Genomic DNA, 71,302 nt, shown 5'->3' with positions numbered 1-71,302 from the left:
CAAAGACTTTTCACAATGGATAAATGGAAGCTCATGTCCAAGTCTTTCCATGATCAGGACCTAAAGTAATAAAGTGTTTAGGATGAGTGGCTCTCAGTTCTTCTTTCTTCTATTACAGAAACAGTAAAGAGAACTTTGCGGAGTAACAACTCCATTTTAACCATCAGACCTGGCAAAATGCTTCACTACTATAACAGCAAGTTCATAATCAGCAAAAATATAATTGTAAAAGTAGTAAGGGAAAAAAAAAGAGAGAGAATCAGGAGTATAAACACAGTCACGTCCACATTTGTTTCCACATGGACTACATAAATACAATGTTGTATTTGATGCTAAAAATTGCACTTTTTTGGAAGTCTGTTGACTAAAACCTGCACTTGCGCTGAGTGGTGTATGTGGGTCACCAAACAGTCATGCAAAAAGCATCATTTTGTGGGTGTTCAGCATTCAGCAGGCATTTAGAATGGGTGACACACTGCTACAGATGAACAAGGGGTGTAAATACGAAAAACTTCTTATTAAGAAGTGTAAAATGGAATAGGAAAAGCCAAAGACCACACTGATTATTTCGTATACCTACTGAATGCTAAACTGATGAAACTAAGACATGGCAATATCATTTATACAGCAAATTAACATGACCCATCATGCCTAAAACAGGGTTATCTCCATACTGGAAAAGTAAAACCTGACCAACATACTGAAATACAGCTAGATGTCACTTTAATAGTATGCAAAATGTAGTTTCAACATACAAGTGATCTTAGATGACATGACTCTAAAACCTGCGCCAGTGATTTCTCTACCAAAGCAAATGTGAACACTAATACCTTTGAGAAGCTAAATGCAGCCTTTTCTGTGATGGTGCACAGCTACAGCCTAATCTGAATTCCTTTTAAACAAGCTGCAAATGCATTTTTGCAGAAAACTGCACTATACAATACATATTGAAGGACAGGTTGAACATTCTTTTCACTGGGAAAGTTACAAGATGGACAGATACTCACAAGGGAGAGAGTCCTCTTACCTTTTCTAAATCTTCAATTTCAGAGCTGAAATTTTTGCTTTCTTCCATCATTTCCTCCTCTTCGAGAGTTCGCTCATCATCATAATCGTGTACCAGCATTTCAGCAGATGGGTCAAAGTCATGATCCTCAGATGATAAAGAGCCAACTAGCAAAAAAAACTTAATTTGAGAAAATTTTTCCTCTATACCAATATATGAAATTAAATTCCACAAAAAAAAGAGTCACAAGAATTCTTTTACAAACAGTTCAGAACTCTCAGTGGAGTAACAAATTTGTAAGTACTTGACAAATTCAGCTGCTTTAGCAGACCTTTCCTTTTCATATTTTCAAGTAATAAGCACAACTTTGTCTCTTACAATACATAGAATACTTGGGGAAAGTACCTAAACAACCAAAACAAAGTTTCAGAAAGTACAATCCAAAATTAGTATTTTAGTGAATAAAAGTTTGGTCAAAACACCCTTGAAATCATCATTAGGATATATAAAGCATGCACACCACAAGATTTCAGAAGCTTCAGGACTGTGATCTATAGACTCCAATTTTATTTATGTGATTTATATGGCAACAAGCATAGTTTTTCACTGGCAAACAGGTAACTTAGGTTATGAATTCACATCCTATTAACAGTAAAATAAAAGGAGACTCTTTTCACTTCCAGTGACTTTAGCCTCACAAATGGGTCTTCTAATAAAACTAACTTGTAGCACTTGATTTAAAAGAATAAACAAAGCAGAGTTTCAAGCAATATTATGGAAAATACACCAAAAATAACAAAATGCTTCTACTGGATCACATTAATTAACAAGCCAGTGTGATAGCTCTGTGGTCCAACAGACATTATTTCATTACTGGTGATACTCAGAGGTCATCACAAAAAGATGTATTATTTTAAATGCATTTTGTCATTTGAAAGGTTATTAAATTCAAGAGTTTAAACATTAAAATATTCTGCACCAGAAGTCAACGTTCTACAGCAAAGAATTACCAAATTACTGGGTGTTTTGTTCCTTAATGTTCACATTTTTATGTCTTTCAGGTTGGAGAAAAAACAGATAAGGATATTTCTCTTTAACTTCTCATTTTCCCCTTCCATACTAGTGCTCTGTTGGAATCCTGGGCTTTCAAGCATCAAAGAAAAGGTTTATCAAGTATTATTTATATCAAGGAGCTTCTTCAAAAGTTTTGAAGGAAATAGCTACAAATTTTCAGCCCTCTTCAGAAAATAATACAGTATTCTTCATGGCACTGCTTTCAGCCTTGAAAGAGACAGCTGTATATACCAATATTTCTGGACCTTAAATAAAGCAATTTTTCATTATTTATGCTAAGTGGTCAGTCCGTACACGCAGGTAATTAAACTTTGTTTAGCTTGCTTAAAATGAGGCAAAGTTTGTAATATCATACTGCAGAGAAACATTCAGGCCAAACATGCTTTTTATTCACATGCTACTCATATTATGGTCTCATAGAACTTTCAGCATAGCTGACGCTACCACAGTTCCAATAATCACATTACGTGTTTAATTCTCCTGCTGCTGGCCATCACATCCAGCTCAAGTTTTAAGAAAGTATTAACTGCATAAATCTAACACGTATTTTTAAGGGTCTACTCGAGATTATTGCTTCAAATTGCTTTTCTAACTCATTTTCCATTTAACGCAAAGGGAAGTTCTGTTCGACAGACTTTACGTTAAAAAGTCCCACTTCTCCTGTAATTCTGAATGGTCAACACCCCATTTAAAATATTGAAAATTATACTGAAAAATACAAGCTCAAGAGATTTCATAATAGTTAAAGATGATGACAAACACTTCAGAAGGCACTTGTACAGAAGCAAATATGTTCCCCAAATATTTGAGAATAGCCCTTCTGATGTTAATGATGCTTGGTTGTATCATGTATTCCAAAGAACCTTAACAGCAGTTAGTTACAGCCTTAAAAGTTACTTGTCATTATGATTTTAAACATCTTCTATTATTACCAAGAAGTCAAAAATATAGATAAGCCTGTAGTTATCAGCAACAAGAGAAGCTGTCTCTCTCCAAGCTATCTGGCTTTACTGAGATGCTGATTTAGAAGTGCTACACAACTTTGATTTTTGGTTCTGAGCAGCAAATTTCTAACTGCAACTGGACTTAAGTGGAGGATTCCGCAGCACACATCTCCTCTTAAAAACCTGGCAGGCGGTTAACAGCGTGCACACGAAGCCTTAGGGAAACTACGAGGGGATAAATTTGGGAAGGAGCAGCAAGGAGAGAGCGGCGTGTGGGCGACAGGACGAGTGCCGATGCAGGAGGTGGGCGAGGACGAACCTGGGCTCGAACTCCCAAAGGAAGCCTGCAGGGAGAAAAGAGCGAAGTGAGAGCGGGCTCCCTCCAGCCCGGCAGCAGGCAGGGCTCTTCATTTCACGGGGCTGTCCCGTTTCTCCGCCACCCCGCTTTCTCCCGCTCCCCTCCGGCCTCAGCCCCTGCGTCCCGCCCTGCTGGCCGCTCCAACCCGCTAACCCTCGCCCATCCCTCCTTCCCTCGCTCCCGCCTGCCGCTCTCCGTCCCTCCTCCTCCCGTCTCAAGGCCCCCAGGGGCCGCGCCAGGCCCGGCCGCCTGTCCCGCTCCCTCCGGCCCCGGCCGGGACGTGACACGGACCGGACCGGCCGCCGCCTCCTCCCCGCTCCCTGCCCGGGGCTCGCTCCTCCTTCCTCCCGCCGGGTGGTTCTCCATGGCCCGCGCCGCGGCGGCGACACCGCCGGCCCGTCCCGCGGCCCCTCCGCCGCCCGCGGGCCGCGCACCGGCACCGCGCCCGCCCCGCGGCCTGGTCGCGCAGGCTCCGCCGCCCCGGCCCCGCCGCCCCGCCGGCCCCGCCGCGCCGCCGCGGAGGCGCCTCCCGGGGGCGCCGGGGCGGCGCGGGGGCGCTGCGGGCGCGGGGCCCCGCGGGGCGCCGGGCGAGCCCCGCGCCCGACCCGCTCTGCCCGCTCACCTCCGCCATATTGGGACGATGGGGCCGAGCGGCGGCGCCGCGCCGAGTGCCCGGATGGCGCCGTGAGCCAATGGCGGCCGCGGGCCCGCCGGACCGTCCGTGCGGACGCGGGGGGACCGGGACGGGCCGGGCCGGGCCGGTCCGGGCGGGGCGGCGGAGGCGGGGCAGGGAGCGCCGGGACCCGCCGGGACCCTCCTCTGGCGGCGCCGCCCCGGCCGGCGACAGCGCTCGGCCCGCCCCGGCCCGGCCCCGCCCGGAGAGGGCGCCCGCCCTGCCGTCGGGGGCTGCTGCTGGGGCTGCCGGCGCAGCGCTCTGGGCTGGCCGGGGCCGGGCAGCTCGGGCACCCGGGCTGGAGCGCCGTGCACAGCGGAGCCCGCCGTGTGGCCTCGGTACCGAGCCCCTTCCCGGGTGCTGATGTGCAGGAGGGCTGGCGGCTACGCTGACCCCTCACCCGAAGTGTCAGGAACATGAAACAAAACTCCAAAGCCTGCAGCCTTTCTGGTGTGCGCTGTCTGCTCAGGCAAACAGAGAAAGTAAATTTACTTTGCAGTGTTTTTGATGTTTTTATCTAGAACGTCCAACGTCTATTATGTGCAAGTTGTATCTACACCATTTTACAGAATTACAGAAATGTTAGGGTTGGAAAGGACCTCAGGATATCCCCTAGTTCAAACCCTTGCCAAGGCAGGGTCTCCAATTCTTTGGAGTTGAATGTCTCCAAAGAACGAGCCTCCATTACTTCCCTGGGCAGCTTGTCACAGTGCATTGCCACCCTCAATGTAAAGAAGTTCTTCTTTATGTTTAGTTCTTCGAATGTTTTAATTTATGGTCATTACTTGTCCTCCTATTGCTGAGCACCACTGAAAAAAGTCTGGCACCATCTTGTTGGCACCTGTCTTTGAGAAATTTATACACATTAATGAGATCTCCTCTCAGTCTTTAGACTAAACAGGCCCAGCTCCTGTAGTCTCTCCTTATAAGAGAAATGCTCCAAACCCCTCATCATCTTTGATGCCTTCCATTAGACCATCGTTGGTAGCTCCTTGTCTTTCTTGTACTGAGGAGCCCAGAACTGCACACTGTACTCCGGATGTGGCCTTACTAGGGCCAAGTAGATGCAGAGAAACTACCTCCCTTGACCTGCTGGCCACAGTCTTCCTACCTTCTTAGTAGCATTTTTTGTCCCTCTACTCATAAAGTTGGATTGGCCTGTCTTCAACCTTATTCTTTCACCTCAGGCTGTAAAGACTGATGCTTTTAATTTTGGATTCACAGGTATCTGCTTCTGGCCAGAATTTCAATGGCCATACTTGCTATATTGAATATTGCTCTGGAGGAGTCTGCTGGAGGGGTGGTATGTTTCACAGCAACACTCACAGGCAGTAGTGCCCCAGGCTGTGTCCCACATGGGGCACTGGGGAGGCTCCAGGTTGTACATGAAGTGAATGGCTCCTTTGGATGCATCCTAAATTAGGTTTGCAGACAGTGTAGAGATCTCAAGCTACTCTAGGAATTTGAGCAGGAGAGTTCTAATGCTCAATTCGTTCTTCTGGGACCTGTTGCTCTGAGAAACAGTAAATTAAATTGTGTCATGCTGCACTGCTGAGTCAAATGTAATTCCAGTACTCACCCTGTTTGTATGCCTTCAAACTACACAGCAGCTTCAGTGTAGTCATGTTGCTCTCAATGTACCTGGGGTAAGATGGTCACAATATAAAAATTGCACAGCTTTGCAGAAATTCATTTTTTGGGGAAAATTGTCACGATCACTGGCAGCTTCATCAGTACCTCAACCTCTGTTACCTGATCAACCTTCATGTTTGTTCAGAGTTGTCTGGTTAAAAATTGTCAGCGACACAGATGGGCTGTGTTAGGGTACACTGCACATACTCAAACATTAAGAATGAAGAGTCAATCCTTTCCACTCAAAAATTAAGAAAGCAGAATTGGTGTTTTCCACCTCTGAGTGATCCAGAATGCCATTATAACCTCCTAATGCTACTCAGCCTGTCTAAGTTTTGTTCCCTCCAGATAAATCCAGTTCCCTCTTCTCTTGAAGCTTCAGGGTGGGTAAGGCAAATAGCTTCCAGGAACTCAGAATGTGTAACACATACACAAGCCTGTTCATCTTATCAACAAAACAGTGCAGAAAATGCAGCAGGAAAAATTCTCAGTTCAGGGAAGTGCATATTTGCTACTATATACATTTTATTAATAGAAATTCTCCTCAATTTGGGTGCAAGTACCTATTTCCTAACTCCTGAAGTAGTTTACTTCGGAGTCATTTAACTGTTTAACATGATTTAGCTTTTCAATTGTGTGCAATTTTACAGAAAAATCTGTTGTTAATTTGCTACTTACTATATTTTATCACATTTAGAAATGAGTTTTTAAATTGTAATTTACTGCTCTTTGATAAAATAGTAAGAGATCATAGCTCTATCACAGCAGGTCATGATGTGTATTCCAGAGCTGCCATGTAAGTTGCAGCAAGTATTCTGGAAAAACTAGTGCTCAGACTTGTGGATGGGGGCTATAAGGAGAATAAAAATTACTGGATTCTAAAGCATAACAGTGAAAAAATTTTTCACTGATAGTTTTGCACTTTGAAATTATAGCTATACAGAAAAGCATACAAATATTTGCATATTCCAATACCTAAAAAAAAAAAAAAGAGACAGAAAATATGGATCTTGACGATTTGAAAAGAGTTGCTATGATCCTGTATCACAGTGGGGGTTGGATTGTGATAGCAGTGTCTGTAATGCAATTATATCCTATGCTGTTACAAGATGTTTTACCTCCCAGTAGTTTTTACTGAGTACAGATCAAGATAAAGAGTGAGGATGGTGAAATTACTAAGCTAAAATTGTTTTTCATGGAAATGGAAAGGAACAGGCATGTGATTGCACCACTTTCTCAATTTTTCTCCAGGAACAGGCATGAGAACCTGACATGCTTGTAAAGTGCAGCTTGGAAACAAAACTGCCCTGTAGTTTGGTGGAGTCTGGCATGGCACTGGTGTGGAGCTTCCTCTGGAGCCCACTGCTTTCACGAGCATGTTTCTGCCATCTGCCTCGCTCCCCAAAGAGGAAGGCAAGGTGAGATTGGTCTTTCCATTTTAAAAGGACTCAGAATTAGACATGGTAGAACAAAATATGCTTATGCATGTATAGAGCAAATCAAATAATTGCATCAATGTAGATGCAGTTTTCTGTAGCTACTGTGCATATAAAAACACATGGAGTTCTATATTTGAAGGTGTCTTTTCTCTTGTATTGGAATCAAGAGGATGGGACGAAAATGTGCCTGAACTGTACTTTTGAAAGTAATGGAGGATGATACATTTTATATGTGTTTTGGCTATATTTTATCATCTAACTTACTCTCAGATTTAAAAAAAAAAAAAAAAAAAAGTTTCAATTGATTGAAACAGTAAAAAAAGTGGAAATAAATAAAATTAATTATAAAAAACCTGAAACAAAAAGCCCCCAATAATGCTATGAAGCTGTAGATGGGGAGCAGTTGTAGATGGTGTGTTGTAAGATAAGGAGGGCAGAAGCTCTAGAAAAACATGACTTGATCTGTTGCATTTTTTCTCCTTTACTCTCAAAGAGGGGTAAAATTTAGTCTTTTGCTTCCTGCACTCTTAATGTGTGCTGTCATGAGCATATCTAACAGACACTTTATGATCAGAGATTACCATAAACATGTTTGGAGTCATAATCTGTATCTATCTATTTACCTTTTCACTTCAGTCCACACTCTTCCAGCAAATGGTTGCCCAAAGCCCTGCAGCATTGGCCTCAAATAGCCCTTTTTATAGGCACAAGAAAAAAAGCAAAGCCTGCTTGTTCAGGAAATTGAGCTGGTCTTAATTTGTATGTATTCTTTGAGCTTTGAGATGGGAAGATGAAAGGAGCTCCATCTGTACATCAGGCATGTCATTTACTACTCCTAATTATATTTCTTGTTGTGCAGATGCCATTGATTTGAGGATTGTATTTCAACAGAGAATAGATGTGTGGAATAAGTTTTAAAATCCCCTAAATGTTTGTCATGGTTTAACCCAGTTGGCAACTAAGTACTGTGTAACTGTCTGCTCACTTTTCCCAGGTAGGAAGAAAAGTCAGGAAAAAAAATAAAACTTGCAGGTTGAGATAAGAACAGTTTAATAACTGAAACAAAATAAAATATAATAATAATAATTAGAACAATATCAATAGTATCTTAATCATCAACAACAATAATAACAAAAGAGAGAGAGAGAGGAATAAAACCCCAGAAAGGCAAGTGATGCACAAATGCAGTTGCTTATCACCCAGTGACAGATACCCAGCCTGTCATCCTGCAGCAACAATGAGTCCTTCCCAGCCAGCTTGCCCCAGTTCATACCCTGGGCATGTTGGGTTTGGCCAGTTCAGATCAGCTCTCCAGGCCATGCTCCCCCAGCCTCTTGTGCACCTGATCCCTGCAGAGCACGGGACATTGAAGTGTCCTTGGCTATGGAAAGTATTTACTAATTAAAATAACAATAATAAGAATGAGAACAAGAAGAGCTAATAACAATAATAAACAACAACATAATTTTAGTAGTGAGCAAAGCAGCTCACTTTTGGTGAAGCTTATGACAACCAGCAGATTTATAGCAAGATGTTTTATCCAGACCTACAGATATATGACTTAACACGAATGACTTATGCAAATAATGACAGCACTGCTAATTACACAAGAGATGCACACAAGAGATAGTGTAAAGCGAATACTTTAATTTAGGAGATTTTTACAGAGGTTGTCTAAGGAAGGCTTCCTAACAGGGACCTACCCTAGGCTGCAACTTTCAGCTCTCCTTAAGTTTTAACATCTATGGAATGGATAACCCTGGTGCGAAGGGAATGAGCCCTATGCTCCCTTGAAGACACAGCTTTCCCAGGAAGGTCTTCTTGCTTGGAGAATGCATCTTTCTGATTGTCTTCATACTGATATGGGACTGCCCTTGCAATATAACTGAAAATAACTGTTAGCTATGCAAACAAAAACAGGCAATTGAGTACCTCCTCCGTATGCCTGACTGTTGGGCAAGGAGGAAGTTTTTAATGAAAGGGTAGGTGTGTAATTCAATTATAAACAATTGAGAGCCTAATGAGAAACAGTTTCTCCTTAGTATTGCACATTGCTAGTTTCCATTTTATAGCATTGGCAGATGTGTCACACATTATGAAGGAAAAAAACCTACTGTGCTTTTTGGTGTCTCTCAAAATATTTTAGATGCATACACAATAGGATCATAATTTAAAAAATATGTTTCAGAAACTTGCCTTTACTTAAAAAAAATATGCTATTAGCCTTTCTGGTAACATTACTGTAGTATAATATCTTTGTTTTGGGAGAATTGGGGCATAGTATTTCCTAAACAGGAGGCCTAGTACTTGTGTTTTGAGGGTGTTTTGCTTATTTCTTTTGACCCAATTTGTAATAATTACAGAATCACAGAATCCTTTATGCTGGAAAAAAACCTCTCAGATCATAGGGTCCAACCTTTGACTGGCCACCGCCTTATCAAGTAGACCAAAGTGCCACATCCAGTAATTTCTTGAATACCTCCCAACTTGGTGCTGCTCAGGCAGGACCTGCCTTTCTGAGACCTATGCTGGCCAGGCCTGAACCCTTGGTGGTCCTGTGTGTGTGCCGTGTGATGACACTTTAGATGAACTGCTCCACAACCTTGCTGGGCACCAAGGTCAGGCTGATAGGCCTGGATCCACCTTCTGGTACTTCTTGTGGATGAGCATCACATTTGGCAACCTCCAGTCAACTGGAACTTCCCCAGTTAGCCAGGATTAATGATAAATGGTAGAAAATGGCTTAGTGAGCTCTTCTGTCAGCTCCCTCAGTACCCTAAATGACCAAGTTCACAGAAATTATCATCACTGTCTTTCGAAACAGTCACAAAGATACGCAGCATATCAAAAAACTTGGTGCTATGTACATTGATGGGCAAAATTTGCAGAAAATCCTCACAAAATGGTTTTCTTCACTTCAGTTGGATGTAAATTTCTAAATTAATATTTCTAAATTAATATAGTCATTAAAAATGGGGAAAATGTTTAAAAAATGGTACAAGTTGGTGCCAGTACAGATTTTTTAAAGAAAAAAGGGGTATGAAAGGAAATGGCATTAAATGGAGATCTGCTTATATTTAGGTGTGTAAAAGATCCTGATATCATTCTAGCCACCTAGTATCCTTATTTCAAATTTAATATGCTCTAAGTTCACATGTTAGAAAGGCTAATTTGAGGGAAAACAGAGGAATTTCACTTTATAGAGAAAAGAGTAGGGTAAAGACAAGCATCTTAGGAAAATTAGTCACTTGGTATTGAATATTTACTTCATAATTCCTTCAACATAATCCCTTTTCACTTGTCATTAAGTTGCTTGTCATTAAGTTACTATTTTAAGTTACTAAAACAGTTAAAGGGTTTTTTTTTTCATTTGGAATGGTGAATATTCACTTGCTTTACTTTGTGGGTGCAGAAGCTAAGTATATTCAGAATTCACATGTGTAATGTTTTGGAGAAGGTGTATACCATGATTTTATCCTTCAACAGAAGAAACATGATGTAGGCAGCATTCATCTGGGACATATTTGAAAAAAGTTTCACCCTTTTAACTTCTATTTATTATATCTCATTACAGGGAAGGAATACTACTTAATGGCGATAAGCCATTCAATTGGCTTCAAAAGCCCTTAGCTTAATACTGCACAGTGTTTCTGGAATGCATTATTGGAGGTGGATGCTTTTACTGTAAAAGGGGAAAAAACTATTAGTAAGGCCATTTTCAGTTACAATGTATCTGAAAACTTGAAATGGAGTAGCTGCTCTTTTGAAAACTTGTTTCAAAAGAATTTCTATCTCCAATTAGTGTAAACAAAAGCATGGCCTCCCAGTTCTTGTCCTGGCTTTTCACTAGTGTCACCAAGATATTAATTATTTGAGGCGGGAACAGCCATTATCTTGAGAGAGGTGAAATGATCAATTAAGTTCAATAATACAGGTCAAATTTACATTTATGTAACATTCAAAATGAATACTGAGGTATTATTTCAAAATATGGACTGTTAACTACAGCTTTATTGAGGCCTTTGCCCAAAATTCTGCTTCTGTCAAAGCCAGTGGTACTTTTAATACAGAAGTTCTTCAGAAAATAAGGAGTCCACAAGACTCCTTATGTTTTAATTATGTTTAAATTATATTTTAATTTCCAGACCTGTCTGCTACTTGTTGTATTAAATACATTGGATACAGAGATGTCGCCGTTGAGCTGCTAGCAGAGAAAGGACCCGGGTTCTCAGTGTGGCAAGAAAAAGAGACCTTTATTATTTTGATTTCAGTTTATATAGACTTTTCAGAGGTCACCCAGATTGGTCAGCCAGAAACCTCCCCCTAGGCCTGATTGGCCAGGCCTGAACTGTCCAAATCTCGAGACACTGTTCCAATAACATCCAAACTTTATCTTTGTTTATAAAACACAGGAGAAAGTTCTCGTGGGAAAATCTGTGCTAGCCACACAGAGATGCTCAGAATTCTTGAAAAATCAAATAATTAGAGGTTGTACATAATACAATGCAAATAATAATAGCCAATTATTGAATAAAGTCAAATCTCATTGTTTTGCTTAAGTAGACAGATCCACTGAGATCCTGAATAAATTGGTAAAGTTGTCTTACTGTTCTTTCCTGGAAGGGATAATACATAAAAATAGACAAGCCCAGACACTTTATGCTAGTGTTCGTCATGTTACTGCAAATTATAATGAGTAGATGTTGCTGTGCACTTCTATATACTGCTTCCATTCTTTTAATTCTGCCACTTGAAATGTTTCCTATTGTGAACATGTAGCTGAAAGATATTTAAAACTTTGCAGTGGGGACTGTTCATTAGAACTGTGAGGAATTCTCACTGTGTTTGGGGGCTGATTTTACAAATAACCATTTGCTGAAAAGAACATACATTGGGTTTTGTATTATTAGCATTAGGTGGACATTTCCTTTCTAGTTTTTAAATATGGGGCTCACTGCATCAGAAGCTTTCTGGATCAAATCTGTGTTAATCAGATTTAAACCTGTTACATGAAAAGTTTGATTTTGCTTTCTGCCTGATCCTTTGGCTCAGATTGATTGTACATTGGGCACACTGGCTTTTTAAAAAAGAAAGGTTAGGGGTTTTGTACATCTTCTGGAGTGACATGAAAATGTGTCATAGTAGGAAATTAAGTATGCTTCTATATTTTTCTGTAGTATTTGTTTAATTAACAATCTGAGTGTGTACTATAGTCATGTAAGTATCTTGTATTCTGATACTAGAAATTAAAGCACATTTCAGTGCCTGCCAAAATACATTTTTGGTCTCATACTTTATTCCATTAAGTGAGGAAGGAGAAATGGTGGGGTGTCTTTGTGCAGTAGGGAATGTTTCAACTGCATAGAGCTCAAGGATAGTGATGTCCTAAGTTTGAGTCCTGATGGGTAGGAATCAAGGAGATGGCCAACAAGGCAGATATCCTGGTGGGACTCTGTTTAAGACTACCCAGCCAGGATGAAGAGGCTGACAAAGCATTCTACAAGCAACTGGCAGATGTCTCATGATCGCTGGCCCTTGTTCTAGTGGGAGGATTTATTTTAACTTGCTGGATGTCTGCTGGAAACTCAGCACAGTGGAGAGGAGGCATTCTAGGTTTCTGGAGCATGTGGAAGACAGCTTCCTCACACAGCTGGTGTGTGTGAGCCAGTGAGGGAAGAGCTCACTGGACCTGCTGTTTGTGAGCAGAGAAGGACTGGGGGTGATGTGGTGTTCAGAGGCTGTCTTGGGCATAGTGACCACAAAATGATAGCTTTTAATTCCTGGTGAAGGAAGAGAGGGCACCAACAAAACTTCTGCCTTAGCCTACCATAGGGCAGGCTTTGGCCTGTTCAGGACAGTGGTTCAGAGAGCCACTTGAGAAACAGTACTTAATAAAAAAGGGATCCAGGAGGGCTGGACATACTTTAAGAAGGAAATCTTAAAGGCACAAGAGCAGCCTGTCCCTATTTGTCCAAAGATGAGCCAGGGGAGAAAAGAAGCCTGGCCTGTCTGAAGAGGGAGCTGTCCCTGCAATACAGGAAAAAATATGAGATTTTATGACCTTTGGAAGATGGTAACTCAGGAAGTGTACAAGGATGTTATTAGGCCATGAAGACTGAAAATTAGAAAGGCAAAAGCTCAGCTAGAACTCAATCTGGCCACTCCTCTGAAAGATAATGAAAAAAATTTCTACAAAAAAATTAACAACAGAAGGAGGACCAAGGAAAATCTCCATCCCCTATTGGATGCAGAGGGGAACATTGTAACAAAGGATGAGAAAAAGAGTGAGGTACTTAATGCCTTCTTTGCCTCAGCCTTTAACATGAAGACGGTTATTATCAAGGCAATACTCTGAGGTGGTAGACAGGGACAAGGAGCAGAATAGAGCCCCTGTGATCCAGGAGAAGTTAGTAAGTGACCTGCTGAGCTGCTTAGACACTCAAAAGTGTAGAGGGCCAGATGGGATCCACCCAAGGGTGCTGAGGGAGCTGGTGGAAGAGCTCATGAGCCACTCTATATCATTTACCAGCAGCCCTGGCTAACTGGGGAGGCCCCAGTTGACTTGGGTGGAGCTTGGCCAGTGTGATGCCCGTGTACAAGACAGATTGGAAGGAGGATCTGGGACACTTACAGGCCTGTCAGCCTGACCTTGGTGCCTGGCAAGGTTATCGAATAGATCATCTTGAGTGCAATAGTGCAATCACATGGCATGTGCAGGACAGCCCATGGGATCAGGCCCATCCAGCATAGTGTCAGAAAAAGTAGGTCCTGCTTGGCCAACCTGATCCCCTATTACCAGGTGACCTGCTTAGCAAATGAAGGAAAGGCTGTGGATGTTGTCTACCTGGACTTTAGTAATGCCTTTGATATTGTCTCCAATGCCATTCTCCTGGATAAGTTGGCAGCCCATTGCTTGGACAGGTGCACTCTTTGCTGGGTAAAAATAGTCAGGATGGCCAGGCCCAGAGATTGGTGGTGAATGGGGTTACATCCAGTTGGTTGTCAGTCATGAGTGGGGCTCCCCAGGGCTCAGTTCTGGGGGTAGTTCTGTTTAATATCTTTATTAATGATCTGGATGAAAGGATTGATTGTGTGCTCAGTGTTGCAGACAGACCCAATCTGGGTGGGAGTGTTGATCTGCTGGAGGGCAGGAAGGCTCTGCAGAGGGATCTGGACAGGTTGGATTGAAGGGCTGAGGCCAGTGGTGTGAGGTTCAACAAAGCCAGGTGTGGGTTGCTGGTTCATAGCTGGGCCAAGTGAGGGAGCACTGCCTTGCCTTACTTGCTCGTGGTTTCAGGCTTGCATCAGGCTGTGCAAATAAGCAAGGGACATGGGGAATGCTCTTGCACCCTGCCTGGGAATCCTCACTTCTGCAGCAAAGGCAAGTAAAAGAACAAACAATATCAAGAATGAGGGGAAAGTAGATTTCACTGCAGTCAAGACTGTGATGAGAACCTAGAAAAATGCTGCTGATGTTAGAAATCAGAACTGGAGTTTAACTGCTCAGAGTTGAGGTGGAGATCAATGTGAACATAATTGTTTCAGAGCTTCTGTCAGTTAAAGGATGAAATTAGCATGTGCTTTTTCTACTTTATTTTCTCAGTGGTTGATTTTTTAGTAAATTTTCTGATAATTGTTGCTTTCTAGTGATTTCTAGCAAGTTATGAAAAATAGTTTACTTTGGCCACGTATACAAGCCTGTAAAATACATTTTAAAAAAGAATACTACAGTTTGAGACAACTTTTGTCAAAAGTCAGTGCATAATCTCAGTTCCTACAACTTAAAACTTGTGGAGGAAACTGCCAAAGAAAACCCAGAATCAAATGCAGGCGCTACAAACACTTGCCAGCACTCTAAGGATATCTAAATATAATTTTGTAAATTTACTTTTTTTACTGAATTAATTGAAAAAACAATTTTAGTTGCGTTGACAGCAGGATTTCAAAATTGCAATGCGCTAATTTAGACATTTAGATCCAGGCAGTAAGAATCTACTCATCACGTCTCTCTCAAAAAATGCATGCGCGGACAAACTACGCTGACCTCCAGGGTATTTCCACTCGTGCGCTTGTACACCGAAGCTGTTCCTGTCGATTTAGCGAAGATGCTGGTATTTTGTTTGATTAAGTGGTGGTTATAGTTTTTAACTGGGCTCGGGCCCCGCCGGCGCAGCAATTTAACCGCGCTGCTGATGCGGGCGCCGGGAATTTCACCGGCACACACCATGCTGATCTCGTGCCCCGCTCGGCGGGCGCTCCTGCCCACATACGCGGGGTACGGACCTTCCAGCCGGACCCCCGCTCGGCCCGAGCCCGCGTCTCGGCTGGGGTGCGCCGTGCCGGCACCGCCTGGGCGCTCGTTCGGCCGGCGCCGGCGGGGCTGCGCCGCTGCACGGGTAATTACGGCGGCGCCGGGGACTCCCCGCGTGGGGGCGGGGCGCGCGCTGGGGATTCCTCGCTCCGCGCGGAACGTTCGGGATCGTTCCCGTGACGTCACGGCGGGGCGGCTCCGGGGAGCCCCGCCCGCCGCTCCCCGGGCTCCCGCGCGGCGGCTCTCGCGGAGCTTGCGCGTGAGCGCGCGAAGCACTGCGGCGCGGAGGGGCGCCATTTTGAGAGAGCGAGGGGAGCGCGCGGTGCGTGTGTGTGTGTGCGCGTGTGCGCGCTCACGCGCCCGCGCCGGCCGGGGGCGGCGGCCAGTGGGGCATTCCGGGAGGGCGCTCGGGACAGCCCCGGGACAGCCCCGGACACGGCCGCGGAGCAGACACGGAGTAGCCGTGCTGCCCAGACTGCTCTCGGGGACGGCAGGCAGAGCCGCCCCGGGCGGCGGGAGCGGCGTGGCCCCTGGGAAGGCAGAGAACGAGCGCTCGGCGGAGCCGCAGCGACGGGCCGCGCACGCCGAGAGCCGGAGCTGTGCGTGCCCACGCAGCCCGGGAGCGGGGGTTCTGTCTGTCCGCGCAACCGGGAGAGGCGGGGTCTTCCTGTCTGCACACCCCGGAGCGGAGAGTCGGTCTGTCCGCACAGCCCGGGAGCGGAGAGTCGGTCTGTCCGCACAGCCCGGAGCCGGGTCTCCTCTGGGGTCGCGCTCCCCCGGCGGCTCCCGCCGGCCCCCCCGGGAAGTGTCCCTGGCGCAGGTCAGCGCTTCCCGCCCGGGTGCCTTCAGCAGATCTGTTCACCTTCACCAATAAAACAAGAAATGACCCTTTCTTTCCCTGTTTTTTCCCTCCTCTTTCACCCCAGCCCCCACTCCCTGTCTCCCCTCCCTCCCCTCTCTGTTTTTCTCTCGGGATTGAGAGGCAGGAGAAGGGATAAGGTTTTCGCTGATAGGCTGCGTCCGCCGTCAAACACTGCTGCCGCCCTCTCCGGGATGTGAGTGGAGGTGTAACCGAGGCTTCCGTTCTCGGGCTCGGCTCCCTGACTGCATCCGTGCTTGCTCTTTAGGATTCAGGTTTCTGTTTGGTTCGTTTTTTCGATTCACGTTTTTGGTTTTTGTTTGTTTTGTGTTTGTCTAACGCCAGTCCGGATTTCATAAGGGAAAACTGATTTTTGTGGCTCATTTTTCCGTAGGTGGCTTGAACGACAGAGTCAGTCCTGGATGTTTGCAGCCTTTTGCTTCAGTTGGCAGACAAGAAAAGAGGTGGACACTGACCTGCAGCAGTTGCTTCCCGTGAAAGGGAAGAAATATCGGACACTGTTCTGCTCCATCCTGAAAACGCCTCTGGAAAAGTCAGTAGACATCTGAGAAGAAAATTGAAGAAGTCGTGAGGTTTTTTCTTCTACCAATGTCGGGCACATCACCCTTGGATTCTTTTGTCCACATGGCATGGATGCATAGCTAAATTTATGAAGTTGTGAATACTTTAGCCGCCAAAATAAAGAGCTTTCTTGTTTTTAGATACTCTTTTTCTTCTCGACTGCATTCTGTCTGAGTCAGAGGCATAACCAGTTTTGTTAACTGGCTCCAGGTTGAATGTGGCCTGAGTCACTGTGTAGACGTTGCTGAAAAGTTTCATGGCAGATTTTTTCCCCTCCCTTATTTTATTATTTAGATTTTCTGACATAGTCTCCTCTCATTTTGCAGTGAGACCTGTTTTCTAAATGAAGAATTTAATGGACTTTTGTTTATCCTTTTTTCTTTTATATTTTATTTAATATTTTCTTGAAAAATGTTGTTGCCAATAAGCAGTATGGAGGTATCCAGATAGCTGTTGTTTACAAATGCCTCTGCTGCGGAAAGGTAGGAAATGTGCTGCAGTTCATATGTGAAATTTGGGTTTTTAGCTTCATAGTTTGTGGTGTAAAACCCATATTTATTTCACCTGGAGCTGATGCTGCTTATAGTGGTATCTACATGGAATAGACAAGAGAAGAAGCTGTCAGAGAAAGGACAAGATTTTCAAGACAGTTGGCAGACTTTGTAAATAGCCTTGCAGGATTTGTAAGCAAGAAGGATGGGTAGCTGATTTCTGTGAGGTCAAATCTATGTCAAACTGCTACGAATGTAGTATCAACAGGAACTTGGGATATTGTCTCAAGGATAACAAACTGGAAGAATACAAATCACGCACTACTAACACCTTGTGTAGTCCTCTTGGATTAGGTAAGTGTTGTAGAGTTCATAAATCAATTTACACTTGAAAAGAAATTTGTAAGTAGAACAGTTAAACCAGTAATTTTTACTGGTTAGAGGTTTGGGTTTGGATTTTTTTTTTTTTTTTTGAGAATGTTGGATCTTGATGCTTGCTAATCTTCACTTGCTGGTTTTTATGTTTATTGGAATTATTCTTTAAAAATTTGAGGAACACAGGTACAAGGAGAAACGTGTAGGTAAGAGTGTGATTTTTAGGGGCGATTAAAAAGTAGATACACCTAGATTAAATCCAGAAGGAATTTAGCCCTCATGTTAATAGTGTAATCTCAGCAGTGAATGTTACATACTTTTGACAAAATCTTCTGGATGGCTTGCATGTCTCAGTTCTTCCATTTGTGTTACATGTGCTCGCAGCATCAGAGTAGTAATAATATAGAGGGTTTTTTTACTTTTTTTTTTCCCACTATTCTTTGCCACTTATGAAAGCCTTTTGTTTTTTTACCAAAAATAATTTTACTGTACGTGCAGGCTTTTTACTGTGTGATACTTTTACTACGTGCTAGCTTTTTACTGTGTTGATACTTTAAGATTGGCTTCAGTGTGTTTTCCTTTTCTGTAATGGGAATGAATTTGTCTGACTGGTCTGCAAGTATAGCACTACAAAAAAACTTTTTTTCCCTGGTACAATTCAAAATGAAATCTAGTACTGAACTGGCTAATCTTATGTGTTATTTTTAGATGTATTGCAGTTCCCTTCCTCCCACAGTGATTAAGTATTTTTTAATATTGGAATTAATGTGTTTATAATAATTTCTTGTAGGTTTGCATTCAACTGAACTGCTACTGCCTCAAAGAAAATTAAGATGGACAGAACAACTTAATGCAAAAGTCAGTGGTAATTTTACTGAAGTTATTTATCCCCTACCCCACCTTTATGATTCATAAGGCTTTAAGTAATTAAAGCATTGTTGGGTAGCCTTTGAACTGAGCGTCTGGTAGAGGTTACACATTTACCTTAGTTGTCACCTTTTAAAATATTTTTGAGCCCTTCTGCGACACTGAAGTATTAATAGTAGTGAACTAATGAAAAAAAAGAAGGTTTTCTCTGAGGGCAGCTCAAAGATGTTTGCGAAGATTTGCTTGTACTAAAACCTTGTAGGGAAAGTGTAGTTAATAAGGTGAAACTGTATTTTAAAATTACTGCAGTGGCTTTTTTTTTTTTTTTTTGTTCTGTAGCTTGTTATTTTGACCACAAATGACGGACTTGCATCTACATAAATTTTGTAAATTCTCAGTCTCACTGAAGTTTTTATCTCTGTGTTGTCAGTATCTAAAAGTTGAACTAGTTTTGGTTTTCTGCTTTGGGTGGTCTTGCTGTTTTTTTTATTTTAACTTCTGTTTCAGTTTTGTTGTTTTGAAAATATGGAAACTGGAATGTGAGTAGGGGGCTGTTTCTGTAATGTCTGGCTGTGGCTCGTTGTTGTGGTTGATTGATGAGCACAGCCACATGTGAGGGAGCCAAACCAATAGAAAAGAATGGTCTTCTATGTTCCTTGTATCAGTATGTTTTGTTTGAAAGCATTTGGTAGATGGAGAGTTCAGGTGTGGGTGGCCATTTTATTTGATTGTTGTCTGTTGTATGCTCATGAGAGTAATTTCTGTTCACTTATTAACTCATAGAAAAACTCATGTGTCGCTTATTTTTCCAAGCTATTAATCTTCAGTGCTGTGAGATACTTTTATTTCTTTTCAAGATGCTCTCACTGAAATCAAGGAGCTACATCCCCCACTTACTATTTTGGGTGACGTCTTTATCTAGATTCTGGAAGTTTTGAGGAGTTTGCTTTTTAGCTTCATTAAATTAATTCTGTCTTTACTTTGCTGGTGGGATAATTCTTTTATTCCTTTCACAGTGTGTACACTTGGGAAGTTGTGATGTCCCATACTTAAGGGGAAGGGAGCACCCAAGATTTGTAAATGCTTGTGGTTGAAGGGGACAAGAGAGGGTCCACAAAAAACCACCAGGTTGTGTTAATAAATTGCACATGTGGCATTGAGATTGGTATGTGAGTCCCTGGCCTACTATATAAGCACATAGCTTATATAGTTTGGATAGGGTGGAAGGGAAGAGAGAAGGGAAGAGACAAACTGAGGAGGAGGAGAGAGAGGAAAAGAAAGAGAGCGAAATGATCACAAGTCCTTATTCCAGTGTTGGTCTGGCTGATGGGATGTGCTGGGGTGTGCAGCCAGGGCTTGGTGAGGTACCTTTTTATAGGTAGGTTTTCTTGCCCTGGACATAAGGATTTCACTTTCTGTGCTGATCAGTTATCATGCATAGTCCATTCTTTGAGGCCTTTCTGGAAGTGGGTTGGAGGGATTTGGGGGCATCCTTGATGATCTCATTTTCCTCCTACTGCATTGACCTTTGGTCAACAGTTCATGCCCAGTTCTGTGCTGGTGCTGTCTTTTGTTTGTGGTGTCTCCATGGACTAGAATAAGGATGTTTGTCCCAGAGGGTGCTGCCCTACCTCTGCATGGCCCTTTCTCCAGCCACATCCTATTTACCAGCAGTCATTGGTTGGCTCCATTTACCACCAGCTATTGGTGTTTGAGATATACATATTAGCCCCTTATTCTCAGGGATTCTATAGAGGTGTATGTTTTTTATTTGTGTGCATATGTGTTTGACAAGGATTCAGGAATGTTACACAGGTGTGCCCTTGTACCCTAAACAAAATTCATACCTACTGAAGAGAGAATGCCAAGCGTGATAGTCCACTTTAATTTCTTCCCTAGGTTTTTGTTTTTCAAGTGCTTACAGTTTAAGTGTTTTGCAGACAACTATGAAGATAATGTCCTTGCCCTCAAGAGCTTATACTTTAAGCCTTGATGTAAACATAGCTTTTGTAGTGGAATAACTGTCAGCAGGTTTTGTCTTTTACTGATGTGTTCATTCTGGTAGATTCATAAAATGGATCTTTGAGAATAAGTACCCTTTAATCCTGCACCAAAGCTGAAATGGAATTACATCAGTAAAATGTTAGAGGCAAATTTTGAGGATATTTAGTGTTGTACAAGTTAATGTACATTGAGCTCTTTTTTTTCTTTTGTCCTCCATTCTAATGAGGGTATTCTGTTTAACATGTGTGGATAAAACAGTGTGACAGTGACAGTTCATCAATAATGTCTGAGGAAGTTGCTTTTATTTCTTTTTTTTTGTACTAGGAGTAAATTCTGTCCTGCAAGGACAACTATTTGCAGACCTCATGATAAACAAATGTGAATGAAACTTGGCATGCTCTTTGTTTTGTTTTTTCTTGCTCTATGTGTTTGAGTAACTGAACATGGTAAGTGATGAAAATGCCCTGTGTGGTGCTATCAACTCTTCCAGAGTCTCCCCCTTTCATATCCTGGGTAAACATAGTCAGGGAAACAGCTGAAATAGGGAATAGTTTCTCTGCTTTATATGCTTAGCATATGGCAAAACTTGTACATTTTTCAACTGCTACTTCTTCATATCCTTGTGATGGCTCCAAAGTGCTGAAGAATCCTGGTGATTTCCTACATAATATATGCTGACGAGGGCAGTGATGTAACTCAACTCACAATTCATCTTTTGAATTTGAACCTTGTGAAAGGCAAGAGATGAGCATCTATCAGGCTTTCTGCTAAATGATCAGTACCATTTAGTGGAATTGTTACATGCCAAAGTGTGTAGTCTCTCAAGTAGGAGAAACCTGGCTGCACTTTACCTTAAAATGTGAAGTTACTTCGTGTTATGTAATAGATTGCTTTTTGGTTTTTTTTTAATCTGAATTTTGGTACAGTGCAAAAACAAAAACTTTTTTTTTGGTTAAAAAAATCATGATTGTGTTATTTGAAGCACTTAGCAGCTTCAGTTGTATCTAAGACACTTCTTAAAAGATGTTTTGGTTGATCCATAGAGTTGATGTTAAAGCCTGTTGCCTATATATAGTTATATATATAACTATATAGTTATATATATAACTATATATAGAAAAGGAGACAATATGATAAAGAGCAATGCTCACATTCTAGATCCTTGTGCAGAAGAGCGTGCTTTAGTTGGTTCATTCTCCCAGAAGGAACTTGAGCCCTAAGTAGAAATGAAGGTGGATTTTGTTTGTTTTTTTTGATGGGGTTTTCTTTTGTTTTGCTAAGTCTGTGTTAAGCTAACTGTTAAGCTAAGCTAACTGTTAAGGCTGTGGCTGTACTAAAGAATGTGTTGGCTTTAATTAGTTAAAAAACTGACCACTGCCTTTTGCCTCTGTACACTTCTCATACCTAAGCATGTCATAAGTGTTCAGATCTGACAGAGGACCTTACTTCCTCAGTGCTCTGCAGGAAACCTTAGTTCTTACACTTCTTTTTAAAACATGAGGCAAGAAGGTAAATTATAAATTGTATCGATATCTTTGTTTGCTATTCTGTATTGTCCAGTGATAGAATATATATGAGGACAGTGCTGTATTGGATGGTGGGGGCAGCAAAACTATAACTAGAGATTTTGCCTGCCCTGTTGTAGCATGATTGAGAAGGAAAAGGCTTCAGTTGAACTCTTCCAGAATATTTTGCTTAACCCCTGGGAGAGGCTTTTAAAAGTTCAGCTCCCTTTCCTTTCTACTGAAGGTGTGAGTCTTTGGCAATAAATTTTAGAGAACCAAAAAACTTGAGACAACTACCATACCCAAACCAAACCTTTTTAAAAAATAATTTTACACTGAAATGTCCGAAGGAGTGACATGAACACTTTCCCTTTAGAGTGTTAAAAGCTTGAATATAAAGCTTTAAATTTACTCTGTTGTTCATTGACACAGAGAGAAAAGAAAGAAAGAATCTTGAGTTGAAGTATTTGTCATGCTTTTGCAACAATTTGTGATCAGCAGAAATGCTTTCAGTTTCAAAAACTCATAAAGCTTGTGTAAGGGTTTGAATATTATTTTCTGTTTTATTAACATGCAAATTTTGCATAGCAAAATAACTTGAAAATAGCTTATTTTGATTTGTTGTAACTATATGAATCACAGAGTAGTAATGAAGATATCTAATAAGCTATGTCTTTAAAAGGAGAATGAAAATTGGGATTTACAGATTTTAAATAAAAGTATTGTTTAGAGCTTGCATTTAGCAATGTGACTTCGAATTAGTGCTACTCATGACTAGAGATAACAGAGGGGGATAACAGAGAAGGATCTGGTACCACTGGAATTTTTTTTTTTTGACAGAAGATGTGTTTTGTGGCAGAAGAAAATACTTGCTGTGGAGTGGGTTATTTTGAAGGCCTGCTTAGTTTGAAAAAAGTCCTGAATGTTTCTATATATGAAGAGAGAGCGTGGTCTGAGGGCTGCGTTGCGTGCACATAGTTTCTTTGCCCAATTCAGACCAACACTTTGTAGTTGTCCTATGGCTCATTATAAAGAGCTGAAGTAAAAAATTGAAGCTGGCCCATGATGGCAGGACTGAAGTATTCTGACTAGCTTGTTGGACTCTTTGAAATTCATACATATGCTCTGTTTGTCTTCTGATGAAATAAGAATTTGATATACATTCTAGAGCTCATTAGCAAGGAAGCAGAGCAACAAACTTGAGACACTGAATATGACTTTCTTTTCTCCTCCTCTTCTAACAACATTATAGTGTACTTTAATTCTCATGGCTCACTTCTTTTACCCCATTTATAAATATTATGCTAAGAATTACGTTGACAGAGTGAGGGTGGGTTGTCAGATGGGTGTAGTTGAGAAGTGGAGTTAAGGGTCCCACATGTAGTTTGTGGTGTGCTGTACTTACTGTAATAATAATCTGTGAGGTATTAGATAAAAGATCGTAGGAATGTGCCACTTAGATATGTATACATGCTAATTCTAGACTTCTGGAAAATATAAATGTGCAATTCATCTCAGTGCTTTTAACATTTATTGTGTCAGTGGTTTTCTCTCTGCAAATCAATTGACTCAACTTCCGAACTGATCTTTGGGGAACTTCAAGAAATTTGAATTCCTATCTCCCTTCTAATTTTGTGAATTCATGACTTGAACCTTCCTCCCCACGCTGTTACCTAATTTGAAATGCCATTCACAAGCTTCAAGTAGTCCTAGCTGTTTGAGTTTATATTGCCTTTTATTGTAGTGGTCTTCTGATAATCTCTCAAGTTCCCAAGTGTCTCAGAAACGATATCCTGTAAAATGATGTAGACTACACAGAGATGGAGCATAAGTATAGAAGCTAAAAATACAGAATAGTTTTTCCTAGATTTTCCTAGTCTTCTGGTCATGGGTTCAACTGTCAGGGCTTCCCCCCCACCCCCCCCCCAAATTTAGCTTTTTTTAAAAATTTGTTTTTCCTACACAATTTTGGTCAACTCCATTTAAATAGGGCATAGTTATTACTATGGTAAATCCATTCCAAAAGGACACAACTTTAAGTAGATTAAATATTTATAGTGTAGGAGTTTTGGCTATTTTACGATGTTATTTGCCTATATTTTTCTTATCACAGTAATGGCACTATATTAGCTGTTTCTTCGTCTTAGAACATTATGAAGAAGCAAAACTGTTTTTATTTTTTCTCATAGTTCAGACAAATAATGTTACCAAATGTATCTTATCTATAATAATTAAACCTGTTTTAAGTGTTGAAGACAACTTTCTGAGCCAGAGAAATACTTCAATTTTGTTCGCTGGAAGAGACTTTCCTGAGGTTGGATTTGTTCAGTACCAGTGGGACTGTCTCTCCCAGCTGAATACTGGTTAGACAAGTTAAACAACGCCCTTAAAATTGGGTGGGGACCATCTCTGGTCTCATGTCCTTGTCATCTTCAAGTTCTGCTGTGCTTTTCTCTCCACCCTCAATGAAGAAAAAATCAGGTTAGGGAACACTTAAATAGCTTGTATGGGGCTTGACAGGATGCCTCCATGGGTGCAGAGGGTTCCATGATGAGGGTTGCATTCTTCCATGAGTGCTGATGTAATTGTGAGGCCATTCCTTATTATCTTTGAGAGGTCGAATGGTCATTGGGAGGCATTCTTGAGTAAGAGAAGAGAGCAAATATTAATCTTGTCATCGGAAAGGATGAGAAGGAGCATCCAGGGCCCTACAGGCCAGTCAGCCTCACTTCAGTCCTTGGGAAGGTTGTACAGCAGCTGATCCTGGAAATGTTTTTCTAAAGACGTGAAGGACAGGCAGGTGAGTGAGAAATCGCACTTAACCAAGCTAGTAACCTTCTCAGTGAGGTGACTAGCTTGGTAGATGAAGAGAGATAAACACCATGAATGGATGGTGTTTGTCTTTACGTCAGTAAGGCTTTTGGCATTGTCTTCCATGACATCATCATGGAAAAGCTGACAAGTATATGTGGAGAAATGAGCAATGAGGTTTCCAAGACTATCTGAATGGTCAGACCCAGCTCATCAGGGATGTAATCAGTGGCACAAAGGCCATTTGGAAGAAGCTGTTACAGTGGACCCCAGGGTTCAGTACTGGAGCCCCTGTACTTCTTCATTAAAGTCCTGGATAGTGGGGCAGAACTCACCCTCAGCAAGTTTGCAGGTAATACAAAATGGGGAGAGCTGGCTGATGCACTTGATGCTTGTGTTACTGAGCAGAAGAACCTGGACAGGAGGAAAATGTGAATTTTCTGGAATAGCAACTGCATATGGCAGATGCAGAGAAGGACCTGTTGAACAACAAGCCAACCATGAGCCATCAGTGCATCCTCATAAGGAGTAAAGCTAACATCTCACTGGGCCACGTTAGGAAGACTTTTTGGCAGCAGGTCAAAGGGAGTTCAGCTTTGTCTTGTATGGGGCCCTGGGCAAGCCACATGGGGAGGACTGCGTCATCATTACAGGCTGTGTAACACTGTTACAAGCTCCCTGATACAAGAAAGGGTGGGACTTGGTGGGGAGAGTCCAGTAAAGGATTGCAAAGATGATAAAGGGACTGCAGTATCTTTTCAATGGGCAGAGGTTGATACTTGGTTTGAAATTTTAGGGAGGTACAAGTTTGCCATTAGTCTTTCAGAATTATCTCTGGATGTTACACTTTTAATTTTTCAGAAGGTCCTTTTCAAATTTAAAGTTAGTAAGCCGTTGAACTCGCTTCTCATATAGAATTGTGTGAAGGTGAGAATGATGAGGGAGACTTCAGTTTTGTTAATACTGTTGATGGGACTAGAGACTGTTGGGACAAGAGCAAGACAGGTTTCCATCCGAAGATGTTGCAAAGTAGCTTTGTTACAAGGTAGTGCCTAAGGTTCATTGGCCTCTTTGTCATAAAGAGTTGCATTGTTGAGACTTTCCTGCTATAATCTGTGAAGGGTGTGGACCTGGAAAAAAAAAGGTAGGATTACATATTTTTACTCTTGATCCTTGGGAGTTGTGAAATTGTTATTGTGTTTATAGGTACGTATATTAAAAAAGTCATGCTAAACGTATTTCATCTAGTAAGAGCTACTTAAACTGAATAGTGAAAATCTGAAGAAAATCACAGTGGTTAAATGTAAATGCATATTATTTTATATGCCATGGTCCTTTCAGGATTCTCTGTCTTAATTATCAGGCCTATTTTTTTGTCTTAGTTGAGCTGTTTATAGAAAACAAAACATGGAACTGAAATTCCAAATGCTTTGATTACATCTGATTTCTCTGCTCTTTCAACATTTCAGAAGGTAATTTCTTTTGTCCTGCTATCTATGGGCTCTCTTGTCCACTTATACAGACAATGCAGAGATTGCCTCCAGCTAAATTCTCACAACAGTCACTTTTCTAATTCCTGTAGAATATTATGCCCTTTTGGGATGCTCTGTGGCTATTTTTAGTGCTGTGGAAATAAAGAGAGATTTTTTTATTAATGTTGCAAAGGTTTGATGAATACAATCAGAACTAGGAGAAATTCTGGGTAAAGGATTGTCTTTAAAATGGTCCAGGAGTGTTCAGGTGAATGATGTTTTTGTGTAACCAGTTTATTCCAGACCTCAGTAGTCTTTGTTTTCATGATATATTTAAGGTCAGATTAATACTTTTATGAAGGAATTTGCTAGTGTTCTACCGGGTTGTCATGAGCAGTGCAGAAGACACGATATGACTTTCTACTCTGTGAAAGTAGTCTGCTTAAACTGTAGATTTTCTGTGGTTTGAGCTGGAGACTTTCCTATTTTATTTTTCTAAAATTTTGTTTATTTTCATTTTTTAGTTTTGGTTTTAGTTTATGTGTAATTTAGTTTAGCTTATTTTTTAGGTTATTTTGTTTTTCATTTTAGCTCTAATTTTAGTTATTTTAAAGCTTTGTCTCTGCTAACTTTTTCCAGCTTTTTATAGGTGCCTGGCATAGGGGAAAAATAGTTTAGGTCTGTCTTCATGTCTCATCTTCTGGCTTCTTAACTTTTGGCAGCACAACTGCTTCCTGGTATAGTGCTGTAGCTAAGTGAGGTAATAAATGCACACGATTCTGTCTATAGTGGCTCTGCAGTTACCCTGTACTGAGTCTGGTATGTGACTGAAGTGTATTCCCATTTTTGATGTGCTATGCAGATTCAGTCTGGAGTTGCAGATGCTTGCTGGGGTTCTGCACTGTGCCAGCCTGTGGTGCTCTCAGGCTTCACTAGTGGTTTGAAAGTATTGCTACATGCTGCCAGTCTGCCTACTCGGTGGAATTGCCCCAGAGTGAAGGGTGTGAAATCCACGACTAACATGACTATGGTGGCAGCAGTGCAAAATGTAGCACAAATGGTGTGAGAATGAGCAAGCAGTTTTTACCTCATCCCTCTCCTGGTAAATAAAAAGGGAATGAAAAAAAAAGTATTAAATTAATTTTTTTTGCAAGAAATTACATTACTTTATTAAAATGTGACAAATTGTGTTTGTTAAAGCCAAGATGTACTCCGTAACACTGTTTCAGATAGTTTATCTGGATCTTCTTGATCTGTGTATTTCATGTCCCTGTTTTGTGTGAGAACTGCATAGTGGAGGTTTTAGTTTATGAACAAGCTTTGCAAATAAAACTTAAATGTTAGTAAGTTTGCTTGTCCCAGTAATAGTGAATTAAAGTTTGCACAGAAGGTGAAAACTTTAATATTAAGATGAAGTTTGAGGAAGTGCTTTGCTAAGGTAATTGAAAGCAAGTTAATCTGAAAGTTCCTGAATAGAAGGGTGTTTTCTGATTTTGTACCATAGTGAATTCTATCTGTGTTAGTGCAGGAAAAAAGCAGATTTTTACTTATATGTTGGTTGTAGTGGGTGCTCTTCATGGATAAAAAGTTACTTCTTAAAGTGTGTATTGATTTCAAGTAGCAGGGTGGAGAGAAAAGAGTTGCTGGAGAGACCATTATTCTTGCGTGGTTAGCACTGAAACTTTTACAGTGTTACCGTTGTGTCATGCATCATCCTGCACGTTAAACTCTTTAGTTACAATTATTAGGGCGGGATTTAGAAGCGTAATAGAAATTAACAAATTCAAATATTTGTCTAAGTCTTAAAGATGTTTCAGAATATTGTTCTGATCTTCAGGACCACGTGTCTGTCCACCTTCAATCTACTATGATTGATATCTTGTGATTCTGATAGTGTTTTGGATGGAGACATCTCCTTTCTTGCTGAAATTTACTCCTTCAGATGTTCATAACCACTTTCTAAATAAATCTTATGTCTTCATTTTGTGAGGCAAAGTAAGTCAAATAGTTTCCTTAGACTTGTCCCTGATCACTGAAATAGTTCTTTCTTGTACCAAGTAAAATCTTGAATTCCTGTGCTGTTATTCTTAAGTGTGATTTCACTTGTATCTTTCTCTGTGGGGATATAAAAAGAAAAACCTAGTAGTGTGGGGAAAATTGCCTATACTCTTTAATGTTTGATTTCTTTGTTTAATTTGTTTTGCATGAGATAAACTAATGATACTTGTTTAAGGTTACTTTTGTTCTTTTTGCAGGGTTTGGGTGTTGACTCTAGGTGTTATTTCTTAGCCTTTTCCTGGAATTCTTGGCTCCTGATTTATGCAGTTGCTTTCTGATTTGCTTTTCTTAGCATATTACTACTTTTTCCGAAACAGAGGCAATACATGATTTTTTCCCAAATGCTATTCAGACAACACAAATTTGTTTAAAAGATAGTGTTTCCAGCTGCTTTACAGGTGGTGATAAATAGTTTCTATCACAAAAGAACCTAATTGACTCAACCTTAAAAAAAGCCCAGCCCAACCATTTCTGTGTTTTGATTGAGTGTATTTGGTGCTGTGTTCTTATTTCAGCTTCATGAGTCTCAGAGTAGATGACTGAATAATATTTATGACAAGTCTCTTCACGGTACATTATCTGGAACCAGCTGTTCATTATTCCTTATTATTAAGTCACTGCCTTATTATTGAAGATCATACATCACAAAACTGTAGAATTAAATTTTATTTAGTTGAACATTGGGTTAATTATTGCATGTTACTTGAAGCAAAATGCTTTACAGACCTTCAGATCCCAGCCCTCAAGATGTAAAACTTAAGAACAGGAATTCTTTCTTTGCTGTAAACTATTCTGTTATCCACAATACAGCAACGCATGACTTTTGTCTGAATTTATGGGCTGTGGAAGACTTTGTTTACTGAAGTCACTACACATTACTTGAATTGGTCACAAGAGGCTATTGCTGAGATGAGACAGTAGTTTGACCAGACTGATCAAAGACATTTAAAATGTATTTGAGTGTTAATAGTATGAGGATAAAAGTATTTCAGTACCTTTTTCTTTCTAAAATTGTGCAGCTCTGCTTCAGCAGCAGGCAGGCTGAGCCAAGTTAGCTTTTGCCACAGTTTGGTTAAAGAACGGCAGATTTGTGCTGATAAGGAATGGTGGATTAAACATTCATGATAAATTTTGGGCCTACTCTTTTGTTACCAAGAGAGTTTCTGAAAGGTCTGGAATTGTGTTTGATCTGTGATGTTTACCTCACTAAGTTTACTTCTGATAGCTGCATTTATGCTGGGAGTACATCAGCTGCTTTATTCGTATTACTGAACAGCATTTGTATGGTGTATATGCAAGAGAAAACTTGCTAGTAGACATATGGTTTCTTCATTTCAGTTAAATGCATTTTTATATTTTATTTATATTTCAGTTAAATTGTATTTATGATGTAATTAAAGCAGGGTCATGCTACTGAGTTTCATTCTCTTGAGATAGTTTAAATGCTGTTTTTTAAAGTTTAAAGGTAATTTAAAGATAGTATGTATCTGAATAAAGGTTGCAAGTGGTTCGGTGGACACAGAATGCAGACACACGTCTGACTTTTTGGTGTAGCTTAGGTGGGGGACCTGAGTAGCAGGAAAAGAAGCTAGAAAGGACCTTTTTAATGTTACAGTGTCTTGCAGAATAGTTTGCTAAGTGTTAGTCTAGCGTAAGTTGGGAAACAAGCAAGAAACACTAGTGTTGGCAACCAAGCTGATCATGAAGGGTTTAAGCATAGTAAATCTTGCCTGTGGCAGCAGAGTTGCCTTGCTGACATCCCAGTCTTACATTATGTGATCTGTTTCCAATTTATAAAAAATATCTTCCTGAGAATGAAGAGTATCCTAGAGCTATCAAATATATGTCAAATAATCTAAACAGACATCATGCTCATATTAAAAATATTTTTATATATAGGTTAAACTTATTGGCAACATGAGAAAGCTATCAGCTATAAGAATGTTTATGAAACCTGGTAAAATACAGCACCAGCAACTTTAAGCTGGGCAGGCTATGTCCTCTAAAGCAGTTTTAAAATATCTTTTCCTGACGTGCCCTTTGTTTCCCAGTTCAATTACGGCTGGGATGTTTTTGCCTATTCAAAGTTAGAACGGTTTAGTATTAAAAGTACTCTCCATTCCCATGTCTAATTGCTAAACCAATCATATGTACAATTAGATGAAAGAAAATGTTTTCTTGACTTTGGTGTGGAGTATTCAGTATCTGCAGGAGTTGTTTTTCATGTTAGTCCTTGACTGTAAACCTCTGAATTTATTCAGGTAGTGTTCTAGAAGTACATATGTTCTTTTGTTCTTGCTGGCTTTTTATCAAAACTATCTGGAAGAGTTAGCCCTAAAAGTTACTCTTTTATGGACTTATTGAAATTTACATATGTATTCTTTTGCTGATTTCATGCTCTGATTATTGCGCAGCTTTGGCCCAGGTCTATCTCTTTACCATTTTGTTACACTGCTTTCTAAGAAAGGAATTGAATCATCTGACAGAGTAGCACTATTAAAAATTTTTTGGAGCTTTTTTAGCTGAACACATGAGGAAGGCTTGAGTCTGCTTCTAGTATAATTTTTGCATGAAGAAATAAGACAGCCAGTGTCAGTGAGCTGTGGGAAAAGGTCGTTTTGCAAAACACCTTTCCAGTCCTTGAATACTTGGTGATCACCCAATCTTTTGTGCAAAAGATAAAAGGTAAGGATGTTAGTTAGGTAATAACAAATTCTTCTCATGGCAGTTGCATAAATAATGTTAGGAATCTTGACTAGTTTCTAAAAAACAGTAACATAAATCTATTAAGTAAGATTAAGTAATCTCTTAAGTATTTGTTGTCCTGTACTTAATAGCACCAATAACTTGGTAATACTTTGTGGAATCTTTTTATGTTCTTACTTAGTACAAACCTAATCTTACTCATTGTTTTTCAGACTGTAAGTGCCGCAGTCTGAAGACTTCGTTGTTGTTAGGTTGATCTTCCAGTACTGAAAAACCTGTATTGATGATTTCTGACAATTCCATGATTCTTCTGCTTGGAGATGAGAACTGTGTCTAATTGAAGGAGAATAAATTTTTTTTCTTGCTGGAGTCTGCTCAGCTTTGTTGTTTCTTAATTTGACATCTCTCATATTGGTTGATTTGTAAACATATGCTCTTTTGTATACTTTTATTGAATGCAATATATCTGTGAAAGTGAACATGTTTCCTTTTAGAAAGAGAAGCCATTTCTGTGATGGTTCATTGACTCTACAACTTTGTTCATCTGTATTTTTCTAGTTTGATGTAACTGGAATACTTACGTCTCTGGAATTTTTGTTGAAGTTAGTTTAGGAGTGAGTGTTGAATGACTTCAGTAGAGTAATTAATAGTTAAGTTATTTCAGTGAGACATACCTTTAACCTGGTCTCTATTTAACTGTAATAATTGTGCATCTTACCTTACAGTTTAACTATGGTGTTGAAGGACCAAAAAACATAAGTATGATCTCATGTCACTGAAAAGAACCAGCAGCTCAATTTAAGTGCAGTTTTACGTTAAATTAAATCTAACGAATCTGTAAGACTTCCTTTTAGAAGCTGGAATAGTCTTGTCAGTCAATGGAAATCTGCAACATCCTGTGATGTTCTGGTTCAGGTCAGAGTACAACAATCATTATGAGTTACCAAGTTCAGATTACACATCTCTTACTAATACGCACGTTACAGCAGCCATGGATCAAAGTGAGCTACATTTGTGCTCACTAATGGATTTGCACTCTGCTGTGCAGAGATGTGGAATACACATTTCTTTGGTTCTCCCTATGAAATTTGTGTGGGTGTTTATTATGTTTTCAGTAGCTGAATTTCTAATAGTGTATATATAATATTTAAAATATTTTTGAGTCATCGACCATTTTGCAGTGACTAGCATCAGAGTTACCCTTGTATAATTCAGGCAGTGTTTCATCTGTTTCTTTCCTGTCTGTGCTAGAGTTCAGCTTCAGGTAATACAGTTTCCATTACATTTCATTCTCGTGCTTACTGAGAATAGTCTTCTTACCTGTGAGAAGACTGTAGGGTAGAAAAAGTATTCTTGTTTTAATTGTAAGCTCTTGCTTTCTATGGCCCATTTTCAAACTAGAGAATTTTAGTGGATGTTGACACTCTGGACTTGTAGACTCTCTGTTTCATTGAACCTAGAGACATTGTGAGGTTTGTGATGATCCCAAGTGTCTAGGTTTTTTAGGGAACTTTCATATGGCCACTGTGACTAACTGTTAGGGATTAATTTTAAAAAATCAGCTTCTAGGAAGCTAATAAAATAGCTCCTGAAATCCTGTCTAGTACCAGATAGTACCAGAAAGTATTTCAGCAAACTAATTTTGCCGTAGCATATTGGATCAGACCTTATGCAAGGTGCTTTATCCCGTTTTCAAGAAGAAACAAAGGAAGAAATATTACAGTTGTATTTTCATGATTCCTGTGATATATTTGATTTATGTGACAGTTTAGTAATAAAAGCAGAGGTTTGATGCAGTAAACAAGATGAGGATAGTTAGATTCTAAGCCAGATCCGTGAGAAAATAATATGAGAAAACAGAAGGGAAATACTGAACAAAAGACAACAAGTGTAATCCCCTTGTAACATAAGCATCTGAAAGGGTTCATTTCTTTTCTTCTGATTACAGGGACTCACCATGAGGTGCTAAGCCTTTTTTCATTGATTCGGAGAGACTGGACCTAAATGGCGCAGCATGACTTTGCTCCAGCCTGGCTTAATTTTCCTACTCCACCATCATCAACAAAGGTATGCTTTGTGTTGTTCTTCTGAAAAGGCACACTCATTATTAGTGAAGTCTAAATGTCATAACCTCATTCACAGTAAAAATGCAAATCTCTTCATGAATACTCTGATGACAGATGACTCCACTAGAATTTTTTGCTTGAGCAGCTTAGTTTGTGGAAAGAAGCATATGCCTCGCCTTGACTGTTGTTGGGTTAAGATTGCCTTCATCAGGAGCTTAAAATAAATTATTGTATTCTATGCTAGAAGTACCAAGACAGGGCATTGTACTTGATGTTCTTGCTTCTGATTTTTCTCTGTGTCCTGTAAATTTTACAGAAGTGTTATTCTATCATCCAGATGCTTAAACTCATGCTTTCTTAGACATTCTGAAATGGCTCTGCTGTTGGTGGAATGCTTGTTGCTACTGGTGGAGTGTGGTGCTCTCACACTGTTACGCATATTCACTCTGGTTGTTTAATCTAGACTATCGTTACTTTATATAATGGGACAGTTATCTTAAAAATGGGAAGTAACAATCTCTGAATTGTTAGGATTTGTAAATATTCAGGGAAGTCTTGAGTATGTCAGTCTCAGAAATGTTTTTTCCTGGCCTATCTTTCTACTTTTAATTTGTGCAAATGCAGAAGCAGAGTCAGCACTGGATATTAAAACTCCTGTCATCTGCTTCCCTATTTGTAGACCTATCTTCATTATAATAGTTTGAATGCAATATTTATATCTGCTCTTGTGAGAATGGCTTTGCTTTTCTTTAATATATTTATATAAACATCGTGCAGTCTTTTGTGTCCATGGAAAATGCTTAACCTTGAGAAGCTTCCAGCAATAGGCTTGTGGTGTTGTTAAATGCAGAGATAGCTGGCTGTGTCAGTTGTCTTCTAATACTTTGATTATACATCAAGTGTCTACATGCATATAAATGCATTGTTTTAGCCAGGTCGTTGAATGTCCTTATTCATATCACTCTTTTTATGTCTCCTCTAACCTGACCTGGCTAGATTCTTTGTTTAGTATTATCTATTTCTGGGAACATCAGGCCTATCTGTTCCAGAATACCTAGTCCCTGAAAATCCAAATTAAGATGCAGTGTCTTTGTTTTCCTTCTCTGTGATTTCTGATGCACTTATTTTGATCTGATTTTTTTCCATTTAAAATGTTTTAAATTGGACAAGTACTCAGAGCTTAATGTAATATGGCGTCACAATTGCAAAACAATCTTCACCACATATTAAAAGAATCTGCTGCAAGAGCTTTACCTGCCTGCTTTATGTGTCAATATAGCAGGATAAAAGTAAGTTCTGGAACTTTGAATGTATCTGAGGTATGGGGTGCATTTGTCACCTCATTTCTAAACTGTGTGAAATTTCATTGCAAGTGTATTTTGTGGCTCCTGTTCTCTTCCATGATTCTTTGGCTCATGGTGTTTAGTTAGATTTTAATCTCTTTCAAAGCTGCATGTTGTGTGCTTACTCTTTTGTAATATTTGTGTGCCATTGTTGCAATGCACCTTATTTCCCTGTATTACCTCCTTCTTCAGTGATGAGCATTCTGTGATATACAGCACATTTGGATATTAAGCACTTGATAATTCTGTTTGGTAGCTCTTAGTTTACAGAATAAGACTTGTCATTCACCTACAAGACAAGTCTCAAATGTTGTGGTTCCTTATCCCCTCTATTTCCTAAAACAGGTTTATTTTCTGCTTCCTGTGTTTCAAAGAAAGCAGAGCAGAATTGCAGATAAGAGGGATGGAGATGAAGAGGAAGGTTGGGGTGAGGAAGGCAAGGTGTCTCATGTTTCATGCAGAATTGGGCTGGGGTGCGGCTATGGTATCAACAACATTTAAACTTGAGAAGGAGAAAATGAGCTCTGCTTGGTCAATTTTTATTTTCCTGAAGTGTAATCACTTTCAGGGATTACACCTGCAGGAGTGTGGTTTTTCCTCTAAGCCCTTGGTAGCTGAGATATTTTTCCTTACATAGCTCAAGGCTGGCATTATAGAAACGTGCTACCAGGAAGCTGTGATTGTGAATGAGCTTTCTAATATGACATACAGATTACAGCTGGATTGAAACCCATCTCATCTATTGCTGCTGATTTCCTTTAGACAGCAAGCTTTTCTCATCTCTCTATCAGTTATGCAGCAAAATACACCTAAATAGGTGTGTATCTGTCACTCACTGGGTCTTGTTTGGGTCTGGAACTAATGTATTTGTATCAGTGTAGTGGTGCTGATGGGCAGGTGGAATGGGAAGGTTTTGTTAATAGTGAAACCATCTTGGGATATAGAGAAAACTTTTAAGCAAGTATTGCTGTTAAAAGGGTATGGGGGATTGAAGATAGACAAACTCAGTTTTTGCAAATTCACTTTTACGAGTTAAGCAGTTGGACTTACTGTATTTCTTAAAATCTGTGTTTTTTCTTTCCCTTTTTCTTCGTTAGCTGAACTGAGTCACATAATTTCCCAACTTCCAGAAATTGCCAATAAATTTCCTATTGATTACAAAGCCTACTGTCATATCTGCCTTGAGAAGCTTCGTAGAGTGGTACCTCCATCATGTGGGGAAAATGCAAACTGCATGATCTTTGCACACTATTTAAAAGCTTCAGATTCACTACAGCTTGTACAGCTCAAACACAATGTGTAAAATGCTCTCAGTTATAGTTCATGAAAATGTTTATTGTTTTTGAAGTTAATACAGAAAATGGAAAGTTAAATTCCAAAGGTAATATTATTAGGAGATTGTATGTAAATGAACATGTGAAGCTATCTTCTAAAATTTCACCTAGGATTGGCAGATTTAGCACTTTCTGAAATTTTTGACAGTTTCTTCAAAATCTTTTAAAGGATTTCCTTTTACTTAAATATTTATATTAATTTGGCAATTTTTGAGGCACTTAAATATTTTAATAATCTGTTGCAGTTTTCTGGTTTTTCTCTCTCCAAGTTTGTCAAGTTATTTACTTCCCAAGTCTCAAATTGAGAGGGTAGTCCCTGTACATTTGACTTCTGTACAATTTGGAAATACATGCTTTGAGTTTTAAACATATACGCGTATTTGAATTTGAATTTTAAGCAGTGAATATTGAACAGCATCTTGAGCTCTCTAGTGGCATTGTCTGTAAAATTTTGGGTATCATTTTTTGTGTGTGTGATTTTCTCTGTGGGATAGGTGGGAAGAAGGAAGCATTTTTAAGTGTACATCCAGACAGAAGTTATAAGGAAGACACAGGTTGTGTAAGGCAAGATATTTTTTGGTTTTGGTTATCTTTAGGTATGAATTCTAGTCAGGATGGGGTTAGATTTCTTAGTGCTATTCTCAAGATTCTACTTTATAAACTTCCTACTGATATATTAAAGATTTATTTCTTTAAAATCTCCCTAATTTTGAAGTTTCAAACTTGAAGTATCTGTGAATCTGTACACTTTTGATTTTAGGTTTTAGTTGTATTTCATAATTACTTGTATTTGCCTTATATAGGTTATAATGACAAGATTAGTGAATCAGGCTTTGTTTCAATATAACTGCCTCGGGTGGAAGTGTCTTCTTGCTTTCTATGGAATGCATGTGTGTAGTCTCTGAAAATCCAAATTAAGACCCCAGGCTTCTCTTCTGCCTTCCAGATTGTGATGATCTGTCCTTTCTTACCTTTTTTAAAAAGTTTTTTCCTCTGCTGCTACACATGTCACTTATGCCTCTGTTCTGCTGCCAAAACAAAGTAGACACTTTTTACGTTGTGTCACAAATGTGACTTAAGGGTGTATCAGTGTCCTTGAGCAGAAGACACAGCTTCCACTTTGTTAACTTGAGAAGTGGCAACACAGCTCTGAACTTGACCTCTGAACTTGAGGTCAAGCTACATTGTCTGTCATTCAAAGTTCTTGTAAGAAAGACTTTTATATATTGTGAACTATGTGCATGTTACAGTTCTGATGATTAAGTTTTGTTATTAATCAGAGCTCAGGCCTACCACTTGTGCTCCTTTACAGTCATCGCTGAATTTTGAGAAACATTCTGAAAATTGTTCGTGGACAGAAAATCATTATGAAGCAAATCGCAGAAGACACAACTCTTCAGAGGGGTTTGATCCTAACATTGGACGGCCAAATGGAGGTATAATTTATGGAACACTTTGAATATCTTTGCATCATTTCTTTGTATCACTAGCTAGAAAAGAAGTCTGATGATGGTAGCTCATCTATGCTTCTATTCTGCAGTTAAAGAGTGATAATGGAAAGACATCTTCTGGGAGAGGGTGTGAGCTCTAAGGGTTGGTTAAAGTAATGTGATTCCAGGTGTATTTCTCTCTTGAGTAGAATAATAATATTGAGTTAATACCCTAGCTAGCAACATATAAATGAGCAGCGAGAAAAAGAGGTTGGCTTGTAGCTTTGGCTGGCTGTCTTGTTTCTCTGGCACTGTTTTGTAAGATCCTTCCCTGCTGCCTATGGGAATGAAAACTTTTTTACTGTGCTATTGTATCCCAGTATATAGAGCTACTGACTTGTTTAACAATTCTGCAGAGTAGAATATTCTTTTAAAATTGATTGTAATTGCATTTCTTTAAAATTTAAAAACTCTAGGGCATTTTGGGCGAAAAGAGAGGAATGGTTGGCATTCACAAGGCAGAAATGGTCCAGAAAACATGAACCATCGTGGGGGATACCATGGTCGAGGTTCCCGTACTCGTAACAGCACTTTCCATTGTGGAAAAGGCCAAGGACTGCATGAAAACAGTGTACCTGATAATGAAATCCGCAAAAAAGAAGACAAAGAAGTACCCAACCAGTTTGAGGCTGAGGATTTTGTAAGTAAATTGTAATTATAATAAACAAGGTTTCATTTTCTCTGCAAGTACCATTTTGTCCATTACAAGTCACTTCATGAGATTTCACTGGTTTCAGATCATCATATAAAGAATAATCTTTTCCTTAAGGAAGAGAGTGTTAGTAATTTTTCCGTTAACTTGTTTCTCATTTTATATCCAGATTTTGTCACTATATGTTTATTATTGTTACTTGTGTATTTAAGTGAAACTACAATCTGCTGTGATATGTGTTATGTATTAAATTTTGCATGGTTTACCTTATTGGAAATCTGAAATAGTAACAAAGTGATCTTCATGCTAGTGGCCTTTTGAGATCCCATACTTCAACCCACGTTTATGTGTAAAGGGAAGGGTGATCCTACTCTTTGAAGAAAGATATATTGCTTTTTTTTTGCCTTTTTTTTTTTTTTTTTTTTCTGTCTCTGGCCAGTTCATGTAATGACATTGGCTGCTTCCTGAGATGTTTTGTTGGAGAAGAAAAACAAGTGAGCATTGACCTGTTTGATTCATGGGGCGAAATGTCTAGTCTGTCAGCAGAGGTCATGCTGCTGATGTTATTCCAATGTCTTTATTTCATTCATCCCACAATTGAAGACTTATTTTTTAATAATGATAAACTTTCTTTCAGCCATCTTTAAACCCTGAATATGAGAGGGAGCCAAACCAGAATAAATCACTAGCTGCAGGTGTGTGGGGTGAGTATTTTTGATGCATTTAAATGCAAAAATGTAGCAGAAATCTGAAGTTGTTTTATTTGAAACACAAACCTCTCTTTAGAATTATAAAGGTATAGATTGAGAAAACATCAATCTTACTAAAATACAAGTATCTTTTAATAAAAAGAATAATACTTCTGTTTGACTATCAGTCAGTCAGTTGGTCTGTACATGCAGCCATGACTAGTATTCTTTCCCAGAGCAAGTATACACTTTTTTTTTTTTTGTAAAGATGTCAACTATTTATCTTCACTTTTGTTTTCAAGAGGAAATGCAATGAAGATTGGTCACCTAAATTAGTGGTGTTGATTGCTAGTTGAAGGCTTTGTAAAAGAATGCTTCTGACTGATTAGACATGTTGGAAGAGTTTGGAGAGAAACCTGGGATCGCTGGAAGAGTAGGTTAGCTTGCAGAGATTTAAAGTCCCATTCTGGAAGCAAATGTCTTAGGCTGTTGGTTGTGTTTGTGAATTATTTGTATAACAAAAACAGTCCTGAGCATGGGCATTGAGCGGACATTGAGTCTGGGCTTGTTTTCTCATCTTCACCTGATTACATTTGGCTATCACTTTACAGTTCTAATGCGCTTTATGTAGTCAATTGTTTATCCCTAAGAAGGTGGTAGCTTTAGATGGCAGAGGTTTTAAAGTAATAAATATACTTAAAATAAGAACACTTCTCTTTGTTACAAAAAAGTTAAATAAACATAAAAGCTTTTGCTTCAGTCTAAAACTACTGCTAATAGTGAGGTTTGGTTTTTTTTTTTTGCAGATTCTTATTTTCGTATTTCATCAGTATTTTTTACATTCTGAAGTAACATTAGATATAGGCCAACCCCTCAATATAAATATCTAATCGCTATAAAGCTTTGCAGCATAATAAACAATTGTACAAGTTTCTGGTTTTGTGTTGTTAGCAGCTTTCATGTGATAATCTATCTTTCAATAAAAGAGTCTTGTTTTGTATTTGAAAAACCGAAACTTAGGCTGGTATTATTCCCTTTAAAGGGAAACAATATTCAGGACAGAAAAGTTACAATCCCTTCTAAAATCTATTAAAAATGTATGCATATCTTAGATTCCATTTTGCCTTGTGCATATGTGGTGGGAGCCTGTGAGTATTATGAAAAGTCTTGTTACAAAGTTTAATGAGAATGAAGCTTTCCGTTGCAACAAATGTTTCGTAACATCCAGCTGCTAAAAGTCTTGTATGCTTTTAAGATACAGGTTTTGTTGGTTTGTTTTTTTTTTTTTTTTTTTTTAAACAGAGGATATAGTGCCTCTGAATTAGAATTGTTTGCAGGGTGAGAAGATAATCCTTGAAAAGGCTGTTAACACAGCTTTGGAATGCATGTACAAAAAAATTTTTTTTTTCAGTTTTTGACAATTTTAGAACTGTTTTTAATAGATGTTCCTTAACATTGCTAAATATCAGTTTCTCTAGTTTGACAGCTGGCTGTATGTTTCCTAATTTGTGCTCCACTGAACATGGAAATCTTGTCCTGTCATGCCCATCTGAGGCATGGAGCTAGAGAAACTGGTCATTGCCATGGTCTAAAGTGTATTGCACATCTTGTCTTGTGTTTATAGAATCTCAGTGTGGAGTTCTAAACTGATATGTTAATAAATATATAACTAACTATTCTTTAAGAAACCTTAAGGGCAATATGAAAGCCAGAATCTCTTTTGAAGTTTGGGTAACTATCAACAACTGACAGTATTTTGATTTTAGAATTGCTATGCAGCATTCACTAGAACTGTGTAGCTAGCTTGTTTGAAGAGTATCTTTCCTTTCAAAAAGTGCAATTGCTGCATTGCCAAATGAAATAATTTAAAAATGATGGTTGTAGAAAATGAAACAGAACTTGTGTTTATCTGGTGTGTTATTTATGGAACTAATACTGAGCTAGATTCCTAATTTATGCCTGTTTGCACTGGACCATTTGACTGTCCAGTACGTTATGAACTAAAAACTAGCAAGATTGTGTACACATGCACACATAGGAACACACACACACACGCACATATATATCTATATACACACACACTTCTGTTTTTTTTTTTTTTTTTCCAGAGTACCCTTTAAATCCTAAATCTAGATCTCAGAGAATGTTGGTCATTAAAAAAGGCAGTGCAAAAGAACTGCGGATATCTGGATTCCCAGTAGTGGGAAGTCTTCATTCACAGCCAGTAAGGAATGGAACTGGCACAAGTGTTTATAAAGGGTTAGTCCCCAAACCTGTCACTCCACCTGCAAAGGTGAGTATTGGATACCAGTGTCATGAAAAACATGCCAAGAAAAATCATGCCGTAATTCTGAATGTGCTTATTCCATCCCTGAGAATACTGTTCCTAGATTATCATGTATCCAACACTTGCAAAGTGCAACGCACACCAAAAAAGAATAGAAACAACTTTTTTTCATTTTTCTTTGTAAATTATACTGCAATTTAGTCTCTCTTTGCTTCTTATCTACCATTTTTGCAAAGTGCAAGGGATGAATGAGTGAGAGTAAAAATGATGTGTTTAACTTACAGAACAGCAGTGTCTTTTTTGTATATGATTTTAATAGAACAAAATTAAATAACTATTGGAGATGTATAGTCAGCATAATAATACCTTCAGAATTCATCCCAGTTATAGACAGAGATGACATTATAACCTATTAGTGTCATTCTGGTCTCTTTCCAATTGAAACTTTCCATGTTCAGAATCACAGAATATTTCAAGTTGGAAGGGATCCACAAGGATCACCAAGTCCAACTCTTAGGTGAATTGTCCCTACGGATATCAAACCCATGACTTTGGCATTATTAGCACCAGGCTATAACCAACTGAGGCATTCTTGGTGGCTTCATCTCTAGCTTTTTATTTCAGGAATTTTTCTGTGCTGTTCAGAGCATATGATCGAATAGTTCTTAACTCCATAACACTCTGAATCTAAAATAATACTTTCAGCTGTTGAAATCCCATATTTCATTTTCAATACCTTAAATATGAGGATCTTAATTGTTTTGAAATTTTAGTCTTTATATAAACAGTGTGAGCAGTATTTCTGAGCAGATGAATTGCTCATAAACAACCTCTTTTCCACAAGAAAACAGATGTTTGCACTAAATTAAAATTGCAGTTATGATTTGCTTTTGCTTAGTAATTTTTCTGAGGATTCTTGAAAATAATCCTTTTGTAGTTAATGACTCTTTACATTTCTGTTTATATTTCTGTTTAGCCCACACAGTGGAAAAGCCAAGCAAAAGAAAATAAACTTGGGAATGCATTTCCCCATGGATCTGCATATGGTGTTGGCAATTTCAGTCCTTTCAAATCAACTGTCAAGGCATTCGCTGTAACACAAAATTCAATGAAAGAGGTAAAGCAGTGGCTGTGGTCAAATCTATAAAACATTTAATTTGTTTAGGTGAGGGTGATCAGTAAATTTTATGCGGAATTGTATTAAATATGTTTTTTTGGAAGCTGATGTGTGAGAAAGATGGAAGGCACATCACTGGCCTTTAAGTACTGCACAGTTTCCTTTATAGGTTTGATTTGGAGTAAAAACCATCATTAGGAAATACAACCCGATCCATTTAAACTTCAAAGCTGCTAAATGTATTACATGTTTCAGAAGGCCTACTGTTCATTAGCAGTGCTCCATAAACCTGCATCTCTGGGTTTACATGCACAAACTATATATACCAAAATGCAAATCTTCCCTATGCTTTTGACTGTGAATACATGTGAAATTTAAAATAAGATACCTGTGTCTTTCATGCAAAATTTTCTAAATGAAAGCACTTCTAACATTCTTTCTTTTTCTAACTTCCTACACTAGTGTAATCGGTCAAATTCTTCATCCCCTGTTGACAAATCTGGTCAGCCTCGTTTAACAAAATTGACAAGAATGCGGACTGATAAGAAGAGTGAATTTCTGAAAGCATTGAAACAAGATAGAGTGAAGGAACATGAAGATGAGAATCATGATGGGCAAGAGAAGGTGATTTTGTTCAAACCTGTTGTAGATACAGCAGCAGTAGGTTTCAGACAAACCATAAACTATTTCTTATTTTGTTGTTAACAGTTGTTAAGTAGTGGTCTTAGATCTCTAGATGAAGGAAAAGAGTTACATTTAGATGAATTTATAGACATTGTTCCAAATACTACTCTTCTTCCAGTGCTGCTTAGTAGTTTCTTTTTGTCTTTCTGCAGTATCTGTTGGTGCATGTTAATGACTTAGGTACTTATGTGTCTTTAGCAACAATAAAAAGGATAAATTAAGCTTAGTAAACGAACGTAATCATAGATTCATATCTGTTGGAAAAGACCTTTAAGCTCACTGAGTCCAACCATTAACCCAATACTGTCAAGTCTGCCAGCAAACTATGTTTTGAAGTGTCTCATTTACATTCCTTTTAAATACCTCTGTGGATGGTGACTCAACCACTTCCCAGGGCAGCCCATTCCAATGCTTGACTACCCTTCCTGTGAGAAGAAAGTCCTCCTGATGCCTAACCTGAATTTCCTCTGTCACAACTTGTGGCCATTTCTCATGTCCTATCACAGAGTTGGCAAACCCCCAACATGCCTACAGCCTCCTTTCAGGCAGTTGTAGAGAGTGATAAAGTCTCCCCTGAGCCTCCTTTTCTCCAGACTAAACACCCCCAGCTCCCTCAGCTGCTCCTCACAGCACTTGTGCTCCAGACCCTTCACCAGCTCCATTGCCCTTCTCTGGACTCACTGCAGCACCTCAATGTCTTTCTTGCAGTGAGGTGCCCAGAGCTGGACACAGCACTCGAGGTGTGGCCTCACCAGTGCCCAGTACAGGGGGACAATCCCTGCCCTGCTCCTGCTGGCCACACCATTGCTGATCCAGGCCAGGATGCCATTGGCCTTCTTGGCCACCTGGGCACACCCTGGCTCATGTTCAGCTGCTGTCACCAGCACCTCCAGGTGCTTTTCCACTGGGCACTTTCCAGCCACTCTGCCCCAGCCTGTGGAACTGCCTGGGGTTGTGATCCAAGTCCTGGGCCCTGTTGAACCTCACAGCATTGGCCTCAGCCCATGGCCCAGCCTGTCCAGGTCCCTCTGCAGAGCCTTCCTGCCCTCCTGCAGATTAACACTCTCACCCATTTTGGTGTCATCTGCAAACTGACTGAGGACACACTTGTCAGATCATTGATAAAAATATTAAACAGAACTGCTCCCAGTACTGAACCCTGGGGTACCCCACTCATGACTGACCACCAGCTGGGTGTTACTCCACTCACCACCACTTTCTGGGCCTGGCCATCCAGGCAGTTTTTGCCCAGTGAAGCATGCACCTGTCCAAGCCATGGGCTACCAGCTTCTGCAGGAGAGTTCTGTGTCTAAGAAAGGCTTTAATAAAGTCCCAGCAGAAAACATCCAAAACTTTTTTTCATCCACTAAGCAGATCACCTTGCCATAGAAGGAGATCAGGTTGGCCAAACAGGACCTGCCTATCCCAAACCTTTGCTGACTGGCCCTGATGCCCTGGTTGCTATGCATGTGCCATGTGATGGCACTCATCATGATCTGCCTTGTGACCTTCCTTGGTACCACGGTCAGTCAGACAGGCCTGTAGTTCCCTAGAATCTCCTTCTAACCCTTTTTGTAGGTGAGCGTCACATTTGCCCGCCTCCAGTGGCTTGGGACCTCTGTGGTAGTCCAGGACTGCTGATAAATAATGGGAAGTAGCTCAGTGAACATTTCTGCCAGTTCCCTCCATGCACTTGTGTGAATCCCACCTAGCCCCACAGACTTGTGGGGGGCAGTGTTTCATACCTTGGCCGCTAGTTGTCCTACAAAACAAGAAACTTGGTTCTGCTACTTAAACCATTTCCTTTCTAATTAGTGTTTAGGTAGCCAGAAGTTCTCTATTCTTGGTCTAATCATGGGAGCAATAGCTCAGTGTATACATAAATCATTGGTTTTTACCAGTTGAGAATTTGAAGGCCTATAATATCCATGTATAATATGCATCAGGTTTCTTTCAGCCTGAGTCGATTTAGGTAGTGCTTGACTGACACCAGAGACACATTGTGTCAATGCTGCTAGCCGCCACCAACTTATACATAGTCCAAGTGAAGATAAATATCTTAGACTGAAGTGGTTACAGGCCTGTTGGCTGTAGATGAGTGGTTTAAATATCTTATTTAAAAAAAAATTTCATAAATTACAAGTCAGCCTGATAAACAAGTGATTTTGAGGAAGGGATATTAGGTTTCTGAGGTATTAAAAAGGACACAGGGCCAGTGTGCCTTGCTTATAAAGTTGAGATTGACTTTTCTGACCCCGATCCTATTTAGGCAAAATAAAATTTACTGTAATGGGACTGTAGAACTTACCTGTATGTGTGAGTTGAAAAATTTCTGCATCTTTTCATTAGGCATTCTATGGCTCAGTGCCCTGAGATGGATATTGGTAGTTTTGTTCATGTCTTCAAGAAATACACAAAGATTTTGATTTAAGATTGAAGAGTTCTTGGGAACCATCTAGAGGTTCAGACTTACAAATTAATGACTCAAATCATACCCAGCAGCTGAATCACGCTTGGAGGAAGCTATTTTGCCCTATATATTAAAATTGTTTAATAAATTTATATTTTTTTCTTGATATTATATGACATATTCTTCAGGCACATGATGTAACAGCTGAATGTATGTTTACTGGGATATGTGTTCTTAACAATATCTTGCTGATGATTCTAAAATTACTGAATTTTTTTCTGTATTCTGAAATTACTGAAAATTTCTTAAAGACAACACTGTGAGTGGGAGGGAAATGATGGTCTTGATCCTGTGCTCTGAAGTATGGTTTCTTACAGGTGCAGAACTCACTGATAGCATGATTTTCTCCTGCTATGGGTAATGCCGTTGTATGCCCAGTTTAGGGATTTTGTTGTTGAAAGAGTGTTAACTAGATAATTATCGTACTCTTCTTTGTTTTTATTGTTAGCCTCTTTGAGGCTATTTGGCTCATTCATAAATAAGAATTACAGGTTGCTGAATGAGTAGAGTAGAAAGAAATACCTCAGGCTTATAGGCTGAGGACATTTTAATCTTTGAGTGAACATGAACAGTCTACTTTCTAAATAAATTTTCTTTCTTTACCCTAGTAATTTATAGTAGCTGTTCACCACAGCCTGACAAGCTGCAGTTGACTGCATATGTGCAAGTGAACTTGTCTGAATTAAAAGAGCAGTATCCAGTCTTTCTGAATTCATGGCAGAGAATTTGCTATTTGAGATACGGGTGTTGTGACCTGCCCTTTAGACTAAGTAAACTTGAGAACTCATGTACTTTCAGACTTCTCCTGACACACATAGCTCTGTATTTAATTTAATTTAGGTATTTAATTAGGTATTTAATTAGGAGCATTATAAATTCAACAGATAGTGTGTTATTTTTGTAAGTATGAAGGGCAGCAGAAATAAGTTTGCATTTTAAGATATGTGTGAAACTTTGCAGAAAAGAAGTTTGGGGAAAATGGATGTGAGTTGCTATCTGCATTACTTGATCAGTAGTGTACCTTAAGAATTCTGTAGTGTGCAGGTATTGCAAAAGCTAGAAGGGTGAACAGAATTACCCCTGAAGTACGGAGTCTCTCCATTTAAACTTAATTTAAACTAAACAGAACCACTGAACTGCTGCACTTCTAGATATTTACTCGTGGATGGAATTTACTTTTAAACTTTGTAATGTAAAATTGTTTTTATATTTAGGATGATGAATCCTTCAGCTTGCATAACAGCAACAATCCTCATCATCAGAGAGATATAAACCGAAACTTTGAAAATGAGATTCTGCAGGAGAATGGTAATACTTCTATTACACCTCAGCAGATCATTCAGTCTTCAGCTTTCCCTCAGGCAAATGTTCTTTCAAGCTCACTTGAGGCAGAGCATAGGTATGTACTTTATATAACAGAAAGAGTGTTCCTTCATGGTAACTGAGCATGTTCGTTAATTCTTACTGGTTCAGAAGTCAGAATCTGAAAACTGAGAACACATAAAATGTTTCTTGAGTAATGCCAAATTTATCTCTTAGATATGTACTAATTTAACATGAAATATACTTTGTTTCTTAGACCTGTGTACTGACTTACCTTAATTTTTTAGTAAAGAAATAAAGAATATAGCAAACTGCATAGTGACTATATCCCTCCGATTTGGTCTCGGTGTCTGGGTGGAACAATTTATATAATTGCTGCCTGTATTAATAATATTTTGAATACTGCATCTTATGGAAAACTCCAGTGAGTTTTTTGTCATTATTAATTACTTTTGTAGCTGACTTGCTGACACTGTTAGTGATGTCACAAGACAATCCACTGGAAGGTGAGGAAGTAATTTCAAAAAAAGGATTGAAATACTTCTATTATCCCACTAGTAGCAACTGGTAGATATGAGAATGATGCTGCTGGAAAATCACAACCCAGTCTGGAAATGAGCTAGTCATGAGCTCTGACAGATTCTTACGGGTTCTGGCAGCTATGGAATTAGAATGATAGATTAGACAGATCTTTTTTTCTTTTTTTGTGATAGCGTCTATGTAAACATTGGACTAGAGAACTCTTCCTTTTTGTAGCACTTGTAGAAGAAACTTTCACTTCCTCTTATTCCTCATGAATATGAAGAGTACAAAGTACCCTTCTCTGTTCATTTTTCTCCACCATTGGCTGTGGAAACAGAAGGCCTTGTCCTAGTCCTGGAGTAGCAACATCACTGTCATAAGTGACACCATGTGGGATGAGTTTTGTGACTGGGCTGTTATGGATGGTTACTGGCTCCTCAGGAGGTGCAGGCAGGCTGAAGAGGTGGGGGAGTGGTGGTGTATCTAATGGAGGGACTGGAATATATGGACTCATTGTCGGAGTACACTGGAAGCCACCCACCCAGGATAATGACACTGACTGTACTTTAAGGAACTAAGGGACACTTCTAAGTCCTCTGGGGACTGCTGCTGTCCTAATGGGGGACTTCAGCTTGCCAGATGTTAGCTTGGAATACCACAGACATCTGAGGGCTACAAAAATACTGCTTGCCATTGTAGAGAGAAAATCTGTGATGTTGAGAGAATGTTCTTCATCAAAAGGGTGGTTGGGCACTGGAACACTTTTCCCAGGGAGGTGGTCACAGCACCAAATCTGGCAGAGTTCACATGTTTGGACAACATTCTCAGGCACATGGTGTGACTCTTGGGGTTGTTCTGTGCAGAGCCAGGAGCTGGACCCAATGTTCTTAGTGAATCCCATCCAACTAAGTATATTCTGGGATTCTGTGAAATCTTTGGCCACTAAAGGCTGGTGATTTTTTGACTGGGAGATGTGAGTCAAATCTAACTCTTAATTTTTCAATTCAAGTTATTTTAAATAGCCTTCTTAGGATTTCTGGGCAAATGTCTTTCCTTTGTGGTATCTCAGAGAGGCTGTGTGTCCATACTGCCCCAGCCCTTTGGCTGTCAGCTCAGCATGCATGTAGACAGATGTTATTGTTAGCCTTTTTATAATAAATTTTACTTGCAGTCACCAGCTTACCTCCCAGGATACCTTTGCATACCCAGTAACAGTGTTGGCACATTATGTACAAAACGGCTTCTTTCCTGCTGGGGAAGTTTCCAACATGCAGCAATCCTGTCAGCATCAAGTTTGCTAATCCAAAGTAATTTTTTTAATGTACTTCGCACTTTTAACCATTCTAGAATGGTGTAAATTTAAAGGGACTGTAGTACTGCTAACTTTACGTGATGTTGCTTAAAAGTTAGTTAGCCATTACCCTAAATTTTACTTATTTTAACAGGAGCTCTGTAACTATTTACTTCATTGAATGCAAGGTCAATGTCTGAGCTTGCTTGCAGTAAAGCTTTCTAACTCAACTATCACTGAACTGCATTTGGTATTGTGTTTTTCTGTATGGCTATACAAATGCATGTATTCTCTTAGAGTTTTGGATGCCTTGCATATATTTTTACTGCTTCTTGACAATTTAATTGTTCCTGCCTGTTATGCTGTCCAATTTGGTCCAAATGTTACAGGGGGTGCAATCTTCATATCTGTCATTGTCCAACCAATTTTTTTTTTCCCAAGCAGAGTAGGGCTATTCTCCTTCTTCTACAATTCCAGGCTTTTGTTAAGGTTCTAAAACTGTCATTGGTGCCTTTGGTTACCTGCAGGCTTGCCCAGTGCACATCCACACTGTTGGGACATAGAGTTCTTTGTGGGGAGGGTTGTATTGAAGGACACTTTTTGCTGATGTCTGGCTAAATGAAGTGCCTGGCATATGATATCACCTGTGAGTTTGTCTTACTTTCCTGTTTTAACATATTCACTGTTTTTTAGCTCTTAAGTGCCAGTTCTGGCATATATTTTAGAAACCTCTTTATTTTTTGTGAAATAGCTTTAGTCTGCTTTGATGTTTAAGGTCAAAAGATGACTGGTTTGCCTGAAGAAGGTGCTAATCCTTTTGGCAAAAACTTTGCAGCAAGCAGTCTTAATAGCCTCATTGTTAAATGTCACAATATCTTCTCCCTCAGATAACCCCTATTTTCACAGGATCTTCAAGTGTAAAATCACTTTCTTCCTGCTCACATACTGCCACCCCTCTTTTGGCACTAGCTAAAACTGACCAGATTATTGCATCTTTGTATATCTCAAGCTTAGTTACAAGAAGAATCTTTCTTCTCTTAATTTCTTCCCCTCATCCCAAAATTCATTCCTTGCTGTTTGTGCTGAAATACCAGCATGTTCTGTTGGCTGAGACTCAGTTATGAAGAAGCCTGACACAGCTCTTGACATTAGCATGTGCTATAAAAAAGAAATTACATGAGGCCATTGCATCCTGAACTGGTTTCCATTGAGGGGCACCACCAATATTCTTCATGACTGCTCTGCTTTGTTATTGAAAAAACCCTGCAAAGTCCCTCAGTGTGTCTTTGTCTCTCCATACTGTTCTCAGGGCAGTACATTGCTGCTTCCCTCACAGTTGTAAATTGTGTTAAGGAGATACATTCTTACTGTTTCACCTGACAGAGATCTCTTGCCTTAGAATGAAGGCACAGTTTTCACCACATATAGTGTAAAGAACAGTGGTGGAATAGGGTAATCTTTCAGGGACCTGAGAACTCAGCTTGTGTGCTTTGCATATCTGTTACCAGGTTTTGAACTTACATGTATGTAAGAGTTTGTTTAAAAAAAATACAGGCTGATTAATCAATGCATTTGTTACAGATCTTTAGACATGCATGGAGGCAGAGCTTGAAATGTCTGTGTGTGTAGCAAATTCCTTAATGTTGTCCTTAATTTAAAGGTTGTTAAAGGAGATGGGCTGGCAGGAGGACAGTGAAAATGATGAAACGTGTGCTCCACTAACTGAGGATGAGATGAGGGAGTTCCAAGTCATTAGTGAACAGGTAAGACTAAGTTAATTTTCCATTGTAAGCCTGTAGTTGGTTACTCTATATGCTTGCCTTTGAGGAGGATCTGCAGCAATTTTGATCGTTAGGGGTGTTGCTCTTTCACTACCATCTCAGTACTGTGCTTTTGGAACTATAGTTACTTCGAAAAAATAGGATACCAGTGCTGACAGTAGCTCAGGCCTATTCACAAAATATCAACGGAAGGGTAGGGGAGTGCTTCTGAGTAGTTTCAATACTGCTGGTGGTAGAAGTGCTCAGACTTTCAAGCTCCTTGGCTTAGTCTAAGGAAAGAGAGTCTTCTTTCAAGGTTTTTCTGCAGTTTCTTTGGTGTTCTGAGAGCTGCATTTTCTTTTTTAGGAATTGAGGGACATTTAATTTACTCATAACAAAGTATGAAAAAGCAATCTAGACTTGATTTTTCCTTTTTTTTTTTTTTTTTAAATTAGGGATGTTGAGTGTAGCTGGTGTGGTCAGTGAGAAAGAGTCAGGAGACTTGTGTGTGGTGCTAAACCTGAACATTTTGGTATTTCCAGGTCTAGCCACAAACATACTGAGTAGAGTATTTGGAATATTAAACTCTCAAATGCTTGTCTTACTGCACACTGTCTAAATATGAAAATTCAATAATCCCTTTCTTTTTATAGAAGTATCTGTTTCCTTTCTCTTCAGTGTCTTTGGCTTTCCAGTTGCTGGAATACCTGTTGCTCTCTGCTGCATCTCTTTTGGGCCCCTTCCCTATTGCCCCTTGCCCTTCTTAGCATAGATGTTTGCAGCACTGTGGGAAAGGGGACTGCATTGCAGGAAGAGACTTTTTTGGGAGGAGGGATCTCTGGGGCAAGATGTGTGGGGATTGGGTGAGAACAGGGTGAACTCATTGACTGCAGGAGTTCAGCACAACTGGAGACACTTGGATACAGGTGGCTGGCCAGAAGTGAAGCCTCACGGGGGAGTTATCCTTTGTGTGTATATATGAAAAGCTGTGGATCCAGTGTAGCCCAGAAGTGAAGATGTAGAGAGTGTTGAATTGCAACAGATTGTTGTGTTTTGCATTTTCTTTCTCTAAACATATAATGTTTTCACATTTCAGTTACAAAAAAATGGCCTTCGGAAAAATGGCATTTTGAAAAATGGCGTCATCTGTAATTTTAAATTTAGCCCCTGGAGAAACAGCACTTTCAAACCTGCTCTGGAGAATGAGGATTCTGAGACAAGCAGCAGTGATACATCAGATGATGATGATGTGTGAAGACTTCTGTAACACCTGTAGAAGCCCATTTGTTTTCGTGAAGATTTGGGGATGTGCTGTCCAAAACCAAAAATCCTAATTTATGTAGTAATATGCCTACCAGAGGAAGAATGATGGGACTTTTCTCTGAAGAATGTTTTCTTGGGTGTGTTGAAAATCACTATAATTTTTCTGTAAACGAATGTTGTAGAATGAGGCCTTGGGTTCACTCAGCATTGACTTTCATCACTGAAACATTTCTGACTAGCAATGTGACAATGTTACAAATCAGACTTTCTCACTTAATAAAAAAAGCAAGGAATTGTGTAATATCTTGCAAAGCTTCTGTCTTAAAATGTCTAAGGAAAACAAGGGCAGCTGGACACAGTGTTTTGCTTGCCAAGTAATTTCTTTCTAACGGTGGAAATCAACAAGTCCACTTTGTATGCAAAAAGGGCAATGTAGCATGTTGGCTAAAATGAGCAAAATGCACTAAAACTCTTCTTTAATTGAGCTATTGAACTGTTCTACAGATAACTGCTCTTTAGCCATTTGTAGTGTTGTTGTGGTTATTAATGGCAAAAGACCCTGATGTTACAGTTCCAAATTTCTAGAATTAACTTTTAAATTGAAAGCTTTAAGGGGTATTGTAAGACCCTTATTCTCACAGTGACTTGTGGGACAAGAAGCAGTTTAATTTTACTATTCAAGAAGCAGAAAAATTGTTACACTGGCTGGATTTGTCCACTACATGGGAAATAAACTGATTTACAGAGTATTGTCTCAGTGCATAGCATCATGGGTATTGTTTTTAAATCTGCTTAAGTTTTGTTTGCATTTATATTACATGTACTCTAGCAGCAGTCTGCATTTCAGAACAAGGTAAAAATACTTTCATCACGAGATCTTGCATTTATAGCTGCAGAAGTATATGTGTGCAATAACCACCTGTTTTGCTTACTCTGTGTCAGACCTTTTCTTTATGATTGCACTTTTAAAAAAGAAAGTGGTATTATTTATAGTTTTAATTGGTTTATTTTAGTTAAGTATTTTCCACAGTTGTACAAGCTGTGTAGCATTAATTCAAAAGCACAACTGCTCCTGGGGATATCACATGTGTTTATAGCATAGCATATATATATATATATATATAGATATAGATACTCCCCCCTCAAGATGTTTTTGAATTCTACTATTTCTTATAGCAAATTATTTGCAGTTTAGAACTTGAAAGCAAAAATATTTATAAAGTTGAGATTTTGTCTGTATTTCTTTAGGAAGATACTTTTCTTATAAGGTGCCATCAGTTTGGGCCAAAGTTGGTATCTTTTTTATTTATTATTAATTTAAATAGATATTTCTTTTCAAGAGGTCAGTTTTTGTATTAGAAGAGGCTTGCAAATGTTGATGTAGTTAATTTTGGCATGGTGTATTGAAATACTTCATTTTCTAATCTTAATTTAAGAGGATAAAATTGTTTTTTTTTTAAAAAGAAAACTGCCATATCTGTAATGATGTTTTTCCAATCTGCATGCCTTACACACCGTTCTCCATCCCCTCTCCTTTAGTTTTTTTTTTTACTGACTTTGACACTTGGTGTAGCTTGTTCATATTTTGCTTTTCACATACCATTAACAGGATCTTCTGCCTATCCTAATTATGTAGTGGTATGTGGATGCGCCATTTTAACACTAAGTGAAAATGGTTTTGCCTTGACATTTCTCAAGGTGGGGTGTAGGCTTTCCCCCCCTTCCTTATGCAGTTTAGTGACAGTTGTCACCTCAGTAATTAGCCCTTTGGGAAGATAATATAATTATAGAAGAATTGTGTTAAAATTGTATAGACTTTGGAAATTTACAAAGAAATTTTTCCTCAATTTGCAATTGAGAAAATTCTTTTTAGAGGAAGTACTAGTCATACTTGGCACTTCTTTTTTACTAGCTTATATCCTGAAACTGGTGATGGAAGCACTGGTTATAATGAGCTGTGAGCAAAGAAGGTAACAGAAATTGGGCAGCGGTTTTGCTTTGTAGAATGGTCTTTTACAGCCTTTGTAGATTTTCTGTTTGTGGGTTCTCCTCTTGTGTGTGCTGCTACTTGTGGATTAATTTCTGGTCTTGTACAATGGTCCATTCTGCCAGTTTAGAGACCCCTTGAAGGTCTGCATGGACCCTAGCTTAAATGGTTATCCGCCTGCTCTGTCACTTCTGTTTGCCCTTCACTGCAGTATGGAAGTGGGCGAAATTTGGTATTTCCACTGAGGAGTTTGATTCCCTTATGTTACATTTACTTATCACAAAACTGGGTAGAGTGTCATGTTTTGTGTCACCTTAAGAACCTCTTTCTTTAGTCAGTTACTGTGGAACTCTTTCAGTTTTTGTTTTCCTGGGAAATATCACTTGAGACAATGTTTGGTTTTCATAGTTAACTTCCATAAAATGCATCAAACCATTTTATTGCATGGGTCCCCTCCCTTTTGTTTAGTGCTTGATGATGCAGGAAAGAATGACATCTGATTCTCTAGTATTTAACAATGCAACCTTTTCCATCTTTGACTTTGTTCCTTTCCCAGGGCAATTTTAGTGGTGCATTGGCCCTTGTAAATCATGACCCATTCCCAGAATAAATCCTCTCTTGTTTTTCTGCTTGAGCAGGTGTCTGCCTTAAAGGATTGAGAAGTTGGTGACTAAGCTTGCCCATTTCCTAGTGGGTACTAGTAAGCTTTGGGGATAATTTGTCTGTGCTGGGCTGAAAGAGCTTGACTTCAGTGATGCTAATTACAGATAGCTGCATGCAGGCATGAAGTCACTACCATTTATCTTCCTGGCTTTATTGGCAGAGAACCATGTGTTTCTAATCCCTGTTGCAAACCTCTTCAAAAGTGAAGAGGAGTGATCAGTCATTCATTGATTTTTCTGATGTGCTGTTGATGTGGGATGTGCTCTCTGCCTACTGCTGTCATGGAGGGTACCTGGATTTACAGTGGGGAGCTGGGAATCCTTTACCTCATCCAGAATGATCAGAGGGCTTGCTCACTGACCTGTACAGGCCCTTTCTCTTTCTTAAGGCGTAAGAGAAGCTACCTATCTTTGCTGAAAAGAGTGTTAAAACTGCAGAAAAGTTTTCCACTAATTCATGTTGGGCCCAACCAAGATTCTGAAGAAGATTTTAATGGTTATCCCAATCTTTGAGAAATGTTACCAAGTGTGAAGGAAATTAATTTTTATTCCCCTATGCAACTGCGGGGGAAAATCATCAGCTTGATTTGATATGGAGACCTCAATGTTAGTGTTTGTTCTTTAAAGAATATCTGTTTTTCAGTAAATGCATTTAACCTGCTGGCTGGTTGTGGTGGTTTTGATTGGCCCAAAACATCAATAAAGTATTTTTAACATCTAGGAGAAATTTGGACCCCTCAGAAGCTATTTTGGTAAGCCTGGGGAGGTGTCTGAGGGGTGGGGAGTGGCATAAAGATGGCTCCTGTGTGTCCTGAGTGAAAGTTCTGGAAGTTTTTACATCAAGTCCAGCAGAGCCAATCTCTGATGGCTCTGAAGGTGATGGACATGCTGCTGGCCAAGTTTGGCCCAATTGGAGGTGCTGGTTACACCTCTGTAAAAACATATTTAAGAAAAATTCAAAACAAGGTAGTGTCTTGGATTGATGTTATGATAATCCTTTATCCCCTATCGTTGGCTTATATGCCCAAGAAAGAAAAAAATGTGTAAAAAATGTGTGGTCCTGTCTCTTTAACTGCACCCAGCCGCAGAGAGAAACGCGGGTTGTTTTGAAAACATTTTACCCAAGCCTCGCTCCGGGGGAGGATTCGTCGCTCGGCAGAGACTGCGTGCTGGACGGAGGTCGGAGTGAGCTCTGTTCCCGTTTTTTTTTTTTTTCCCATTTTTTCTTTTTCCTCGTTTGGACCCTTTTTCTTCGATCTGCTTTGCCACCCGGAGACCCAGGAGGGCCGGAGGACAGCAGAGCTCTCCAGGGAGCTCCACCCGGCCCCGGGTGGGGGGCGAGGAGGAGAGGGGCTGCGTCTGAGAGAAGGACTTTTTAATCAGGTTGAATAACTCCTTTTCACCTTGGTTTTCCCCCTCCCCTGTGCCTTGCAGGGCACTCTGCGTGGTTTTGTCAAATAAATAGTTTTTTCTTCACTTCCATCTAAGAGGTTCTGTTGTGGGTGGGGGAGGGGGTGTCGGGGCCCTTCGCTCTCGGAGGAGAGAGAGTTTTATCATTAACCCGGGACAGGTAGTGACACACTTCTTTGTAGTTAGAGGAGGAGGAGGTGGAGGTAAAAATATGTGAAGGGAAAACAGCATGGAGACACTAAGGTCAGTGAAGAAGGTGGGGAGGAGGTGCTCCAGGCACCGGAGCTGAAAACCCTCTGCTAGCTGTGGTGAAGGCCATGGGGGGAGCAGGAGGTCCCCCTGCAGCCCATGGAGTCCACAGGGGTGCAGAAATTCACCCACAGCCCACGTCAGAGGAGCAGGTGGCTACCTGGAGAAAGCTGTGGTCCAATTGGAGTCTCATCTAAAGAGTTAAAGCTGCAAAGACCTTGCAAGGGAGAGAAAGGCCTTGCTCCTGGGATGGAAGCAGCCTGGCCTCGGCTCAGGAGAGACTGCACAGCACCCTATGGACAAAAACTCATGTTGCAGCAGAATTTGGGTGGGGTGTTGCTCGTGAGATTGGACCCATGCCAAAGAAGTTCCCAGAGGACTGTCTCTCGTGGGAGGGACCCCATGGCTAAGTAGAGAGCCCTCTCCCTGATGGACTGACCAGAGAACAAACCCCTCACCCTGCCCCCTGCCCGTGCTATTAGTTTGGAATGAGGGAAGGGGTGTGAGTGCAGAGACTGCTTCTTAAGAGGGAGGGGGTGAGAGCAGAGAAACTGTCTAGAGAGAGAGAGAGATAAGCAGAGATAAAGAGTATTTGTAGTAGAAGAATTGTGGTGATGAATAGATTTATGGACCTGCTCTGTGGACTGAGAAAATACCCACACCCTGCCCCCCTACCCAAGCTTGTTGGTTAAAAAGAGGAAAGGAGGTGAATAAAATGGGTTTGTAAGAGGGAGGGGGTGAGTGAACAAATTAGTGTGTGAAAATTTTATTTTTGTCTTGCATTTGCCCTCCAACTTGGTTAGGTAATTAAATCACTTTGAACTTAAAGTTAGAGCCTGTCTGCCCTTTCTTCCATGAATCCTCCTACCCGTGTCCTATCTCACTTAACTCATGAGATTGGTGTGTGTTTTTACAGTTTTTTTTTCCTTTCCCCTCTCCTGCATGTCTGTAGCAGGAGAGAGTCGAGGTGCCTGGCATTTAGTCAGGGTCAAACCCCAGCACTGGTAGAACCTGGAAGGAGAGTTAAGTCAAGGATGCCTTTGTTTTTCCATTTTCTGTTTTCTGCTAGGCAGCAGCTGAAGCAATTTACTCAACTGCAGGGAACTTTTGATCTGATTAAAGATTATTGTTCTTGAGCACCAAGGGTTACTGGCTCATTAGTATAATAAATGTGCTGACTAGCTGATCAGCTTTCCTCATGCTGTTGTTCTTGGACTCAGTGAGCTTTATTGTAAACAGAATGAGGTTTGTTTTGTACCCTGGATCTCTCTGCGGCCTTTTCTAAAGGTACCTAGAACTGCATTTGCTAAACCAGCTCTGGCAGTGATCTGCAAAGCAGTCTGGCTCTGGATTGAGCACAGGGCAGTATCAAATGCACTTTTGTCTCAGGTGGTTTGCACTTCCTTGAGAGATTTGTAAGGAAATTCTGAGGTCTGTCTTTTGGTGGGTTGCCATCTGGGAAAGATCTTCAGACAAAGAAAAACTTGTGCTTCCAACAAGTTGGTCAGTAGAGTGTACTTCTCTATTACTGAGTTCAGTGTCCACCAGAGTCTGCCCTTGGGCAGATCAGATCATCTGATGAATGTGGGAGGTTTCACAGGGCCTATAGCAGTGTTCTTTAAGTTCTTAGAACGATATCTGACAGTAAGCTTGCTATGTAGGCTTCATTCTTTTTGGACATTGTCTTAGAATGCAGCTATTTATTTCCCTGGCACTAGCATGATTTTCATGGAGAAATGCCATTCCACACCTGCAGGACAAATGCTCTTTTACTTTTGTGTCTTATGCAGAGGAAAGATACAGCTTTGAAGTGGAAAAGTATTTTTGGTAACGGATGATTGCTGATGTCCAGGAATCTGCTTAACAGACTGATGGAGCTTGGGTCAGTACTGGACCCAAGTTCCCCTAGGAGCTGACGGGAGAGGTCCCCTTAGGAGGAAGTTCCTAAGGGAATTTGGGCTCCTCTTAGGAGATGTGGAGAGAGAACTCTTCCTGTGAGTACTAAGCAAGGCACTCCCAAGTTTCAGCTTGGGAAGCAAAGGGAAACAGACTCATCCCATCCTGCCATCAAGAGTGGGATTTGAGAACTGGTGCAGGAAATTCCACATGCTTGAGAACTTGGACCAGCCTGGTTGCCTGAGCTGCTCCAGTTTGCCAGAGTGGCAGTGTGCTGTCCTGAGTTGTGCTCTTCTAAGCCTATGGGTTCTGAAACAGACTCTGTGCATCAGATACCAACACAGGGCTTCTGACTGGCTCTGAAACCATAGAGTACCCACTGTTGCCCTAGTGTTCTCACAGGTTAAGGAAGGTGATGCAGCTTTTCCTCCAGTCTCTTACTTGGTATAGCTGCTTATTCCAGTGTGGTGGCTTTAGTATTGTGGCTTCCTTATGCCTTTTGTGTGGTAACTTCATGTCAGGGAGCTCTATGCTATTGTCTTCCTTGTATATTCCATCTCCCATTGCTTTCTGCTGAAGGCTGCTGAAGTGGAACCATCTCTAGCAAGTCAGGGAGCATCCTGTCTGGACTCAAGTGACTGCACCATGGCTAGGTGAAAAATAGAGCTTTGAGTCGTTTAGCATATGTGTGTACACACTGTGTGCTGTACATGTGTTTTATTAGAACTTATATGAAATACAAGGGGATGTTGTAGAATTGTTAGCAAAAACTTACTTTCTATGCTTGCCGTGTAGCTGTTGGTGTTACTGCTGGCTCTTGTCATGAGTATCACATTTTTTCCTGTCTTAAATTACAGTCAGGCTGAAGGGCCTCTTCCTCAATGTCCGGGTTAATTTTTTTTCCTACAGCATTGCTTTAGGTAACAATTCATGCTGTTTGAAAGGATAATGTCTAAAATGAGCTGATCTGTAAGGAATTGACATACACTATAAGCAGCCTGCTGAATCAAGCTACTGTTTATGCAAATCTTCATTACCAAAACCTGAGAAATACTTCTGTGTGCATTGGAAGGCTGTTTCAAAAAGAAGCTTGAGTATGAATGTAAATGACACAGATATTTTACTAAATGCTCACACGAACATTTATTTTTTGTTTGCTTCAGTTTCTTTTATTTTCCACCTCCAAAGTGGGCATACACAAATCATCTTTGTACAGAATAAATACATTTTCATAATTGAGATAAATGAATTAATTATTCTGAAAATGCAATTTGGAAGTGTCTTAATTATCCAGATAAACTGTGACTTGGTATTATTTAATTTTTAGTCTTTCATTTTACAAACTGCTGAAAAGCAACCACCTTGTTGATGAAACTGGCTGTGGTTATGGTTACCTTATGCTTCCACTGGAGGCATCTGTTCCAGGTCACTTAACTGCTGAATAAGCTGTGGTACCAGTTTTTCCTGACTGACCAAACCCTGCAGGATGCAGCTGCAGGCTGGCAGAGCCCAGCAGATGTGCTGAAGGCAGCTACAGTTGTGGAGAACTCCATGGCAAAAGGGAGAAAAAAATTCAGTGACAAGGATAAATGGGAGCAGGGAGGCTCATAATTTTGGAAAATAAAGGTCTGCAATAAGTTTCTGTCCTGATCATGTAGCTGAAAAGTGAGTCTTCTGATGCCAGTGAAGTGGTCCTTCCTGCCTCTTAGTGGCTGGTCTTGTGTTGGATTACAGCCAAATTTGTTGCATGTGATGATCCCAGATTATGCACTTTCATTGTGAGAAAGTCAGTGTCTTAGGTGGTTCGTGTACAGGTTTGATATGGTTCTCTTATTTCTTGTTCCTTTTTTTGATTAATGTTGAGAGAACATTAAGCTAGTCAGGACCATGCTAGGTTTAGCAATGAAAGAGCAAGCTGTTGGTTTTAATGGATGTTCCTGCAAATTTTTATCTTAACCTTGGCAATTTACTTACTTGAAGAAAATGAACCATACTGCTGGGTAACCACAAGGCTACAAAGGTAAATTAATGTTAAAGGCACAGGAGAACCAGAGGAGGGGAGTAGTTCTGTGTTTTGTGCATGGCATGGATGATGTGTTAAGTAAGTCAAAACCAAATACTGCATTAGACAGATGTCCTGCCAGGTGAATGGTATGTGTTTATGCAATTAAAGACTTAACAGGTAACACATGCCTGCAAGGCCTTGAAGGCTGCGTGTGCTTGTCCTTCCTCGCTGTCAGCAAGGTTCTCTATTTATCATCTTGACCTTCATTTTCTTTGAATACTTTTCTTCTGCTGGTTAACAAATGTGGTCCTGATGCTAGTTTCCTGTCATATGAATTGGAAAATTAGGGCTGAAGAAGGGATGAGAAGAAAGCTGGAGCTTCCGTAAAATCATTAAGATATTTTCAGGAGCAGACACAGTTCTGTGGGGTCTGAGATCGAGAGGGCATCCTCCAGATAACCTGGGGTGTAGAAGCGCCCGTGTCTAAAATATGTATCACTGCTAGAGGATAGGAATGGGGGGAGGCCAAAAGTCTCTGAGGAGGAGGAACTGATACTAGACTGAAATGGAATAAATAAAATCAGGCACATTCTGGCCTAGGTCAATTTGGGCAGCTAAAATGTAGGTTAAATCTTCATTTTTCTTCACCTTTTGTTTGGGTTTGGGGTTTTGGTTTGTGTTTTTTTTTGTGTGTGTGTGTTTTGGTGGTTTTTGTTTTGTTTGATTGTTGTTTTACTTTTTCCTGGTTTGTTGTTTTTTTGTTTTGTAATCGAATTTTTGGCTGCTGTTGACTTCTGAAAATACTCACCTTTGAATTTTTGGTAGATTTTGTGGTGCAGAGACAGCCAATCAGTGGCCAAGGAACCTGCCCAGAAGCTGCTTTGTTTGGACTGAGGGAGCAGGACATAGACAAGATACCTTCACAGCCTCTGACTCGTTGGCTGCTTTCCCTGTATGCCCAAAGGAGCTACAGGTAGAGCTACCTTCAAAGAGTGATGGTAGAGAAATAAGGCTGGAGCAGAAACTGCTCTAATGAGGAGTATAAAGTAGTTTATAAAGGACTAGTGATAACCAAGGGTGAAGAGGACGCTGCAGAGACATAGCTCCCATGGCTGGGTGATGGAAGCAGCTGGGCAGAATGAAGGATGGTCAGCTCGGCTGTGCTGAGGAGAGGTGCTCTGGCAGTGCTGCAGCTCTGGATCAGGAGCTGTGCCTGATCTGCCTGGTGGGGCTATGGGAGCACTAAGGGGGAGAGCCATGAGGGCAGGCAGTGACACCCCAGCTCAGAAGCATGCCTGGGGGAGAAGCTGCAAGGAGGAGGAGGACCAACCACATGAAATTCAGCAAGGGCTAGTGCCAGATTTTGCACCTGGGATGGGACAATCCTGTATGCACAGACAGACTGGGAATGAGAGGCTGGAGAGCAGTGCCATGGAAAGGGCCCTGGGGGTCCTGGTCGATGGCAAGTTGGCCATGAGTCAGCAGTGCCCTGGCAGCCAGGAGGGCCAGCCCTGTCCTGGGGGCATCAGACACAGCATGGCCAGCCTGTAAGGGAGGGGATTGTCCTGCTCTGCTCTGCACTGGGGCAGCCTCACCTCCAGTGCTGGGGGCAGTTTGGGTGCCACAATATAAAAAAGACATAAAACTACTAGAGAGAGTCCGAAGGAGGGCCAGGAGGATGTTGAAGGGCCCTGAGGGGAAGCCATATGAGGAGCAGCTGAGATCACTTGGTCTGTTCAGCCTGGACGAGACTGAGGGGAGACCTCATTGCAGTTACAACTTCCTTGTGAGGGGAAGAGGAGGGGCAGACACTGATCTCTTCACTCGGGGGACTGGTGACAGGACCCAAAGGAATAGCCTGAAGCTATGTCATGGGAGGTTTAGGCTGGATATTAGGAAAAGGTTCTTCACCTAGAGGGTGTCTGGGCACTGGAACAGCTCCCCAGGGCAGTGGTCACAGCACCAGCCTGAGAGAGTTCAAGATGTGTTTGGACAATGCTCTCAGGCTCATGGTGTGACTCTTGGGTTGGTGCTGTGCAGGACCAGGAGTTGAACTAAATGATCCTTGTGGGTCCTTTCCAGTTTTATTCTGTGGTTCTGTGACTGATGGAAGGTGGGTGCTTACTGTTTCATAGGGTAAAAACAAAGGCAGCAAATAACTACAAGTGGGTGAGTGGATGTCTGTGTACTTTGATGGTGCTTGAGCCCTGTCAGAAGCAAGTGGAGGAAATGTGGGTGAAATAGTTCTGGCTGAGCTGTGAATTTTGCTCGGTGGTGTGTGGATGAGGGAGACAGGAGAGCTCAGCAAAGGAGTCTAGTACTGCCACTATTTCACTGTTAATTAAAAAAAAAAAAAATATATATATAGAACCCCTCTTTGCTATATGAGGTAACAATTACAAACCTTTTTGATGACTGCTGAAACGGTGGCAGTCTTGGCAGAGTTGCAGTGTGAGAGGGGACGTAGTGTTGGCTTTATTGGGAGGTGAGCTGAAGGATATGGTGTGGGGGAGGTGGGTGGTGAGTGGGTTGAGCCTTTGCTCCATGGAGGATGCAGGGAGCATTGTGGACCCTGGAAAGGTGTTTCATAGCAGTGCTCACCTTAGGGGTGCCCAGCAGCAGCAATATTCTGGCTGCTGCCATCACCACGTGTCAATGCATGTCGAGTGTGAGGAACGATCCTAATACCGTTGAAATTTCTCCCTGAATTTTTCAAAACAATAGGATAATCTATACAGTTCAGTGCAGAGGGCACTAGCACCCCATCACTCCCCTCTTCGTGCATATTTATAACCTGGGTCTCTCGGTGTCACTCGAGCAGAAGGGAAGTGTTTGTGGTGGTGTCTGCAGGCTCCAGAAGCCAGAAGAGGGTGCTGGAGATCTTCTCTGCTCGCCCTGCTCTTGCTCTGCTAACAGGTTTCGTGCAACTATTATGAATATGGTTTTATTTTTCACATATATAACTAAGCATTCTAGTATACTACGCCAACACCTAAGTGCAGAGACAATTACACTGTTTGTGGAACCGCTCTACTTTGTACTCATGAAATGCATGAAATGGCAGCCTGTTGTAAGTTGGAGTTTGGATAGGGATGTTCACAAGCAGAGCAGCCAGCATGGGTAGGTCTGTTGTAAATCACGGAGGAAAAGACCGTTCTGACATGTTTTTAGCTACACAAACTCCGTGCATACAAGAACATTAGTTTAAAGAAAAGATGGGTGTAGAATCAGCTGCATTCTCTCTTCTGCTGTTATTCTGAACTGAAGTAAATGCCCTATTTGAGGTTTCTAGGTTGCCTAATGTCTGAAATCTTGCAGTTAGGTTTGGGTAGAGCTTTTGTTTTTCCGTTAAAAGTTGGCTTTTTTTCAGATGTGTGCTTGCCAGTTCACAATATGATGAGTACTTCTTTGCTTTAAAAAAAAACTCCAAAAAACCAGTTAAAATGGACAACAGAAAAAGGCTTATTCTGATTCTGTTAATCTCTAAAAGCTGACACTAGAGGACAGAAAAGATATTGTTGAGACGTGCACTCATTTTTGTATTTGCTTTTCTTCAGAGCTGGCATGAGATGGGTTTTTACAGTCTGCAACTTGCAGCTCACTTCTAGGACTTTTCTTTTTCAGTGGATTTTTATAAAAAGTTTTAATCTCTGTCTTGCTCTGCAGTTCTGGTGCTGATGTATGCTTGTTGGAAATAAGCCATGAGCACTTATAACAAGTTTTTGTGGCTTTTGGACAAAAATCTTGAAATCTGAGGGGCTAGCAATAAGCACCTTTATTTGGAGATATAATTGCCTCATTTTTCAGAGACGGAGTGCAAATCCCTCGCTATTCACCAGTGGGAGTAACAGATACAATGACTGAAAACAAGATTTCATGACTTGATTTTAGACTTCCAATTAGAAGAAAATTTCCTTTAGCTATCCAGACCTGAGGGAGTTAGGCAATAAGACGTATTGATGTGCCAGCCCGTTCCTAGGGATATGAGGTGATACTGCCTCTCTTGCTTAGAGAGATGGACAATACTCCTCCGTGGTTTCTTCTTTAATTACACTGTTTGGGAAGGACACACTGCAGGTGTTTATGTCCTCAGTTAAATGCCCTCCAGTTCCTCAGTCATGTTTGTTTGTATTTGTGGGCACATTGTCCTGCTCTCTGGGGCTAGAAAGATGCTTAAGGATTTTTGTAAATAAAAATCGAAGGCTACATGTGTAATGGAGGTCAAGCATTTACACAAAGTTCTTTTATGATAGGGCTTTGGGGATTCATGCATGTCCAAGGGAAATAAATGTGCCTGCTGCTGTCTCTATCTCCTTGGAAAACAGCAGGTATCTGCCCAAGAATGGGAAAGTAAATCCATAGATCTTGTTCTTACTACTTCTGTACTGGAGGAAGTAATCCCTCATCTGCAATCCCTCAATGCTCCCACACAAGAACATTTGCTGCACCTGTCACAAAAGCCTCCACTTTGTTCACCATTTAAATCAGGGCCTAGATTTTCATTCCTTTAAAGAAAGAAAACAGAACCAAAACACACTTGCAAAGGGTAATTTGAAAGAAATCCTCTGCCCCCATCTTCTTCCAGTTCTTCAATTACTCTTTGCCCTGTAAGAAGAGCTTGGGTGTTTTGGTTCTCCCTTCACTCAGCAGCAATACCCTGAGAATTTCAAATCTGAGCACTTTTGATCATGCCAGAGGCAGAGCAGATTCCATCTTTCACACGTTGATGGTGACTATGATGGTGCACAGACTGGGGTGTGCATGCTGGGTGCATCTCACTGCTGGAAGCAGATGGCATTGCTGTGCTGCAGTGCTTGAGGCAGAGCTGTGTGGCGGGGGGAATTCTAACTGCTCCAGACACATAAAATAATTTTCATTGCCTCTAAGACATGCCCAGATTATTCCTTTTTATAGGAAAGAACATTTTGTAGTCTATCTTGCTTCACTGGTAAAGGCAGAATACATAAAGCAGAACAAAATATGAGGGATCAGGCTGCCAGAACAGCAGGTGCTTGAAGGAAGACACTTGGGTGTGCAGTGGATGGATGACAGAGTAACGTGAAATATGGGAGAGGTAACTAACCCTCTCATAAATGTCACTGTGTGATGTGATGTAAGCATGCAGCAGGCTCTGGAGGTGAGAGTTTTAAGTAGGAAATACAATTTTCTTTAACTGAACTCTTGAAGTTTTTTTCTTGTTAAACTTTTCATGACCTTCTGTTGGAGACAGTGTTGATGAAATCTATTAAAAAATACATTGTGGATTTTCTAATTATTTTTTTACTTATCCCACAGTAAACTCTTAAAACCAATGTATATGAATACGTGTATGTGCATATATGTGGAATTTTTGAAGTTGTGTGAGAGCTCTGAAAACAGATTGTGTTTCAATCCTTGGTTTCTTTTTGAACCATCTCATTTTTTGTGGAATGTTTAATTTTTTCTGCTTTCTCTGTTAAAGGACATACTGTTTAGAAGTTTAACACTGTTGTAGGCTCTAAGCCCCAGGTACCCAAAGGTTCATAGGCTGTTGTATTAGGCAGAGCCACAATTTTTGCTGAAGGATCGGGTTTGACACAGCTTGAGAAGGTTGAGAGGAATACCTGACTGAAGCTTATGCTGCTCTGTGGAAGCAGAATATACCCTTATCCTCCCCCTAGGCTGGGACTACCTCCTGAGAGTAATAACAAATTACTGTCTGTGTTTGTTGTTTATTAAAGCCCTGCCTTGATGAAGCAAAATATGAATCCTCTTCTAAGGCCTGAGTACTCACAGGTTATTTTCAAGTGTGGTAGGTATGGAATGAATAAATCTAAATGAGGATATGGAAGAGCAGATTGGGTGTCTCTTTCCTGACCTACCTGTTCAACCACCTGCAGATGGCACCTGTGGAGGTGTGATACCTGTAGGTCTCTCTAAAAGCACTCTTCAGTGTTTAGGTCATATGTTGGCCACTCATTTTTCAGTATTACTAAACCACACATTAACTTTTAAATATGTCAAGCAGTCTCCTTCAGAGAGGGGAGGCTGGTCTGTCCCTCTGGCATGCCTTTTCCACATGTGAGGAGCACTGCAGGGCACAAGGCTCTTGCTGGGGTCACCTCTGGGGCCACTGATGTTAGTGCACCTACCAAGTACAGGGCAAATGTAAACCCTGTGCACCTACCAAGCACAGGGCAAACTCCCTTTGCAGGAGTTTTCAAGAAAACCATTTCTCCCCACCCTGAAGTATGTGATTTATATTTGTGTTTGAGCAGAGAATTGGCTTACTGTGAAAGAAATCAGAGGCAACATTTCCAAAGGTTATTTACCATATGTCTAAAAACCACAGTGTGTAAATGAAAAACAGAGAACTCTTCTCACAGAGTGTTTGTACATGCAGATTAATATATTCTGGGGTTAAAGTGAACACTTAGTCCAATGAACTCATCACGTTTGTTTGTTGGTTTTATAGGCCTTACAACGTGCTTTGGTTTACATTTGGGGAACAAAAGCAGCAATCAGCAGCTCTTGGCTTTCGTGTATCAGATCTTTCCTAAAAAGAATGCTAGTACACTTTTGTAATACTTAGCTTTGTGTTGACATTATTTATTATACTCTTTCCAAGCCATCACATGAATAAAATAAAAGGGTAGAGGCAAAGTAATTTTTTTTTAAACCAATATTTCTATAACTTGTTACCTGCAGGTCTTAAAGCTTCATTTTCTTCTGTTTATTGAACAATGCAAGTAATTTCCTTCATGTCTTATTGATTTTGAGCATTTTCATTTTCATATTGATTTAAGACATTTTCACTTTTCTTTCTGGATCTCTGTAGTATTCCTACACACAGGTTTTATAAATTGCAAAGTTCCCATGCATCAGAATATTTAATTTGCAGCCATGTAGGGACAGCTTGATTAAGCCATATTTCTTTTCTATGAAAAGTCAAGATTTTCTTGGATCTAAGGCCAGCAGGCAATGCTCACATAAGTATGCTGATTTTTATTTTATGAGCTTTAAAATCTTATTTTATTCTGGTTCTAAAATGCTCAACAAAAGCACTTGGTCACATAATTTTTTTGAATATTATATACAGGTGAAGTGGATTTACACAGCTTTCTTCAGTAGGAATGGGCAGATCTTCAGATTTCAGAATCACGGAATGGTGGAGGTTTTTCAGGGATTGCTGGAGGTCATCATTCCCAGCCTTCTTGCTCAAGTAGTGCTGTGTTGAGCTGGTTGCCCAGGATCACATCTACATGGTCTTTGAATATCCCTAAGGAAAGGCAGTGGGTTCAAATTCACCAACATTGCCCTTGCCTGCGGGGGTAATGAGACCCTGGGCTTCTTGCAGCTCCCACCTTCTGCTGGGGGTCACCCCAGAGAGGTGTCCAGGGCTCCAGGCTCTGTGGTGCTGCTGTTGGGGCTGTGGGTCCCTGTGGCTCAGGGGCAGAGGTCTGGGGGCAGCACTGGTGCTGTGTGTGGCCCCATGTGCAGCACGGTGCCATGCTGGGTGACAGCCAGAGTGACCTCTGCCAAAATGCCACGAGCCCTGGCACTGAGTCCTGCTCTGCAGAGCTGCTGAAGGTAGGTTCAGAGCTGCCAGCCCATCCTGCTGCTCCAAGATTTTCCCTGTCATTGTCCCTGCAGAGACAGTGTGGAAGCCTTTGTGTACCTCAAATGTGATTGCTCACAGAAACCTGCAAAGCCACCCTGGACTTTGCAGTGTGTCGGTTCTGGCGGCTGCCCTTCCAGAGCTGCAGCAGTGCTGGGAGAGGGTTTGTTGCCAGTACAGGGTTGTGTGATCGTGGCCACCCTGCCAAGCATTTGGTGACTGCATAGTGCTAAATAACTACTGGCAGTGGGGAGCTGCCTGTGTTCACTGCTATCAGTCCATTCTCTGTGTTTATCACCAGCAAAAAGAGCGCACAAAGAAAGGAAGTAAACTGGAAGCACAGTGGATAGGAAGGTGGAGGAACAGGCTTTTCTTTGTTTTTGTACAGTATTTGTAGGAAAAGCTTTATCAGGCCTGAATACCTGGCATTTGACCACTGCAGAGGTGGTCCTTTTGCAGATGAAACTGCTCTCCAGAGTCAAGACATCCAATTACAAGCATTGATCCATAGGGAGGAGGAGAGGGGGAGAAGCAACCCTTGGGAAGAGCTGTGTAACCCATGTCTGGCAGAGTGGTATTAGCTGCCAATGTGATCACTTTGAGATCATGGAGGAAAAGGTGGTTGTCTCTTAGATTCCTACAGATTCTTGGAAGTTTAACTGTGAACACAGGACAAAGTTTGTCCTGTTTTTGCCAGGACAAACAAGCCAGTGGATATTTAGGAAAACAAAACAAGACAACTTCCAGTGTTTAGGGGCAAACCTTATGAATGGTTGGAATTAGCAGCAGGTGAAAATCTTTCATGTTAAAACAAGCTGAAGACGTGATAATGTCAAACACTGCCCAACAAGGGGTGGGGGAGAGGTATTGCTCCCAGACAGCTTGTATTTATTCAAGGCATAATTCCTTGGAATTTAGAACATGAAGAATTTTGTCTGCAAGATGTGCCACTCACTTGAAAGCTAAAATAGTGAATATTGCACAAATGGAAGAAGTAAATATGTAACTGGGAGTTCAGACATGTTAGCTCTGTGTTTCTGCTGTGCCAGGACATGAAGATAATGAGCCTTCCTGACATTCGTACAGAATTTTTTCCTGTTTTTCTTAGAAAGCTCCATCAAAATAGAGCCATCTCCAGGGTATGTGTCCTCTCCAAAGTGAGGTTGCAGGTAGGTATTGGGAAACTGAAGCCAAACTGAAGCTCGTGTGTGCAGTGGTGGAACTGGAGAGGGAGACCTTTCTCTGGCACCTGGGCTCTCTGCATGTGAGGCTCCCTCATTCCTGCAGGCTTGTGGTACCATCAGCATTGGCAGGTAAACAGACCTGTGTACACCTGTGTACTTACTATTCCTGTAGCTCCTGTTTCATTGGCTTTTGTCTTGCTTAAGGAGTAAGGTAGCTTTAGCTGCCTTCCTTCTGGTTTCCAGTGTAAATCTGGCCAACTGGTCTGTGATAGTTCAGCTGCACAGACCTGACTTACAAACCTGACGAACTTTTTTCAGGTAGTTAAAACCATTTCCACAGTGCATATAAAATTGTAATTAAATCTTCCTGTTTATTAAAATGTACTCATAAAATGGAGCTATTTTCACATTTTTCTGAGCAGTTCTCAATATGATGTTTTGAGTTGTGCAGTGTTACTTTTCATATCCCTACAAGTTGGCTCTATTTTATATAGCAGTGGAAAGAAGGGGGAAACAGGCAGCAGGTTATTTCCACAGCCGTGCTGGTTTCCCTCCCTCCTGTTGCAGGCTCTTTGGAAGCAGGTCAGACTTTTCTGAAACACTATTTTTTGTGAATATCTTTACAGTCTGGACAGGCTTGCACAGAACTACTAATAGCAATTCAGCCAGCAAGAAAAGCAGAGAACTGAGGCTTTAGAGTTTAAGGTATAGCAGAGCTGGAAAACAAGCAGGTGGCAATTTTTCTAAAGCTCTAAGTAAAGCTCTAAGCACTGTGCAGGGGAAGCAGTGCCTTGCTCTCTGTCTAATCCCTTCCATCACAGTCAATCAGATGTGCATGAAAACTGATGAACCCTTTTTCAAACAAGTCCTTAATCAGGAGCTGGTGCTGTAATAATTACAGCCTAGTTCCTTGAGGGCTTGTTGAAGTAGTCACTGATTTAAGGACATCTTTGGCTTGCAAGTACGTATGTGAAGGAGTATTTGGAAAGCAGTAAGTAGCTCTAACCTTCTCAGAGGCCATGTTTATTTGATTGTAATATAAATAATGCAACATTTTAAGGTCAGACTCTGGAGAAGGTTGTTCCTTCTGTGTACTCTGGTAAAGGCAAGCTAAGATTAGTGTTTGAAGAGGATACACCTTTGGAGGGTTTGCTATATTTAGAAGCTGGTGTCAAGTTCTATATCAATAACTTATTTGAGAGCTTGCGCATGGATTTCATGAAGTGTGCTCCTGCAGAGACGGGTGAGAAGCACTGGCTGCACGTGTGTTACTCTCACAGTGAGCCCTCAGCATGGCAAGATGTTACATAATGCATGTGAAAGCTACAGCTCAGTGACTGGGATGGAACATGAGATTTCGGGCAAATGCTAAGCATGAAGAAATCATACCTCATCAGAAACTGATGAGCTCCTGCTGTGTTGGATGTTGTGTTAGATATCTTAATGCTGAAGTTCAATGGCTGATCCTGAAGGCCGTGTGGTTTATAATAGAAGGATAAATGCTTTAGACAATTTGCCTATTGTAATTATTTATGCAACCAATGACAGAGTTTCCCCCAGCCCCATTTAGCTGCAGACATTAATACTCAGGGTGATTTCTTGTTCCCTCACCTCCTGTTTTGGAGATCTGTGGGAGGCAGCACATTGCCAGTGCCCACCAGAACATACTGTTTGCAGGCAGATTACATTTGATGTTCTTGAAGACAATCAACTTCCTCTTGAAACATTGGGAGTAGTTTTCCATACCTTAAATTAAAAAAGTTCCATCTACGTCAAACTCTTGATTTCCAGGAAAGATGAAGACTGTTCAGCAGGATTATATCAACACCAGATTTTTTTTAACCTAAACAGTATCTGACTAAATGCAGAAACTGCTGACCTTTTGCATGATTACAGACTCTACCCTGCTGAAGAACTGTAAATGAATCATCGTGCAGTGAAATATAAACAGGATGCTGCCCTTCCATTTCTGTTTTGTTTACCAACATGTGTTCATCAAACTGCAATGGTATCAAATTAGGTGACAACAGCAGTTTGTAGCAACCCAGGGATCTAGGGTCAGAGCTGTGGGAGTGGGTAGTGCTCCCCTTCCCTACCCCCAGTTTCAAGCACAGACCAAAACAACAGAGTTCTTATCCTCTGCTACCAGGTCTGAATAATCCTGTTTGAGACTGGTTAGGGTAAAAGTTACTGGTGGTGTCTGAAGTGCATGGAGGGCATGATTTGAGACTCCATTAATTTTGTTCAGGTTTCACCTGGAGCCGCAAAACTCAACCAAATCTCATAGTGAAATGAGAGTCATTGCCTCTCTTTTCTCCTGCCAGGTTTCTTGCCCACATGAAAGTGAAGCAGCAAGATGCCAAAGTAAGTCCTAAAAGTTCAAAGAACATGAAACATAGTAGCCAAAACAACCCTGCTGGTTTGGTTCACATCCAGGTTGGCTGTGCATTCCTGTGTGCTTCCCTATGTTGCTTTTCTTTTTCTGCTCAGTATGGGTGAAGGCACAAAAATCCAGCCTTGTCCTCTGTCTTCTGTAACAGCACTGGGGAAAGTAACCTGATGATGGATTGGAGCAAAACAAGTAACTGCTGAGCCAAAATGGTTCAAGAAGACCTTGGGCAAATTAATGGAAGTAGATCAAATACACAAACTGTGATTCAGGAAAGCCTGTATGTACAGTGTCTGTAGAAATTGTCACTATGATGCCATTCTTCTTGCACTCATGCTTCTGTTCCTGGCTTCTGGGGAGGCAGAGTGCCCAGCTGGACCTAGTCCAAGCACAAAATTATTTTTATAAGTAGATTTGGTGAGTTTTAAATTAATAAAAATTACTTCAGTTTTTTTGGGCATAGTA

General features: G+C 40.5%; 2 protein-coding genes across 11 annotated transcripts in view; one reads left to right on the top strand and one right to left on the bottom strand.

Annotated features, from left to right (window-relative positions):
* MIER3 (MIER family member 3) overlaps positions 1-4,218 on the bottom strand; it is a 20,906-nt gene extending 16,688 nt beyond the window's left edge. For 2 of the 3 annotated variants that reach the window (XM_085041816.1, XM_085041817.1), the window contains exons 1-3: positions 3,674-3,809; positions 3,344-3,368; positions 1,028-1,173 (exon numbers count right to left, since the gene is read on the bottom strand). In XM_085041816.1, coding sequence (XP_084897942.1) covers positions 1,028-1,173; positions 3,344-3,368; positions 3,674-3,748 — 246 coding nt within the window. In that variant the 5' untranslated portion in view covers positions 3,749-3,809. Of the gene's footprint in view, positions 1-1,027; positions 1,174-3,343; positions 3,369-3,673; positions 3,810-4,004 lie in introns of those variants that run through there. The other variant, XM_085041818.1, reaches the window with a different exon arrangement.
* An 11,523-nt stretch (positions 4,219-15,741) lies between these two features.
* On the top strand, positions 15,742-52,205 carry GPBP1 (GC-rich promoter binding protein 1). 8 transcript variants are annotated; one of them, XM_085043425.1, is made up of 14 exons: positions 15,742-15,759; positions 16,364-16,571; positions 16,691-17,723; positions 18,535-18,602; positions 33,116-33,234; positions 37,198-37,346; positions 37,817-38,040; positions 38,690-38,756; positions 40,850-41,034; positions 42,005-42,145; positions 42,608-42,769; positions 46,514-46,698; positions 50,096-50,198; positions 51,292-52,205. In XM_085043425.1, exons 5-14 carry the CDS (start codon positions 33,182-33,184, stop codon positions 51,448-51,450), a joined length of 1,428 nt encoding a protein of 475 aa, XP_084899551.1. In that variant the 5' UTR covers positions 15,742-15,759; positions 16,364-16,571; positions 16,691-17,723; positions 18,535-18,602; positions 33,116-33,181; the 3' UTR covers positions 51,451-52,205. The 8 variants fall into 8 exon arrangements, with proteins under 8 accessions (XP_084899551.1, XP_084899549.1, XP_084899554.1 ...); XM_085043423.1 differs by lacking the exon at positions 15,742-15,759 and adding an exon at positions 15,771-16,257; XM_085043428.1 differs by lacking the exon at positions 15,742-15,759 and adding an exon at positions 20,940-21,061 and having other exon boundaries at positions 15,771-16,571; positions 37,223-37,346.
* Positions 52,206-71,302: the final 19,097 nt, after the last annotated feature.

The sequence above is a fragment of the Lichenostomus cassidix genome, chromosome Z (genome assembly GCF_008360975.1).
Source record: "Lichenostomus cassidix isolate B80296 chromosome Z, HeHo_3.0, whole genome shotgun sequence".
In the NCBI taxonomy this organism is placed as follows: Eukaryota; Metazoa; Chordata; class Aves; order Passeriformes; family Meliphagidae; genus Lichenostomus; species Lichenostomus cassidix.
The sequence above is the reverse complement of the archived record's forward strand: the minus strand, read 5'-3'. Positions and strand labels throughout refer to the sequence as shown.

Excerpts from the sequence above, each read along its gene's own strand:
- GPBP1 (XM_085043425.1), top strand. The coding sequence starts at position 33,182 with ATGACTTTGCTCCAGCCTGGCTTAATTTTCCTACTCCACCATCATCAA. Across the intron at positions 38,757-40,849 it reads ACTAGCTGCAGGTGTGTGGG|AGTACCCTTTAAATCCTAAA; the intron begins GTGAGTATTTTT and ends TTTTTTTTCCAG. Across the intron at positions 42,146-42,607 it reads CACAAAATTCAATGAAAGAG|TGTAATCGGTCAAATTCTTC; the intron begins GTAAAGCAGTGG and ends TTCCTACACTAG.